At 40.4% G+C, this 61768-nt stretch overlaps 3 protein-coding genes across 6 annotated transcripts; 1 reads left to right on the forward strand and 2 right to left on the reverse strand.

The window, feature by feature from the left end:
• Nucleotides 1-5236: 5236 nt before the first annotated feature.
• Nucleotides 5237-34893, reverse strand: LOC111244457 (uncharacterized). Its single transcript, XM_022791633.2, has 3 exons — nucleotides 33772-34893; nucleotides 28985-29125; nucleotides 5237-7046 (listed from the first exon to the last, which is right to left on the reverse strand). The coding sequence occupies exons 1-3, from the start codon at nucleotides 34051-34053 to the stop codon at nucleotides 6852-6854; spliced, it is 618 nt and encodes a 205-aa protein (XP_022647368.1). The 5' UTR covers nucleotides 34054-34893; the 3' UTR covers nucleotides 5237-6851.
• Nucleotides 29022-47351, forward strand: LOC147757382 (uncharacterized). The gene is made up of 2 exons (XM_086979531.1): nucleotides 29022-29148; nucleotides 44054-47351. Exon 2 carries the CDS (start codon nucleotides 44653-44655, stop codon nucleotides 46426-46428), a length of 1776 nt encoding a protein of 591 aa, XP_086835657.1. The 5' UTR covers nucleotides 29022-29148; nucleotides 44054-44652; the 3' UTR covers nucleotides 46429-47351.
• A 2079-nt stretch (nucleotides 47352-49430) lies between these two features.
• On the reverse strand, nucleotides 49431-57348 carry LOC111245196 (uncharacterized). 4 transcript variants are annotated; one of them, XM_022793198.2, is made up of 7 exons: nucleotides 56949-57348; nucleotides 55965-56385; nucleotides 55346-55450; nucleotides 54503-54578; nucleotides 53916-54284; nucleotides 53580-53662; nucleotides 49431-53119 (listed from the first exon to the last, which is right to left on the reverse strand). In XM_022793198.2, the coding sequence occupies exons 2-7, from the start codon at nucleotides 55997-55999 to the stop codon at nucleotides 49675-49677; spliced, it is 4113 nt and encodes a 1370-aa protein (XP_022648933.1). In that variant the 5' UTR covers nucleotides 56000-56385; nucleotides 56949-57348; the 3' UTR covers nucleotides 49431-49674. The 4 variants fall into 4 exon arrangements, with proteins under 4 accessions (XP_022648933.1, XP_022648932.1, XP_086835656.1 ...); XM_022793197.2 differs by having other exon boundaries at nucleotides 54503-54581; XM_086979530.1 differs by lacking the exon at nucleotides 55965-56385 and having other exon boundaries at nucleotides 56949-57347.
• Between the last annotated feature and the right edge of the window lie 4420 nt (nucleotides 57349-61768).

Genomic DNA, 61768 nt, shown 5'->3' on the forward strand with positions numbered 1-61768 from the left:
ATATATATGGAGTTCCCTAGTTATTCTTTGCTATGGGCAACAAAAAGCAAATAACACAACCACGATTCACAAGCAAGTACTAATGATATATATAGTATCTAACCGGCTGCAACATATTCTTTAGATAAAATATTAAGGCCAACGGAGCGACAATCCTGTTTTAATGGTCACGCAAATTGTGCCTCTTCTTCTATCTCCCTCCAGAGCCCCCGACTCCGCAGAATCACGTTTTATTGAGCTAATTAACCCATTATTATTTCGCGTGCTGATGCTTCGTATTAATCGAACAGGATTTACTTGGCGGGCCTACGGTCGAAATGGTCAATCGTTGACTAACCCGATTCGTGCAGCAGGACGCTATTTTGTGTATTCGTCGTGTATGTGTGTGTAGCGTTTAATGCTCGGCATTTTAAAGTATCGCAAACAAAAATCATACTGAGCGCGTTGTAGTGCCCGTCGATATAAGGTTCGTTTGTTGTTACGCGCTGCGAAGGAGGCAACCTTCGTCGTTGAACGACATGTTGGCAAAATGAGGCAGTCGTTGGCCTAGAGTCAGATTGGGAGATCTTCCCTCGTATCACTGGTGCGCAATGACGAATCTGCAGTGTCTATATGCTGAAAAATATACAAGTTAATACTGAAAAATACTACAGTAAGTGATAACGACACAAGAACTATTACGCAATATGTGTATGTTTTTCCATTAACGATACGCAGGCCGATAAGCGCAAATGAAGTTTATAACTATTGACGCATATTTTCGTTTTTACACAACAAAGATGCTTTCCCATTCCGCCCGTTCAAGCAGACGATACCGGCTTTCGCTTTTAATGATATTACTAGAAGAGAACTGTCGCCCTTGCTGTAAGCTCGGCACCGATATCACAGTTATAGAAAGTGTTTAAATTTCGCGCGTATCTCTTATAGTTTGCAATGTTTCTTCCCGAGAAAGAAACACCCGTATGACATACAAAAGATTTCTGCATCACTTTTGTTCTTTACTCTCTGTTAGTTGTCCACCGGGCACCCTGCTTACAATTAGACTAATAGCTCCACCTCCAAATAGGTTTTTTCCAGCCGTAGCTGCTGAGCTTTCGACCGTTGGTTTTGACCGCTGCCTAAATGTTGCAGCTTTCATCGTTGGCGATCAACTGTCGATGCTTAATGGTAGCCATGTACCCAAGCTAAGTCTCTTAATTCTTAACCATTTTTTCAGTAGTTGTTTTGGCTTACTGTCGTTTATCTAGTCAACGCGTCATTGTGGTAGATCATTTCCTTTTCTTAGCTGCTCCCTTTAAAAAGAAAGGCAGTTACTTGAGCATCTGCGCAGCTATCGATGGCGCTGCCGCCACTACTCGAGCGGATGTTGTGGCTGCCAATGGCGCATCTGGCACTCGCTTTCTAAGTTTGTACCTTTCGACTATTGCTAATTAAACTTTCAGCCCCTTAAAATTACCTATTACTGAAGCTCACACAAAATATCACGATAAATCACGAAGGAACAGATGAAGACGAAGCCGGCAATGATGTATCGATAGCCTCTCGTCTTCGGATACATCTCGAGAATTTGTTCGCTTCCGAGAGTCTGGCGTTCTTTATTCACGTGTTGGACGTTTGTTGTTCGTCTGTAAGGTTAGCCAGTCCACATAAGAGCCCTCATTTATGTAAAAGCGGGGTTAGAGGGGGCTCAGAAACGAAAACGCGAATAAGCACCCTCACAGAAACAGTTATCAACTTTATTGATAAAACTGGCAGTTTGAGTGTTCTTTTTTATTGTCGAACCTTCAGATACACTATAGCTACACATGCACAACCAGACGAAACAACATCACTAATGATGTGGTTTTAATCGAGGACAGCAGATTGTTCTAAGTGTAAAAATTAGATTAGAAAAAAGTGACCCTAATAGTCAGCTATTAGAAATAGATAACGGGCAGTCCAAGTAAATTTACGCTTATTTCAAATGGATAACTCTGATAAAGGCGTTGTTTTGGGTGGTACAGAATGAATACGGACATCTCGAATCGTAAATTCCCTACCTCAAAATACATGAGTTTTAACATGCCTTCAACTACGCAGTTTTTGTTTATCAATAAAGCGATGGTGCTGATGATGAATGCTATTAATATGAACCTCAAACAGTTTCCGTGTGTTTTTCTTAAACTACATATTTTCAGACCTCTTTTTGCATGTTGTTATGGTACTTCCGTTTCTGTTCTGTCGTTTTCGTTTTCGGCAGCCGTCATGGCTAAACTAGATCGTATGTAGTGTTCCTTTAGAACGAACGAAAAACTCTTTTTTTAGATGTTAAAATAAGTAATGGTTAGTAACAAGCCCCCACATGTATTACGCAGCGGCGTTCACAGCGGCAAACTTAAACGCGATTCCGTGTCCCGTTCCTGAATTCAATGCTGTCTTCTCATAAAATCAAAATTTTCATATCCATCATCACTGTCAGTCTACGTATACTTAAACTGCCGCATTGACTTACAAGCGGCTGACAGTTACGACTGAACATTTACGACAGGTAGTCACATATAGAAATGCGAGAAAATACAAGAAAAGCTAACTACCTCATTCGGGCCAGATATCAATTGGCAGTCTGGACTAGCGAGCGTATTCATGACCCTTTTCCATTGCGTAGTTTGCTTAGGCATGTTTGCTGAAACCGCATTTCCCTTGGTCCGACACCCGTGACCACACGGTCCCGTATTGTAGAACCGAACAGCTCCGATCCGCTTCATGTAAAAACAACGGCTGGCTCTCTCCTAACCGCGGAAGCTATCTATACATTGTCATTTTTATTCTGGATAGTCTGCCGTCCGACAAGCCAACAGCTCGCATTGTACTCGCTGGTAACTAAATTGTACTGATAAATGGTTTTTCATCTTAATCAACAAAACACATACCTTTCTTCTTGTTTCCTTGAAAATCCCTTTTTGTTGGTAGAATTATATTTATTTATGCGTGTCAGCGTGCATCCATGGGGCTGCCGGGGGGCGCATCCCTTTCTCCGAATCTCTAACTCTGAAACTGTAGTACTTTTCGAGAGTCTGCCCGCACACTATTGGCTCTTGTGTTGAAATCGCCCCCCTAACGCTAAAAGCCGCAGTCTCTAAGTGCACAAAACGTGTTCCGTTACAGGGACTTTCGGGGAAAAGAGTGTGGATTCGATCGGTGAGGTGTAGTCAGGGTAAAGCACAGTACTAACGGCGCGACTTACATTAGATTCTTCACTTTGAATTCACTGGAGCACGGGCACGCCGAATACTCACAAAGATTTTTATATTGAGTTGAGAGAAATTGAGACAGAGAAATGCGTTTAGCAGTTAGTCCGTTAGGAAGAAAGAATGGGTAGCGTACGATTATAAGCCTAAAGATGCCTAATCACGTGTTTCTGTTAGCTGCTTATCGGTGTAAAATACATACACTGAGTAAAAGCGATAGACAAACCTGTAATCATTTAACATTTTCTTAATATATATTAAGTTACAACTAAAGCCTCTATTATCTAATTAAAAATTTTGAAAGGCTTAGAGCGTATTGAAGAATAAAGACCTGACTTAATATTTGATAGTCTCCATAGTGGCTCTAATATTTGTGCTTGTAATTAATTTGTAATATAATAAGTGTTTAGCCAATTCTAAACGAAGCAGTGTACGTTAGTCCTTAACTTTACAGAGCCAAATGATAATAGATTGGTTACGCGGATGAATCAGAAGTTTTTTTGAAGGCATCCATAGAAGGTCCATTTAACCGCCCAACTGGATCCCAGTAAAGCGACTCAAACACTAGACACGCGGCCTACCTTAAAAAACCTGTTCCAGCGACCAGTTCAGTTGTGTGCTCTTATCGGCACACGACAGTACTGTACTGTGCTTCAACAAACTATTGAAAATTGCCGATGCAACGAAACTATAACAAGACCCTGGCGAATAAACTCAAAGAAGACCCCCCCCCCCCCCTTTTCAACTGGAAGGAAAAAAATATTAATCTATTGGAGTAACTTTTCGTGCTATGAAATGCTATTTCAGAACGATCCATGTGAAACCGCAATGTTTTTTTTTCTACTATGCTGTACAGTCGGGCATTGAAGGGCGTTCAGCCTCACATCCGGTGCCATCGTTAGGACGTTCGCCAGACGGTTCCGTTTTCAGGCAAAAAATGCCAACGCGTATAAACCAGTCTATCTTTACAATAGAGTGCGTACGTTGTTCCATTTTGTGGTAGAATCATGGAATTCTCTGCCCTCCATAAGACTAAATGATGGCAAATGTGGGTAATAAGTTTTGTAGCTGGTCATGCGTGGCGTTCGTTAATTATGAGACCTTTGCAAACAATGTTGCCACTAGTTTTTGTCGTCATAGGGCCGGTCGCTTTTCTATTGGCTTTTTTTTTCTCTATTTTGTTAAATATGTGCGGCGTACCGAGAATAATGGAATTTGTCGTGCTTTTTCTCTTTTTTGAGATTTTCCATTTTTAGTGCGAAGACGGCTATCGAAAAATCATATTAAACTATGGTAGCTTTGATATAAGATATGCATATTGTCAGAATGCTCCTTGGGGTCTGTGCCTCCTACTGGCGAAAATCAATTGGCAAAGCGGGTAGGGATAACTCATTTTTATCGTAAATATCGATTTTGACTGTGATATTACTATATATTGAGATGCTGGTATTTGCGACATGAAGTAAATAGACGATCCATCGCATCTACGCACTGGTTTTATCTAGAAGAAGCTTTGGAGGAGCTTAATGCGTTGTGTTGGTAATTCTCAAGATGGAAGCAATAGGGTATCAGGGAAACTTACACGATCTACGGACTCTGTCTGAGGAATGGCATGAGGTAGTTAGGAAAGAAGGGCAAGATGCAAGCGAAATTATGCAATAATGAAGTTTTTTTTCGGCATTCGTCCTTCATGAAAAAGCACCCACCGTAACTGCATCTGAAGCGTTGGAGTTGCAGTGAAGGCTAATTCTTTGACCCAAAGATGCCACAAATGTTGTTCCTTTTTTATCGCTGAATGAACAGTTTCAGGGACTGAACATTTTTTGATGCCCAAGTTACAGAACTTCAAACTAATAGATCATCACTTTATGTAACTATAATGCAAAAACCTTCCACCACAAGTGGTAGCGCCATAAGTCTTCATCAGTTTACCGCGAGACATTACCGGTTTTTGCGGACTCAGTGACATGACATGCACGAAACTTCGAAGTAAATTGCAATAATTGCCAAATTAATAACACAAATTATTTATGTTTATTTTTAATATGTTTATGTTGTTCTCATAGTCAATAAAATAATCAATAAAGTTTTAATTACTATTAACAGAACTATAGTTTTAACGCGATTTCAATAGCGGTGTCGCTTGCTCCAAGGACGCTCTCATGGCTCCCTATAAATTGCGCAACTTGGCGCCTAAATGTACAGTATATATACACACACTAGATTGCAGTTACTGTCCTCATTAACCATACAAAAAAACAATAGAGATTTGATTTTTGTCAAACGTTTACAACAAACCGCGACCAAAAGCATAAGGCACGCTTCCTTTTCGATGCTTCCTGTAATGTTTTGCATTTTCGTCATCAACTCCTTTTCCATTCTTTAATTCCTGACTAATAATTATTAAGATTCACGATCAGCTAGTTGTGGTCCAGTTGAGGAAACAATTGTCAGCAAATCAAAATGCTATATTGTACTATATACTTGTCAAGTAAATACAAATAATATTATTATTATTAATAACAATACATGGCTTGTGTGCAGGAAACAGGCAACTATCAGACACCATGCATTCAACCATCCTCATCGTAACAATGGTATCGACAAAGATAGAAAGAACAATTAGCAGAAAGCTGTCCTTCATTTCACACTAACAACAACTAAATCCGGCCGTCAATTAGACAGGGCCTATAGCGGCCACTGATAACTTACCACCGTGTCGTAGATACAACTTAACGGTTAGAGTCGAAACACATCTTGCGCCAGCGGTTCCACTCCAACACGATTACGTATCGTACGGCAAGGCTTTTGTGACGGGTTAGATTGGATGGATGTCCTCCGCTGCTAGACACTCGTGTACTTTCACGCATTAGAGACTTTTTTCAGGACATTAGAATAACCCGTAGCAAAAATCACTTATGATGCTTGTAACGATAGTTTGTTATGCCCTCTCGTGCGTGTTTACGCAGCCTCACTTTAACTTGATCCCGAATAACAGAGAGCCTTAGAAACGGCCTAAATAGCATCACTTGTTTTGTGCACTGGAATTACGCTTAATTTAATGATGCAGGTGATAAGATAATTTAGTATTATAATCAACCATAATAGAATCCGTCAGTAATAAGTTGTTTTTTGTACCGTTGAAGGAAATAGATCACTGGTCAGGAACAGAACGTCAAATTTTCCAAGGCACATTATATATATATAGCAAAATGTCGGTACAACAACGACGATGTGCACTTCCTATGATTGTAAGGCTATTACAGAAGTTCTATTGTTTTTCATTTGCTGATAATCAAGTGTACATAGCACTCTAGAAGCTTATTGTTATTATCGTGTGTGTTTATGCGTGTCCCTATTCTGGGCCTCTGTAACACAAACAGATGTTTAACGCTGCTTGCTAAACATCAATTTCAGCATGTATATTTATAAAACCTCCCCGTCATTCAATCATGTAGAATTAACAATCCGCTTTCATCTTTATTAATTACAAAATATCAAAGGAGGTCGCCCGTTTAGCCGTGTTATCGCTGTTGTTTATTCAATAGTTGAGCGATAATGTACCAGCGAGGTCTGTGTATTCGTGTGTTACCAATACTTAGCTACCCGGGTTACAGTCCGGTTTTACCATTGGTGATTGTCACCATAGCCACTATATCCATGACTTTGATATTTGTGCTTCTTAATATAGACGGGGACTGAAACCTCGACAGGCTTTTTAACAACAATCTCTTTGAAGACAGGGACCTTCACGGGAACTGCAACAGGCTGAGGAACATGAATGACCTTGTGGATCGGGACCAGCACATATTTAGGCACCTGGAACATGGAAGCGAAACAACGGGTTAACAAGAAAAGATCATTATAAGAAGCACTATTCAGTAGATATTATTACTCTAATATCATTGTTAATTATTGATTTGTCCATTGTTATTCTTACGTCTGCTCAAGTCACAATAATATAGGGATCTGCACACCCATCTCTGAGAAGTATGACACAACTAAGCTACTTTTGCTCATACTCAGTTGGGTCACTGCGGGAGAAAACAATCATACATGTATGCGTTTGTAGGTGGGCATAACACCACTGTATTCTATAAATACTACTAACAAATGAGTCGGTATGACTGAAATATATATAGAAAATATTGTGGCTCAGGTGGCGGCAGTACTATAGGAGAAGCCAGCTCCCATGTTAAACCCTGGCCGACAACAAACGAATTGCTAAATGTACAGGTAGATAGTGACGGAGCAAATCTGATTGAGGTCTGTCTTCCTTTTGGTAAATGGGTTAACTTATTCGTCTGTGTGTACGTCGTTGGGTGGGCGTCGTTTTTTGTGTGCGCGTCGTAGCACAGGTGACAGCGTAACATATATTAATCTATCGCGGGTAGAGAATTAGGCTAGCCAGAGACACGCGTCATGTGGTAACAATGCCGCTGCTGCTTCTAATTGTGAGAGCTTAAAATGCTAACACCAGCAGTAACAGAAAAGCGTCGGAGATGAAGTCAACTGGCAACCCCACTGCCCTTACGCGGCTATCATCGGTACACTGTCTGCCATGACGTCTTCAACTTGTTCAAGCGTTGTTGTACTCTAAAGAATCGAAGCGGACTCTTGTATGGAATACAACCGTGATAAGGTTTATAAACTAAGCGACACGGATCATTTCGAATTGTCCATATTCTTCGATATGTTGTTTTTCTATATATAACTGTAAACAGTTCGGCATGTTGGCGAGTATGGAGTTCGTCCATCTTTGATACTTCCGCCGTTATATGTATCGTTTGCAGAGACAGCACAATGCACGTATGAAAGCTATCGCATATTACAAACGCATTGAAGATGTCCAGGTAGGTCGATTACTTAACGAGGACCTCTCTGGTAAACGTTATGATCATATCTAATCATACAATACCTCAAATACTCACTATAGATAAAAGGTAGTTCACACACATACGAATAAACACGGTAATAATAACAATTAAGCCGATTTTGAAAACCTAGATATTGGCGTCATTCCGAACGTTTTAGCACTTTAGGCGTTTGCCTTTACCATGGTCACTAGCTTTTACAGCTGTTGCCAGACAAAATTTGCCACTGCTCTTGAATTTCATAATCTTAAATAAATGTTTTTGCCGGTTCTATTTTTCTCGCAATTATAGCCTGTGAAGAAATGCACGATCTTAATCTATTATTTTCTCTTTTATTATTTACACCAGGTGATATATATTTCTCAGAGCAGCTGTGTGTCAGCTCTGTTTGAGCGCAAACACGAGTTTGAAAAGCCACTTAAAGATTCAGATTTTCGACTACGAAATGTTAGATGGAAGGTCTGTAAAAGAAAAATCTCTGATCAGGGTCTATTAACGCACACTTAAGATGACTCAGTTCTGCGCAATGTTGAACAGGGCCACTCATGACCATGACTCTTATGTTCACTACTGCAAGTATTTTTTATTCGCAGTGAAATCCCTAGTAGGTCATTGAAGCGCATTTAAAAAGTTCAGTTTTGTACAGTGATTCGCCGAGCCCAGATAAAACAATATATTATTCTTAAGAAAAAAAAAAAAGAAAAACTTCACTTACGGCTAATTGATAGGATTAGGTAGTTAAGCAATCGGGTACGCATTATTGTTCCCCAATGTGATACTCTATCGCGATATAGGTTAAGTCAGGTTCCAGCTTTATTGTGTTGAGGGTACAGGGGTAAAAGGGAACGTCGATATTGTAAGCACAAAAACAACTGTTGAGCACACGCGTAACTCGGCATGGGACCGATCTGTGGGACCTTTCTGATAAGGTGGGGCCAGTTATACCTAATATTTTTTCATAATTCCGCCTGACATACCTCCAGATGGGTGCCAGCCATAAACCTATATAGAAAACATATGCTTTCAAGCCGCAGAACTCGTCTCCAGTTGACGAAATAGTCTATAGTTTGAGGACAGTTTCGGCACAAGTAGCGAACGTCGTTCACAATAAATACTGCGTATGCTTTTCAATTATATTGTGACTCTATAAGTGTCCATAAGTCGATGGGAGAAACACTTCCGCTGGTAAAATATTCAAAATATTGATCTGAACTATGGTCTAAGATGACAAGAACCAATAGTTTCTTTCCCAATACTATCGATTACAATCACTTCTCTAATTTTTTGTGCAGTTGTGTAAACCTAAACAGGTCTATTAGTAACTAGGCTAAGCTGTTTTTTGCCGCTCGTTAATTTAACGAAACCTTTACCGGTTGCAATTATTCTATATTCCCGTTTTGCCAATCCCCGTTGTTTCATTAAATCTATTTTGATACAGCTGTTCTTGCTCCACCTGTATATATTAAGCTAGGCCCTCAGACTTGTGTGTGGCGCCAGTCTGTTGCTGAGCATTTGCCAAACTTCAACTCTAGCCAATGTGTGGACCCAGTGGGTTGAGACTGCTCTGCTACTTAGTAACGCCTTAAAGTGTCCGTACAGCCTCGTTACCCTGGTGTAATCGGCTTGCTCTCTTACGTAATAACCCATAAGCCTTTGAATCGAAATACATAACCAATTCGCTACTGCTTCCGGGAACGACATCTGGATACCACTCGATATGAAAAATTGAAATATGATCAAGTTAAAACCTAATCCTGTATCTATCCTGTAGAGATTACAGAAAAAAAAAGACTGTTTCGTAATATAGAAGTCACTCTCTTAACAATGGGCAAGCAAATAGTCAAAAAATAGAGCTACCGTACTTAAAGTTAGCTGGGGATTATCAAAATATTCTGTCAGAAAAACCTCCTAAGTTAGTAGACTAGCAGACAGACACAGACTCTTTCTAGGTAGAATCTAATAGCAACCATTATTACTAATAGCGTGTGCGTAAGATCTGTGCAGTACGCCTTTGGGGCGCTACGATAGAAAGCTAACCGCTATAAGTGACGTTGTGTCTAATGTCTTCCATAACTTTAGACAATATTGCTGCTGGAAGATAGTTCTACCTTCTAAAGTATAGATCATTTCTATTAGTTGAACGAGGTTTGGGATTAATACATTTGCTCACGGCTGGATTACCCTGAGCTCTGAATGTAAACACAAAATATCATCTTGAATTTCTCCATATTTCACCATAGCTGCGATTTTGTTTCGTGGTAGGTGGTATAAGGGGACAGATCGAGCTTCTAGGCTCGACTCAGCTGTTGGTTATTTTAGAATCGTTTTCGGTGCGGTTCATATCGTCTATTAAGCAGCTAGCCAATTAAATTTTGGATTTATTGAAAAAAAAAATAGATTCAGTTGTTATGGGGTTCCTTTCAAAGGGGTTCGATGTCAATTGCTAGAGAAGTCCAAACGATTTCTTGTCATCGAAATTCATATTAGAGTGTCATCACTGTTATCTCACGCTGGAAAGCGCCTCACCGAGCGGAACTGTAACTAACGTCAGCTCTTCTTATACACTGTGCTGTTTATTATAGCTAAGACTAGAGCTTCCGGGTTTACTTTCTTAACGACCATTAGGGCGTCATGTGCTAATGTAGATCTCCATTAAACCGAAATGTTCTTTTGTTAGTGGCAGGTTGTAGTTTCCATACTGATAATTCATTGTGACAGTCTGTTATAAACAACAATTGTTTGGTTACGTTGGCTTTTTAAATTAGGTCATCCCATGTTGTCTTCAACTGCCGTGCGTTATGATGGGGTTAACTTGTAATGTGCTGGTGGACTTATAGTTTTTTTTCCCTTTAATCTACTTTTTCAATCCGAGAAACAATTTCATAGAGCTTCAATCATGCGGTGTCTGGTAAGTTAAGCCGGATGTTGAACTTTCGTGTTTGGTTTTCCATAGTTTGTTCGACGATGCTGCAAGCTAGATTTCGAGCTCCTTCGTAGAGATTTCGCAGCTTTCGTAAGACCTAAGTTTCTTCAAATTTTCTTTACGCACGCCTTCGGTGAGGGTTCAGTCGACTGAAACGTTTGCTCTCTTCTAAGTATTGTTTCTCTTATACTTGTGAGTTACACGATCCTGTGATGGATCTACACATGCGAAATCGTCCATCTTGGCGTTAGCCTATGAAATCGTCTGCCTACTTCATGAAATTGTCTGGATGTGAGTAATTTACCCTGAAGGGCTTTCAATTTAATATTCGAGGTCGCTTTTATAAATATACGAAGCAAAAATCACTCCGCCAGAGTTGCAATTGACCATTTAGCGCTGCGCTGAGGCTAAAATTACCTGAACCATATATCGACGCCCACCTAACTTATAATATGATTTTATATATATAAATCGTTAGCCATCATTGTGGATCTCAAACATATGCTACAGTTCTGTCTACTAATTTCTTTTAGCTAGCTGTCCTTTTGAGATTTATACTTATTTTTGTTAGTTTGATGTATTTTTCGCATCCATGGGAGTCCTCAATGCAACTCTATCATTAATGGCGTCCAAAACAAAAGTAACAGTTGGTGCCGATGTGTCAGTCCAGCACTTGACACCTCCGCGTATGAATCCTAATCACACTAGCGTCCGCTAGAAGCATTAAACCTATCTACGCAAATATACGGACCAACTGTCCTGTCGAAAACAACCCCTCTAGCTCCCCTCTGCCCAGCTTATTTCGGTGGCGATCCCGGTCTTCGACTTTGTCCTGCTTTTGTCGGCGAAAGCGAACGAGTTGCACCGCGACTAGAATCTCTTCCACTGCTGCGAACGGAGTCGAAACAGCCTTGAATTGCTGGCGCCTGTTTAAGCAGTTGCCACAGCTGTTGTAGCTAGCCAACTATGGACTTCATATCGAGTTTCTACTAAATTATCACGGCTAATGGAGCCAGCAGTATCACCCATACGTATTGTATAGCTAGTGACCCTGTCCGATTTATTTGATCAACCCAGTTTACCCGCAATAGCCCGCAACGGCGCAGGAATGCCACCAAGGAAAATTCGCTTTCTGATCTCTCAGATATCCTCAGTTGTCAGCCATAAACGTTATCCTGCTCGGCTTTGGCACAGCAACAGAGACTCGATAGAACTGTGGTTCCTTTACCTCGTTTTCCTCCGCAGCTCTGCACGACTTTTCCACGCGAGATATGGCAGCAGGGGACAGATATGGCTGCCGGTAGTATTTCGGCGTTGTCGTTGTTACTGGGTCCGAACGCAGAAAAGCAATGAAGTAACGACTATCGTGGTTACGATAGCAATCGCTATTGTTGAAGTGAGGGCTTCAGTGCATGTAAGATCAACGACAAGAATAATGTCGACAACAAAGTAATTTCGGACCGCCCGCCAAATGTCGACCCGTAGTCCCCAAGACAGTGATGCAATTTGGGTTCGCGGCAACATTGTCCGATTCATGGTCCGCTGATTCCTTTTGACGTTGCCGAACCGTTGGGGTGTAACAGCTCACCTCGATTCCACGCATCCGTCGCAATGTCAATAGATAATTGTTTATGTGTGTGTGTGTGTATAGGACGCTAGGTTGATTGCGTGCAGTTTGCCCCACCTTCATCGAACAGAGTTATTTTCCAGAAGCAAGTGCGAAAGGACTGTTAGTACCTATCTTTTTAGCAGCTTCAGCAGAACCGCCGACACAACGCTTGGCAGGTACAGCTTTTTCCATCGCTTTAATCATACACTTCGAGTTACTTTTGTAAGGATTTGTTTGCTTGCGAGGAAATGCCGCAAGAGAGGAATGCCACACAGCTTATTCTGATTATTTATTGGCACAACTGCTTCCTATTTGTTGTCACCTTGATCTCTGCGTTACTTCGCACGGGCTGTCTTCAGTACCATTTTGTTAGCACGGACAAACATCCTCGACTTGATACCTACTTTGACCTTTTAGTCCAACCGCTGTTCCTCCACCTGTTAACGAACAGCCTTTGGTGACAAGGGCGCCTACGGCAGTATAAGCGTCGACACTAATAGACCGAGCTGACATAGATCTTTCTGTTGTTTTTTCGAGAGATGTAACTTCTGCTCCTTCATTGTTGTTTTTATTGTTGCGGCAGTAGCTTGCAAAAGCGAATACGTTGAATTCGTAACTTTTCTCCGCAAGCAGCTATCTGCCTAATATAAAGGGCACAGGAGATTTAGATACTATGTCTTTTGGCTACTAATTGCATGCTTTCGCTACTTGTAGCTCTGATTGACAACAGCCATAACAATATAATCTAAGAAATAATTTCATTTAAAAAGTAAAAAACGAAAAGTTGGGCTTAGGTGTGGTGATAGCAGGTTTATTAGATGAGATGGACAAAAAAGGTAATGTTTAGAGTACGATCTGTATCACTATTCGTATTCATTAACATAAACGGCCTACGCGTTTTGTCTAAGGAAAAGGGTGTTTCGGACAATTACTTTCAGTGGCTTAAACATTTCAGAGCTGATTGCTTCTTAACTATATTGCACAAATGACCACATATGTTAAGAATGAATAAATGTTATTTTTTAAACATTCCGGCTGCTCTGGCAAGGCGTGAAAAGTAACTTGAAATAGCCTGAAAACTGTATGCAAGTAGTCAAAAGAGTTTTCAAAGGGGGTAATTATTAAATGTTTGCCCGAAAACTTTAAAGGACAGAACGAAACATTCAGTAAATTTCGTGCTTGAGATGAAACTTTGACCTTTTGCCGTATGTAACTTATTGAAAACGAAACAACAACCTCATATAATCATAGTGGAATTGAACATTCGACCAGTACAAATCAGTCACCATCACATCTAATATATTATCGATGTAAAGGAAATAAGCTATTTTGTTTTATATTCGTTATAGACTGTTATCTAAAGTATATGTATGAACGCATTTTGCTTCATAATTTCACTCTAGAATGGGTAGACAAATGTCATAAATATATACCTGTCTATCTCCCACTTGTCCAGCTCATACTCAATAGTCGATCGAGTATCTCACACGATCCTAGCTCAAGCACAACTTTTAATTAACGTATAATATATATATATATATATATATATTATACGTTATATAGTAGAAGTTTTTGCGACGTTGAAGGGCAATTTGTCACGTTTTCTTGTACGGCTACATAATTTGCTGGGCTGTTCGCCTCAGATAAATGATAAGCGTTGCAAACGATCGGACCATGCCCTGCACCGCCATTGAGGAAGCTGATTAAATAAGTAATATGTGGTATAATTGTTTATTGAGAAATTGGCATAGAGTTGTATATGGCTTTTCCGACGGCGGATATATCAGGGCAGTATTCGTTCGCTGCTACCAAAGGGGTATGGAAATTGCGCCAAAGTGCACATCTCGGGTAAGCGAAATTGATGAAAGCTTCTGTTATGGCTACCTGTCCCATCGGACACAACTGATGGAGGATTGTTTGAGCTAGCAAGGTCAGTTGTATTGACGCAGACTAGACGGATGGCCAGCTGAGTTTATTTGCAACCTAATATAAGCAGACCTATGCGATTTAGCAACAATAACATTTACGGGAAAGTTCTCTACTTTTCTTAGTACTGACTTAAATTTTCTACATGCTAGAAACAATCGAACCCGTTACAGCTAGTTTTGAAAACTTCAGCATTTCCTAGTTTGAGATCGTGGGTTATATACAATCTACTTCTTCGACGTCAATAACTTTCCTTCGTCGTGTTTTAATTTGCATATTTTCTTAGGTCCCGAAGATCAACTAAACATTTTCGTTTACGCACGTTGTTGGCAGTTAGCCCCGCTTACTTGGGCGTCTAACTACGAACTTAACTAGAGAACGGCAGTGTACGAGCTTAACTTATGACAATTATTATCTGACACGCGTGGCAAAAACGACATAAGTTCCTATCCTATATAATCACACTGCCTGCAGCACAGTGTAATTAGCTGTCGAAAGTCAGTAACGTTGAATAAAGGAAGTTATAACATGCAAGCGAAGTAGCCGTAATGCGTGAGTTCGTCTTCTATGCTTCTCTCCATCTCCGTATCTAAGCTACTAAGTTTTTTTTTTCAGATCGTAACAATTACTATATCATTTCGAATAAATGATATAGAAGCAAAGGCTGTAATCTGTTACTGTATAACCTAGACGCAAGTTTGAGGCTAAGGCCGTTATTGGCAGTATCAATGGCACGGTCAGCAACGCGGTTCAGATTGCCCCTTCGGCATGCCTCAATGGCCTGTTCGTTTATCGATCTACTGCTTGGCATCTTTGCGGGTCGGCGATGCCAATAATAGGTGACGGAATCAGTTCTACCAATCAGCTTTCTTTGATTGAGCGTGCGCCGGAAGCGTAAAAGGAAAAGATCATCCCGTGCAAGCCTACCATTCGGAGTACCGTGGCTGCTTAGCTCGCCCTGTCGTTTATTATCAGAATACGACGCTTGGAACCCCCTAAATGTAGCGATGCGAATGCGCTCCATAAGCCGCCTCACGTTTCGCAGCTCTTTCGGATAAAAATCTTTTCAGGCAACCAAGAATAGAACATATGGATATCTATTACTATCCGATTAGCGTTACGTACCAAGTGGACGACAGCAGCCATAATGTCGACGCCTATTGCGACAACGAGCACAAAAAGGCAAGTATAAACGGTATTTTGTCCTTTTCGGTTGTGTTTATTCACTAAATTTTTAAATATTGTTTTTGATTTAGACTAGAACTCAGCAGGTAACAGATCTTTGTTTTACTTAACTTGTTAATAGTGGTGCCAACAAATCAGTTTGTGTTAACACGTGCGTTTTTAATGGTTACGTTGTTGGTCATCGACGTTAATCATTTGTGAGTAACTCTTCAACATGAATATATTTAGGGTAGGTCTCGATGTCTGAATGAATATCGGCAGAAATATCTGAAGTGCTAAGTATGACAAGCAACAACAACAGGTGAACTTCTGCGGAGTAGCGTCGAGTCCACAGGGAACTGTGGCATTCCCTTTTTACTCCTGCAAATAGCTTATGAATTGCGTAGAATATTGGAACGCTCTACAACTTTTAACGTGTATTTAGGTAGGAATTGTCTTTTGCTGCCACTGGGGTACGGTCAAAACGGAACTCAGAATTGTAGCGGGTAATCAATGTTACTTTCCTCTGTTGTTGATCAGCGTGCTGAGTTTGCGACGGAAGCTGTCCGTGTGCTTCCACAGCTTTTTTCGAGCCTAGCGTTTTAAGGACGCATGTAATCATTGGATAGTATGTAGGGCTGTGCACACTAGAAATGGTCGTAATGCTCAGATATAACAGAAAGTATTTATGCAATAGAGCCAAAGGAAGCACCGAGCTAAGCGGTTTGGAAACGTTAAAGATGAGAAGTCTGTTGTGAACTAATCAAACAAGTATTATTTCTCGTACTTGTGCATTGTAACGTAGCAAACGTACAGAGGAAAATTAAGAAACTTGCCTAAGTTATACCATGACAGACAAAGAGAAAAATAGAGATAATTCACGCCAGACCCCCGCTGAACGTGTGTATTTCTCGTTTGCGAAATTGTATTATAATACAAATGTATATGTGTATACTTCTTCCGAAAACGATGCTGTTGTAGTGGTCGTGAAACTGCTGTTTCTCCGATCGTGTAACTACGCGAACCTGTCGACTGTTCACTAATCGAAGCTGTAGCGAATGTTGAATTAATTTTTTTTTAGCAGGTCTCTCAGCCCAGAACACAATTACATTCAAGACGAGAAAAACTGAAATTAGTGACTATTCCTTAGATGCTCTTAGATGCCCTTGCCCATCCGCGAGTAAGGGCAAATCAAGCTCTAAGAAATTGTTCGAAAAGAAAGGCTATCATCGTACGCTACAAAGATGAAGTTCTGTAAGCTCTTCATCGAATAATGATCATAAGCTTAGAGATTTTAATTAGAACGCTCACTTTTAGGGCAGAATATGTAAGCAAGTAGACGCCGTCAAATCAAACACGCTTTCGAGAGCTTCCACGTTTCGGATGCGCAGCTCGAACAGCTCTTCATAATCACTGGGCTGTATGTGTATGGAGGTAAGCAGTCAAACACGTAACAGGCCACAGAAGGGGTTCTTATGGGATTTTGTAAAAGTGATGTTCAGACTACTACTGCAGCAGAATCTGCAGGGATTCTATTCTGGGTTATTTTATTTCTATGTTGAAATTGCACGCCGTTGTCAAATAGTTGCTTGATACTGGCATTTTTTTGCCTATTTAAGCCTATTTTGCCATTTAATCGACCGAAAAAACAACAGCAAGCGGTAAACGCTTCGTTAATCCATTCCCCTAGAACCCATGGAAGCATAGAATTCAGCACAGTAATCGAGGATTTTCCCTTTGTTACCGAACGGTAAAAATAGACTTGCCGTTCAAGTCTGCACACGTCAATTTTATGCCAGATTTCGTCGTTCACTTAATTATTGCATGGAGCGACCCACCAATCTGGCAATATATCGATAATGTCTCCACACGCTCCCAGACATGCGTACGCTATATACGCGAAGCCGTACACGGAAGGTCCACTTGAAGTATCCACCAACAAAGTGGATACTTCATTAGCGTTCCCCTATGTCGAGCGTAGTTTGATTTTAAATTTTTTGATTTAAATGAAAAAAAGATCGCAGAATGCAGATCTGCTATCGACGGTTGGCGGATGTGGTCCACGTGCGAATTGTGAAATACAAAAAAGTATTTTTGTAATAAATAGCCAGTCGAAACGGTTGTTCGAGCCGATCTGACAATCGGCTTATTGATCGATAAGGACTGAACGGGGCTTCTTCTCAATAAAGGCAAATTACCATTTTCTTAGGACGGTAGAAGTAGAGGAACGACCTTCAAAGAATTATTCGTAGATCGAGTTAAAATTAATGCCCCATTCAATTTCACTCGTTAGGAGCGCAACAACAAATTGGCCTAGAAAATAAATTCTGCTACTACAACAGCTAATAAGTGTTTCAAAATATAGATTTAGTGCTGACGAAGTATACCTGCGCCTGCTTTCAAGTCGAGACCAATCTTTTTCTTCGATTAATAGGCAAATACGTTACTGCTGCACCCTTTAATGTTTTCCCAAATATCATAGCAAGACGTCGCAGATTCCTATTCCAGCTTTTTTGAACACGCACCTTGAAATTTATGGCAGCGCTAATAACGATAGACGAGCCAGTGACATTATAACAGACCATCAGTGTTGGCGCAGAACTGATGACCAGGCCAAGCGATCGTCGCAGACCCACTAACCAACACTATTCACCTATTCATTGATTCGTCACTGTTCGATTGACTTCAAATTGCCGGTGTGGCGACCCACACAGAATATTCAAGCGCATCATTATCATCATCGTCACTCAGTACAATGAACCCTTGATAAATTTGTGTTTTTTTGGGAGGTTTTTAACAAGATATTGGCCCCCCTGCAACGCGGCTCTTGCCACCCAGCCAAATCGCAACAACCTTCAACTATCATGGCTCTGTTGTCGACGCTAGAGGTCGCTGCCGTTATCGTGCATGTAATGAATGACGACAAATCTCCCCCTGGGCACGTGACGACAATAAAGGAACAGCGTAAATTATTCGCTTTCAATATATATGGCACATATTTCGATAGGAAATTACAGCCGATAGTTGTTGCTTAATTGTTGTTGTAAGGTATCGAAAGCATTGCTTCTACTAAAAACTATCAAGCGAGATTCTTAATAGAGACGTCGTGTGGTTGGACATATTTGGTCTTCCCAACAACTGACTCAAAGGGGGGCCTTTTATTAACGCACAGTTGACATATCGGACAATTTCGACACGAATAATTGTTGTCGTGCTGCAGTAACTCTGTGACCAGTGCAAACTGTAAAACATTTGAATAACACAGTCTATATATATATATATATAATCATACAATTCCGGAGTTAGCCGCAGGCTGATCCAAGTTCCTGACCTTAAGTCGGGATCACCGCTACAGTTATCCCTTACCCAGTGCAGTCCGGTTCGTATTTCAATGCCCTCTGGCTATTTAGATGAAGTGCTCCTCATCCGACCTTTCTATGATTTGATAAGGACTCTTTTTTGCGGCAACAATTCCTTTATAATTCAGTACTCTATTAATCTCGGTAAAAAATGGTAGCAGCCATCCTTTAGCTGGCAAAGTTGAACAATTAATTGTTTTTAAGGTTTAAGTTAATGATGGATCGATAATGTGTCTGCAACTATGGCTATGAATGTATTTTACTGGAGTTTTACTATTAACCATCCTTAATCACCGGCGGGTAATGCAAAATTCTACGGACACAGGCCACACTATGTAGGAAGCGGGTAAAGCGCTAGTTTTAACTGCGTTCACAAAAAAAAACGTAATTAAAACACGTAGTTGACTCGAATAGGAAGACTGCCTTTGGTGCTTAGCATTCCGACCTAGAGTCTAATGAATGCCGCTATGATAACGACCTCCTCGGTCGCTCTGCTAACATTGTACTGTTTCTGGCGGAATTATGAAACAAGTCCGAAATTCTGTAAATATCCGTAACTTTCGTAGTTACACAGCCCCCTAATTAACATTGGTTGCAGTCAGAACAGCAACGGCTACCCGGCGTTCCAACTTGGCTGTACTTCGGTTTTGCGCGGCGGGAGCTTCGACGGATAGTCAAAAAGACCTTTTCATTCCCCCACCTCTGCAAATATATGTATATATATATATATATCACAATAATGGATCTCCCATCTGCTTATTTCCTGGGTGCTGTTCTAGAGACAGCGAAATTCGTTTTCAGCATTCTGCCGTCGCGCACACAGGCACACATATATCCACACAGGACAATAAATGAGCCGAAATGAAGGCGCGCCTGAAGGAGTCGGACGCAAAACACATTCGAAAAGGACAACGATAATGGCAGGGCAACAGCGCGATTCATCCAAGGTATAGACACAGAAATATTTTTAGAACAGCACAGTAGACTGATGCCACTGTGGCCGCCCCGGCCCTTTTGGATGTCGCCTTCTTAACGGGACGATAGGGGGAAAGGAAAACGATTCCATTCGAACGTTTCCACGAATCCATATGGGCACACAGCAACTATCTTACTCCACATAGCACGCTATAATAAATATCTACATAGAAGTAATATCGTGTTCATTCATTAAAGGAAGGCTAGGATATTGCTTACAGTGTTATCGCTTAATGCCAGGTAGACGATGTAGGGTGACGTATCATTAAAGAACAAGGGGATATTCCTTATGCTAATTTTCACTAAAAACAGCCTAATTATAGAGGGCAGTCGTTCTGGAGAACAGATCGACGTTCATTTTCTTGGTTGATATAAAACAGCACTCTGATTAAAACAGCGCTACCTTAACCTAATACTACAAACGGATGCGGTGTTACGCTTAAAACTACGGTAATAAAACAAATTATTTTTATTATTATTGCGAGACAGCTGCTCAAATTTATCATCTAATAGCAATGATGACCTAATTAGGCTTAATGCGTCTCCATCGATTAAACCAGGTTAGGTTAGCGGCAAAACTCGAGCAATTCATTCGCATACGGCTTTTGCTGGGACAGAAATAATTATATGAATTATACTAATTCAGTTGTATAGTGCACTGTTTCCTGCTATTAGATACAGAAAGAAAAGATAAAAATTGGTCACTGAGCACTGATATCTAACAAAAACGGTCATTTATAGGATTGATCCCCTGCAAATCTCACGCCATGGCTGTCATTTGGCACTGGGGTACGTGCAGTACGAGAGTGTCCAACCCTCGTCGCCAACACTGATCAGACTCGTGTATCTAGCGTCCATTTCAACCGGATATAAGCACACCCCATCGACCATTAGATATTTATTTGCACGATCGGCTACGGTAAAAAGTAGATCTGGCGAGCTCAATAAAAGGTCTCACATTCTCGCTTTGCTCTCAGTTTGCTAATGACGCATCTCTCGCTTGGCCAGATAATAAGCTTTAGCTTTTAATGATATGCGATTTTTCGTACTTTATTTCTAGTATAAGAATAATGTGTGTCGTATGCCGGTACCGTTCGAGCAACGACTCATCGGCGACATTCGCTGATTTTCCTTCTATGTCACAATCGAAGATCCATAATGTTTACAGTCAGTTCCACGCGATCATAATTTTGTATTGTTACAAAAGACAATTAACGTAAATCTAAAAGTCTCTCAAATCGTATGGTGGATTCAAGTATCTCAATATTATCCAAAGAAAAATGCTGTCGTCAAACTTTCTCTTTGAGAGATGTGTAGTACCTAGATCTCACATAGGACGACGCGCCTTCTGCACCAGATTGGCGGGTACCGAATGGATTGCCGAGCAAGCTGTCTGCTTGTTTTCAAAATACATCATTTGTTATTGTAAATTTCTGCAATGATTGGAATTTACTAATGCTTTACTAAAATGAACGTTACATGTCACGCACAACAGTATTTAGAATGGATATACCGTCAGGCATATACCGTCAAATCAGGCATTGTTTTCATATATTCGTCTTGGCTGAAAACAGTCGAGGATCATTTGTTTTCCTTTATCAGGCTATCCTGCAGTCCAAGCTCAGATTCTCTTGTATCTCCGGTCAATATTGTAGAAGCTTGAGTTTTTTTTTAGCATCGTTCATTCATGTTCTTCTAACATACACGATACAAGGGCTTATTCCCATACAAGAAAAAAGCCAAAATATTTTTTGATTGGCTCGTCAAGTACTGAAAATAAGAAACATAGAAGGAAACCTCAAGTGTCTTCCTTCGTTTGAAGCACAAGTCTATCGTGTTATTATGTGTATGCACATTGGGCATTTGCATGTGCTTGGGCTAAAAGTCGACCGAGCTTCATATACAATAACATGCTACCGGAAGAGCAATAATGAACGATCGTTGTGAATGCTGCGGTGTGTAAAAGGAAAATTCAGCACGAAAAATCTCTGCATGCGGTGCAGCCGTATCGCCGTTCTAGCTGCCTGATCACGATGTGAGTGTTTAAGAAAAGCCATTGTCTGCTCGTGCTCCATTATGGTATATTCTAAGCTTCACTTGCACGACATGAGCGAACACGCATAAATGGACGAAATTCAAATAAAGCTAAACCGTATTTTATAAACGAGACGCTTGTAGCTGGTGGCTGCCGCTACACTGTAGCTGCTGTTTAAAAGTCGAAGCTATCCATCAGCGTCAATATTCACGAAAAGCATCTGATTCATGAAAAGCCAACTTTTCGTAGCGAAACGCTAAGGAACATGGCGTTGCAGGCGTCCTAGGCGGTAGTGGCCACAATGACACGATGATCAAACCCCGCAATATGAATTGATTTCTAACAAGACCAATTGATGTCTGTCAAGTATGCACGGTTCAGCTGTTGCATAGTAAATGACGAATGGATAGACAGCAATGTATGGAGGATGTTTCAGGGGGAACTAAAGCAGAACGAGGAAAGAACAAGTGTGCCGCTCAGGAAATAAGCACAACTATATAACAAGAACAAAACTGCGGAGACGTTTGTGCTGCTTTTAGTTTAAGCGGAGATAAAGGGCTTGTTGTTTTTCTGCGATTAACTATATTTGAAAGCGAACCGGCCCATATCGCAAAAGGGAAGTTGCTTCGGGGGCTGCAGACATGCTCGTAGTTAGCTTGGTAATAATTCTCGTTTTGATATTTTAGAGTTATGGGCCTAAAAGGGGGTGACCATTTAAAAAGGCCTTATACAAACAACATCCAAATATAGCGGAGTCCTTGGTCGCAAACGCTCCGCTAAAAACTCCTAACACCGTCTCTTTTGAAATGCTGCGCGCCTTCTCTAGCCAAACAGCTAATGTGTTTTGCTTCTAAACCATTTCTGAAAGACCAGTCTTCTGTGTGCGCCTATGCCACATAGATATGATACGTGTGATATCTTACAGGCCACATTAGAAAGACAGATATATAAAACTTTACAATTTTTTTCACAATATCGTCGCGAACAATTCGAAACCACACACAAACCGTTGTCTAAAAAGGCCGGACGCGCCTTGTCTAGTTGCTCGAAAGGCATATACCTATGAGAGAATGAGAAGTCGGCATGTTTTTAAATGAGCCTGAATATCCTCCATCTATTCGATATTTTCATAGCGTTTTCGCTTGTATGTCTATTTTCCATTGTTTAATTATAGACAGACTACTGGGACAGCTAGAAACTTGACAAAGCACTTCTATTAGTACTACTCCACAAACAGGTACGGTTCATTAACGATCTTCTTTTCCGCCTTTTCGTGTCCGGTGTTGTCTTTACCATAATTTTCCTTGTGACCGACTTGTGATATTTTGCCTAAAGTATCTCGATCGTTAGCCAACGCGCATCGAGTAGCTTGCTGCCCCATATTACCTATGACAACTCTAACTAAACTTCGTTCATACTGCCGCTGATCGAACAAGGGCCCCCAATTAAATTTGAATACTAAGACGAGGTTGAGGGTTGGGAAATCGAGACCAATGCGGAGAGTAAATTTTTTTCCCATTTTTGCTGTCAGGCCAGAATGATCGAAGCAATCACAGCGAGAACAGCTTACTACTGTGTATGCCGGGGAAGGCATGTCATATATGAGCCTCATAGAGTTATTGGACATAAAGGACCATTTGGAATAAAGCTTCTCTGCTTTGAGCTATAGCAGCGGTCGATGACGACTTTTGTCTGCCTTGTTTGAAGCATTATACATATGTGTGCTATGGGAATCCGTTGTGGCGGTTAAAAGAGCTGCGAAGACATGTCGTCCTAGTTTGCCTAATGTGGTGGGCGCAGAAAATTATCAAGGAAAGGATTTTACAATTATTCCCTGTTAACTGCTAATCGCTTAATCACGCAATTGGCTTATCAATGTAATGTTTGCGCTTGTCCATGGGCAAGTTATGTTTTTGTTTCGTCTAGATTTTGTACAAGGGAAAACATCCGTTGTTTTTTGCGCTGCAATATTGACATTTCCTCTACATGAAACAAATTACTAGAAGTCTGCAGAAGAAAAAGTCCAACCACACAATTACAAGTGTAAACAAAGTTAAAACAAAGTTACAAGTGTACAAAAGTAAAAACTTACGAAGTAGCACCAGATATTTCCCACCTTTATTTTTGCAAAAAATAGTCCACGAAGAAAAGTTGATTCTCTTCGCACGTGCGTGAACGACCAGTTACGTACGTCCAGATATGCAGCGATAAGATTTGTTACACACGATTGAACGTAGCCATTACAATGCATTTTGTGGAAGAGAGTTTCAATAAACGACAATAAATAGCACGATTGTGATTCCACCCATAAGGACCGTATAACAATCGCCCAGAACGAACAAAGATATAGATAATCTATAAAATATAAGTAAAAATTGCAGGATAAAGAAACCATACTGTGGAAGCGATGTCATACCCTATGCTTAACCCACGTAATGGATTGGAACGAAAGGCGGCCAATTTGTGATCAGTGGTGCAGTAACACATTACGCTTCCCACCATAGGCATCACCAAATACCAAAGACATCGTATTCCTTCTCTTGGTCGTCTTTGATCAGCGTCGCACTTCGCTATAATTTAGTTCTGTTTATTCTGTTGGTGAGACATTCAGGCTTTCCGTAATAATAACTTCTTGTTTCGTCTTATTTACAGCACTTCAAATCAGTGGTAATTCTGATATGATCGTCCGTTCTTGATATGCCTACGCTATGATTAGAGCCGCAACTTTTTGTTAGGCCTGACGCATACACGGTAATTGGCTGGGCACAATGTTAAAAGTCGTAAATAGTTAGAAAAAAATTTTAATGTATCCATAAATAGCTTATGAATAGGAGTAACTTGTCTCTTGCAAAGTCTTTAAAAAAATAATTGTTGTAAAAATTGCACATTAAATATCATCATTTGTTAGCGAGGGTAATGCATTAGAAAAAAATCATCGACAATAGCATAGAATACAGTGAGTTACTTAGGGACCTTACTGAGGTTCACATCAAAGGATTGAAGCCCAGCTTCGGCCAATTCATCTATGATCATAATAGTGATAAGGTAAAGTTCGCACGAAATCATTTGTCCCAGGCTAAGGTGCATAGACTAGTATTATAAATTCATACGCATTAATGGTAGAAGTCGATCGAATCGCTCCAAATATCTGCTGTGTCACAGCTCTCCTTATGAATTCAGCTACCTTGAGCATCATTTTTCTTACAGTCTATAGTTTCTATAGAATTGGCTCTAGTAGCCCAGGCGGGGTCTGTAAACCTTGAAGATTTTATGCATTGCATGAAATGTACCGAATACCTATGGTACCAGTAATCTTAATTAGCTGATACGTCTGACATCGATAGGAGATGCCAATTCGCAGAAGGTGTCGGTTAATGGTTTTGACTACACTTACTGCAGGCCTGTGACCGGTGAAATATAGGGGAATAAAGACTCTCAGCTGTCTCACCAGATCCTCAAGAAGTAGCCGAGGGCAACCTATGACGGTGGCAATAACACTTTCTTTCGTCTAACATAAGATTTCTCATTAACATGATCATTCTTCTTTATTTCGCTTGTTGGTGGCTGCGTGGCGGACAAGCAGGGAGGGGAACTGAATTTGGAGCCTTGATTTTTTTGTCTTTAATGGCAAAAATTCTTGCCTTCATACTTTATCCATGGATGCTCTCAAATCTCGAACCTCTTCTTTCACCTCTAACCTTCTCTGATCCTCCTTTCCTACATTTGCCTCTCACTTTTCCGGCTTCTACCTATTTCTTCCCCTTTTCAGCGCAAAGAAGCGCCCAGCGGCCGATGTGATGCTCCGTAAACCGCCAAGCGCCTCCGCGGCCAAACATGCAACGGAATGTGTTTGCTCGGTGATGGCAAGTTTAACGTACCCACTACTAATTAATGCAATTCTTAAGTGAATCGTGTTGTTTAGATTATCCCTCCGTCGACACTAATTTGTCTACGAAGGCAGCCCATGTCGTTCCTAGGAAATAGGTAGTAGCCTCTACACATATATCACTTGCTAACTATCTGTCTCAGTAAGATAGAGCGCTACCTGCGTTAAAATAACATTTGATTTTAAGCGGCAAGCAGGATAGAGCTGGTGGAAAAAAACGCAGCCAAAAATATCGGTCGCCATAGGGTTCTGTAAAGCTAACATTAGTAAACATGGCTACACTGCTACCACGCACACCAAAACTATCGACTAAAAGAACTGAAACGAAGAGAAAAAGCTAAAAACAGGTTGGTTGCTAATAAGAAGGAAGGAACCTGACCAAAAAAAGGGTTGGAAAGATATTCAAGGTTGTGTCCCAGATGGCCGTTGTCATAGGGATGAATTCAGTTGATTTTATCGATTTTAGTTTCTCTAATCTCCTGTTATCGCTTAGTTTTAGAATCTTATCAGATAATGGCGAGCGGACGACACATATCGCCGGCAATTGCCGTTAGAATGGAAAGCTGCTGGAACAAGAGTGGCGGTTTGCGTTTCGCTGTTTAACTCTGACTAAAGCGAATGTTATATAGATACATATAAGACTTTTAGCAAAAATCATCAGCTGAACTGACGATTCAGTCAACTACTTCACTTGTTTACATCTAAGCTCAGCGCAAGTGTTTTTAGTACATTCTGAATTCTGTCAAAAAATCTATTTTTAACCTGTTCCTTAAATAAGCAGTATGTGCAAAATACATATGTAAGTATGCATCCATAGGTAAGCGTGCATTATTAAAATAAAAAAATTGTTGCTCCACTCACTAAGTCATATCAGCGAAAAGGTCGTTGTACCTTTAGAGAGTCACATTTCAAGCTGAAGAAGGTAGATGTTTTTGAGAACCTGACTGTGTATACAAAGCGTTTGTCAGCAAAGATAATATTTGTCCTAACGAGGATATAGACATATATACATGATGTTCCGTTACACCGAATGGGCAAAAGCATCACTAAAATCATCGTTGTTCAACAACTGCTACCGCTGCGGAAACGACGCGCGCTTTTTTACGGTGATGGCATTTGCCAGATATTAGCAGTACGAACGTTGTCCAATGCGTGCAGGTCTTCCTGGAGACCCTTCACTCGATTCGACCGAACTGGATTGAATAGGCAATTGCAGGTCGTGGCAATACTTCATCCCAGCTCACGGATCTAGACAATTTTTAGAGTAGGCCTAGTCGATGAAATGAGATCTAAGACAAACAGAAAATTCATTGACGACCAATATCTCAATTGGCAATTTACGCAATTAGGAAATGCATACTAGACTGATATTGTTCAAAACTACTTTTTAGTCTAAGAACTTTATCATATATACGTATATTCTTGGTCCTTGTCCTTGGATGGTCCTTGTCCCTTTGGGCACTGAAGGCCAAAGTCGAACTGAGTTCTGTGATACCTTGCATTGGCGATAAATTGTTTTAATTGCATCAAAAGTTTTACTTGCATATTTCAACTTTTGTGAAATTGAAACGTTTACGAATAAGTGGAATATCAACTTAGCTATTTACACATATATTAGAATATGTTACTTACTCATCGATAAATTTGTTTTGACAACTATTTGTCAGGATACCTTGACTAGCCAAGAATCTGAACTAGTTCTTATACAAACTAGAGATGTCATCAAAAAATCAAACATCAGGTCTTGAAAAACGGTGGGAATAGCTATACCAATAGCACATATTACGTATACTTAACGATCTCGTTTGAGCTGACTCTTCTTAAGTTTAATCTTACTAGAAATTAAAATTCACTTAAAAATTAGAATCAAATAGAAATTAAAAATACTTAAAATTCACAGAAAGGATGACAACGTACAGTTTGGCAATATGGCTCCCAAATAAACAACTTCAGCACAGCTTATTAACAGCTTCAGGTTGTTCTATATCTCTGCGGGTGCGTGCTGATTATTATTATTTGAAATTATATGATAGAATCGTTTGCAAAGATAGTTCACGAAATGTCCGGAAGCTTTCATAAAATATCTACATCCTTCTAGTGCAACGGCTAGAAAAATATTATATTTTCTAGTCGTTTGTATGTTACATTCTAAATAACAGACAGCTTCCCCCTCCCCTTTTTTATCAAGCGCCCTTGCAAAAGCAGTATTATTAATCACGTTAAGGGTTAAGATTAAAGTAGGCAATTTTAGGTTTAGTTCGAGCTATCGCGAAGAGGCACTCCACGCCTGAGAGCGTTACAGATGGTCATGTCACGGGCCATTCAGCGTGTTCCATATATATCACATATTATACATAAGGAAGTCAGACAGTCTAGAGTAAATTGACGTTACCAGTGCTTTAATTGATATGAAAAGAGGTTTGTTGTCTCGTTCATGCTGTAAAAGCGAAGTTCGGATAGAACTTTATTTCTTTTTTTGATGCAGCTGTTGTTTTTTGAGGTTATACGTAATGCGATGGTTGTGTCCAATGGGTCTACCCATTCGTAGACTTTATTGTACGGATTATAGGCGCATATATGGTACGTAACATTCAGTCGTTGACACGCCATTCAGTAGCATTAGTTCAAGGATGTTACATGGTGACTGGGACTCGATTATCGAGAAGCTGACAATGTGTGTTGACGTAATTTTAATTGTGCAGTTTTTGGCTAGGGACTAGAGAAGTCAGCTGTAGTAGGCGGGAGATCCTAGTTTACACACAAGCGCCACCTGTTTAACACGCTTCTTACAGCAGTCGAGCTAAACTCTTTCCCTAATCGACTGCTGAACGAGAACTAACTAGTCTAAAACCAGATAGAACTGAGTGGACATGCTTCGTTCATTTCAGGCGATGTTCTTTGACCAATTGTTTAGGCTGTGTAGAAGCCAACTGGACAACGATAGCAAAAGGTCTTCGATACCATGATAGACTAAAATTCAACTTCGAATCAACCTTAGCAATGTACCTTGACGGGAACGGGAACGTGCTTGGTAACTGGCACAGGAACATGTTTGTAAATTGGCACAGGTACGTCTTTGTATACTGGAACATGAACCGGAAGCAGGACGTGATGCGGGACCGGGAAGGGTTTCGGGATGTAGACAACCTGAAATTGAGTTGATTGAGCAGGTGAGTGAGAAACTGAAGTTGGCATAAGGCACTGATGTAAGAAAAACTAAAAAACTAAGTTAATGATATACGTGAAAACGTAGTACAAATTGCTACAAAACTTTCCAGGGCATCTATGATAAGTAAGCACAAAAATTTATCATCAGTTACTTACGATTCGTCTACTGTTTATACAAGCATGAATCGAACGAATAATGCTTTTTAAACGCTAAACCCACAGATCGGATGTGAGCGTATTTGGGTTGCTGCTTATAAACAAAAAGGATATCATTTTCAGTGGTTAGGTATATGTTTATTTGTATTATTTAAAATGTTAAAAAAAACGCGCACATTTAGTGTCATACAATTGAACGAATTGAATTCTTGTACAATTTTTGATATTTGCGTTACACATGAAATTTTAAGGTTAAGAATACACCGTATGAGCTCAACTATCCCATAATCTACGACGACAATCGATTGCGCTGGGGCGTTTAAGTTCGCATATTTTCGCCTGTTTCCTGGCATACTGTAGTCTTTTTTCCCATCATTATTATAGATTTAGCAATAAAATGATATTGTATAATAGATGATACGATGTAGCTTAGTTCCGTTGAAAGGATCTCTTTATTTTTATAGTCGTCACTAAAATTAGCAGTGATCTGGGTGTATGCCCTTGGCGCATTACATTAATACGTCAACAACAATAAATATAAGCGGGTTAAAGATGAACAAATTTGAATGAATGCATCCACAGATCGAACTCCATTTTTTTCACAAGGTTCTCGCTTTTATGCTAGCCATATATTTGTGTAGAATACATGATCACTAGCACCACCATGAACTATTTCGAATAACTTGACCCAGACGCCCCCTACCGGTAAACATGATTTTGAGAATTTCAAATTTTTCCATTTTAGCATTAATATAGAAGGGACACGATATCTGAGGTGTGAAGTACAAACCAAGTAAGATGAAAACTATCAAATGGAAACATAAATTTCAATTCCGAAACTTATTCTACCAAGCGGAAAGTTGGAACGACTTCAACGCTTCTATCTGTACTTATGCTCTGGGAATTGAAAAAACTCAATAAAGCTTTCAGCCCAAGGGACGAAATAGCGATGTAATACTTACACATTTAGACAGTGAAAATAAAAGCACATTCGTCTGTTCATCCGTTACTTGTTAAGGTCTAGTTTCATATATGAAATGTTTTTTGTAACTTAAGTTTTGTAATTTAGAATCCACTTCTCTGTTCTTCTGACGCGCATGAGGTTAGCTTGGGATCTGCTCATATAATTAAGTGATTCAGTTACGTATATTGTAGATCCACTTCTACGATGATACTTCTAGATATAGGTGCTAAGCTATGAAAGTGTGAAAAGCCCTGCCTAGTAAGCTTACATTCGAATCTTAAGGCCACTGAATATTTAACGAATTTATGAAAGCTATGTTTAGAGCAAATCGACGTAAGACTCAATATATTTATTTTAGATTTTGATTTCTGGACTCCACAACTGCTGCGTTTCTAGCTCTTTAGGCTTCTGTGGACCTACTAAATAGGCGCGTTGTTCCAACATTGTCGGCATCTTGAGGGCGTTTCCCATAAATAACGCTATTAACATATCAACATGGGAAAATTATGTCCTAGATTTTCGTTAGAGCATTAAGATGCTCAGCTAAAATGGACCTAACATTTACTCTAGGTTAATTGTCAAAAGGCATATAATAGTTTCGAAAATGACTTATAAAAATAAGTACATATCCGATATGATTGTTAAGGAAACCGCGGTACCACAGCGTGCATTCTTTAGTAAAATTCGATACTTTTTGAATTGACAATATCTTTCGTCAGTTCAAATAATGCTGCCGTTATTTGAAAACCTTAGACATAAAGAGTGTCTTGCTAAGGGCCAAATTCAGGCCATTCCGAAAGGCAAAACAACAGGTGTTTTCAGCTCTGACCTGTATAGCTCTATTACATTATCTATACTACACTTCTACTAAATTAGAGACAATTGTCGACAATTATATAGAATCACTTTAAACGAGCAAGTCCAAATATACTTGGGGTGAAAGTAAGAAGTACTCCGAAGGCGATTTTTGCCCCTACAGCAGTTTTTCTAGTTGCATCGAACACTTATAAAAAGATAAGTTTTTTTATACGGCTATTATTACTCCGGTTCGAAGAAGTGCTCAATCGAATTCGTAAACATTGTAATTCTGCGATGTTCATTACAGTTCACAGGGTGCAAGTGAGAAATCTGCGTTATTCGAATATATCCAGCAAAAAAAACGGTATATATATATATATATATATATATATATTCTAAAATACTGAGTGCAAACGCTCCAAAATGTTTACGTACTATGTCTGATTTTATCATTTCTCGGAAACGCGGTGTTGAGCATTGGTACGTATCAGTCGACGCCAGTATCTTTCACCCTACCTTTGCAACAGGCTTTCAAACACTACTTAAATAAAGTTGGCTGTATAGCAATTTTTTGATAAAATTGTTTTTTGCCCTTCCCAGCGACATTAACTCACGTATAACATATAATTGACTACTGTTTCTGTTACTCTATCCAAGCGCGTCTGCCTACTAATAATCCTACGTAAGGTTATGCAGGCGGCCAATGGGCACATTTGTAAGTGTATTCTATACCAGGAATATGGGGCGCGTTGATAAATATGCGCATGTAAATCGATAGCTCCGTCCCCTGTTTGAGTTTCTATTATGAGATCAATCGTATCGCATGAAGTTTATCCTATATAATATATACTAAATTTCGACAAAATATGTACACCAATGAAGATACAACCAGCTCATTCATCGACATGGCTGAACTACTCGGATGTATCCATTACGTACGAATGAGCGCATCCGAGTAGTTACGGTGTGAAGTGCTCCAATATACACCTTTACAGTCGAACGCTATTTAAAATTTACATAATCGTTTAATGGCATATTTCTAATTGGCCTATAGCCTTCGCTAAGGGTAATTTGACTGTACCTAATACTTGGCGGCACACCCCTGTGAGGTACGGAACGTGCGCTGATTTCATCCCGTATGCCTTACCCCTATATGATTCGATAGAAGATCGATACTCTGTTTCGACCCCATTATACCATTACTCAATTCCCTCTACACCTGTGAAGATGCGACAGAAGGATTTTCATCGTCGTTCATGACGAAAAAAAGACTAACAGCCAGGAGCGATCAGTGGCAACGATGTTTCAAACAAGCGACTCATTCAACTTGCATAAAATCATCCAACGAATGAATGCAAGCAAGCAAGCAAGCAAGCAAGCAGAGGAGCGTCGGCAAGACAACAAAATAAGAATTTCGAACGCGATTACGGTATTGTCGTCGAACATGGCCAGGGTGATATTAGTGGGAACTCATTGGTACTGCATACGTCAAAGATCAATAAAAGACATAGCAGAACTCCTCTATAGAAATTGAAGCCATAACCTATGCGAGGCTTTCTTCACAGGAGGACCAGTCGCTTTTTTGGTAGAACCCGTTCTCAGTATACTATAGATGCTAGAGATATCCTCGTTTTGTCACAGTGGTAATGGACTTGCCTACTAAATTTAATGACACCAGGTGATCTGGGTTTGAGACCTTCTAGTTATGTACGCGCTGCTTGTCTCTAGTGGAGAGGAGCCAGCCGTCTGAAGCGATGATTAGGAGCGGTACTAGACGTAAAAACTCGACGAACGCTAGAGCTTTGTTTTACTTTTAAAGGCCTTATCGGCAGAATCTGCTCCACCAAGTGAATTGCACTTATTGAATGATTGATTACGTGATAGAATCGTAGTAAAGTTAGCGCATTACGTGCGCTTACGACGTCCGTATTCTCCCCATGAGGATTTGAACGCATTTGTTTAACGGTACTGTAACTCAGGACAGTGTTATGGCTCTTACATTGGAGATCGGCTATCTAAGACGCAATAGGGCAAGTAAATATGCCTGGAGGAACGCTATGTCTCGACTTTATGACTCATATTGGCAGCTTTCACAGGTGGGTCTTCGATTGCTCAATCGTTAAACGCTGTGCTCGATGTATAAGTTCGTTAGTGAAAGCGTCTTCACAAGTATTGTCGTCTCCCTCGACTCGGAAGGACATCATAAATCCATACGCCATAACTGACGGCGGGACTTCAACGTCTTATCACATGACTGTCGAATACAGTGGTGAATGTCACAGGAGTGAGGCCAACTATTGTGTTTAATGCCGCTAATTAAAACTCTGTGACTAGAAATATATTAGTTTCAATCTATAAACATGGGTGTTGGAACTCTGAACCTTGACCGTCTGTATAGTGGTGTTTTGCTGTCTACGCAACTAAACGGTTTATATATTAAACGTTGGGTTTTGGATTGCTAAAGCTTCAGTAATGGTATTTCTATCTTACGGTACTCTAGCCAATGATGCTTTTGCACAATTTAAACCTTGGCTATACACGTCGTGCTGCATAATACCCTTCGATTCGTAAACGCGCTTGTTTATCGTCGAAGCCTGCTCTAGATTACTACACACTTCACCTGAACTTCATCGATGCCATTATTATTATACTTATTTATTTCGAGATAGATTTTATTTCGAGGGCTTAGGACAAAGATTTACGATACCTTGGGCATATGTACTATTTTCGGTATTTTTTTGACGACGGGCATTTTGTACGGTACCGCGACTGGGTGAGGCACTCTGATGATATGGGGAACTGGCACAACCTTGTGTACCGGATAAGGTTTCGGTACGGGAATTGGATGAAATACCGGTACAACTTTGTGAACCACTTTTACCACTTCTGGCTCATAATGGCCTGCGAGCACAGGGTGCTGCGTTAGGTACGTTTTAGCAAGGACCTCCACTAAGAGCTGCAAGAGCGGTGCTATGAAACGACACAGCATGTTTCCCGACAGAGCACTCAATGGCCGTTAATGTGTTTCTACTACACAGCAGCTTCTGCTACACAAAGCACTGACTCGATGGTACTCCAAAGAAGGGCTTCACTACGAAACAGTTTCCTTTTCGACTATGATACTGTCACGTACATGCGAACGTCACTGGCATACACACGAGTTGCTGTCGGTTTTCGAATATTGTTGCCCTTAATTTTCGCGTGCACTCGTCTACTTGGTAATTTCTCTATGTAATGGCCCCTATCATTAACAATAGCTCAAAGCAGATAGACACGCCTGAGTTTGAGGTCGCATGCACCTGTGATCAATCCATTCAATCTGCTATTTGACTTGGTTGTTTTTATCGGTTAAACGTGGTTCGGAGCGGTTTTGCCGTGTGCAGAACTATAACGGTGCGCGTCACTGCCCGTGGTTTTAACCTGCCAACGTAAAGAGCAAGTGAAAGCCGGCGCGAGTTGAACTGCCCCTTTCCGCCAATATGGCTCCGTTCGAACGCCCCTCTATCTTTCTATATCGCCGCACTGTCATGGGATGTGCGCGGATCAGCGTGTCCATATAACTGTCTGTAAATGCAGCTCACAACAGCTCATGTCCAAGGGACGAACCGCGGTCCGGCAACATAAGCAGCAGGCAATAGCTGCTATAACGGCGGCGTGATCTTCAGACCGCAACAGATAAGTACTATTAGACGCAAGCGAGCCGACGGCGCTTCTCTTACGACGTTTCGAGTCAATAAATGCAATAGCCTACGATGGATTCGTTGGTGGGCTGATGCTGACGCGGCTGCTGTCGGTAGACTTACTGAGCTAGGAGGCTGCAGGCTTCAGGTAACAGATGGTAACTAGTCATCGTGTCCTGGTTTAGAATCGAAAACAAGAGAAAGAAAGGAAACACGTCGATGACGCGCGAGGTGACTATTACATGTTACTGTCATGGAAAGAAAAATCTAATCGTAGACATAGCTGAATAATCAACTGATAATGCAGATAGCCTTGATGATAGCTGATGATAAAAAAGTATGGCTGTGTAACCCTTGAATGAATGGGAGAGATAGCGAGATCAATTGAATGTGTAGCAGTTTTGTTTTTTTTTTTTCGATTTCATATTTATTAAGCTATATCTGCAAGAATCAAATGTTATAGCAGTGGTAAACTTGAAGATGTTTAAGGGAACGGGTCGTGTGCCTATCTATCTATGACTTAAGAATCAGATAAGCTCTATTCAAGAACTGAGAAATATAATTCAAAAGCTCCTTTATTAAAAAGTGGGTAATTGACCAAGCGGCATTTTGGGTCTGTAACGAGTAAGACAGGCTGTCCTGCATGTTTTTTTCTAATCTAGCCCAATGTGCTAATGGTTTGCTGTGGAAACCAACATTATTTTACTGACGTAAAACTTTCACAAACTCAACTCGCATGCAGGAATTTTCTGCACGTTCTGTTTACCCGTGGCAGATGTATTTTGGGCCTTAGTTAGAATTGCTTTCGCAATCCGAACTTCCTGCCCGAAAAAGTAGTGTCCTTTCCTCGAACTCCTGGCACTTGAGCGATCTGATTCAAAACAAAGACAAGGTTGAGCATGTACAGCAAAAGCGAGTATCTCAAGTTATTATAACCGAGACACGTAATACGAATAAAAAGCGTACAAGAGGGTCGTTTAAGCGGTAAGCTTTAGGATTGCAACCCGCTAGCATCAGTCGCCAAACGCATGACACATCTCTTTGTATTGCTCATTTTGTACACGCGCTGTTTGTAAGTATTTAGATCCCCTGCTGTAGTAAAATACTTGTAAAAATTACCAATCCGTTAGCGACACGGATTCGCTGTCCGAGAACGTACTCCCTTATCGGATGCAACCCAACATCTAGCGCGGTACAGAACGCCTCGGCACGATCCTCTTTACTGTCAACTACAAAGTGGCGAAAACACGGCCCAGCGAAATAAGATGACGATCACACATATACTATCAAAGAAAATTTCGATCAGCATCGATATTACGGTAACATAACGTGGCCTTCAGAAGAGGGAAGAGCGGGCGCTCCGTTGTGTCGTGCAAAAGTGGCTTACGATTCTATGAACGAAAATCATTGTTTTCCTTTTAATGAAATTGCACCAACATATACCGTAACCCGTCCGTTTAGTAGTAAGGACGCTTCGATGCTCTACATGAACATGGCATCGTCTGTACAGTTAGGCCAAATAAGCCGCTACTGGTGACGTAATGTACGTTTGCATTACGTAAAAGACATATGCAAACATACATATACTAGGATGGGCGATTATAACACCAATTTATCGCGTCGCAGTGTGTTTATGCATTGATAACTATGAGGAGATATCTCGCCGTTTCTCGAATAGATCCTTTTTACGTACATCATATTGGAAATCAACGTATCATATTTGGGTGCGTAGGTTTACAAAAGGCTTTCAGAGCTAACGTTTTATTCTTTAGGTACATGTAGACTGTTATCAGGGAATACAATATCAATGCTAACGGTACGTTCCCCTATATGTGGCCCAACAAGCAAATGAAACGCAATGAGTCATATATTGGCCATTAACTGAATAGCGAAAATTGGTTATCTTTGTTCCAATGTTTTCTCGTTGATTTTCTCTAAATTAGCCCTAGATCTATTCTGTGACAACCATACAAATAGTAATCATAATCGTCATCATCATACAGGTAGATGACTATAAAAAAGAATTCGGTGTTAATTAAACTTCAAAGAAAATAACACAAACTATTTCACTGAAGTTAGTAATTGTCCCCTTGATGCGCGGCGTTTTTTTGACGCTTCATCAATCTATGTTCTGCACAATCTAAGCAGGCACACTATCCTGTCGTTGAGATAATTGCGAGGAGATATCTAGCTGGTTCTTTCTGAATGCATCTTTGTGCATAGATATTATTATCTTCAGATGTTTTCCGAAATCTCTCATTCGTAGTGTCGCAGTAGATCGAAGATTATTTATGACACAACAGGCACAATTGGCTATATTGGCGGAAATCAAGTGTTCCATGATTCATTATCTCGTACAATGCGCGAGCGTAGGAGGAATCATTGAGGCAACATCCATAAAAAAAAAGGTGTTGCCTCGCGACTACTATAGAGGGGTTCTGCATCTGTTTGTTGCGGTCAATATAACGTGGCTAAAACAAAATGTCGACATTTATTTGGAAAATTCGCTTATCGCCGTTGGAAATAGCCATGGTAGGATGTATGTTTGAAATTGCTTGTAGTGTTTTTGGCTGAATAGTTAATGTTAGTATGTAAGATTGCGAATAATTTCATAACTGAGCAAATGACAAATAATAAATGACGGAATCCTATCTGCCTGTAAATGTCTACAGGTTAAAAACACCATTTATGGATGACGGTGCATGGCAGTACTCTCGGCAAAGACACAACATCAAAAACAAGTGAGGTTGTATTTTACCTGCAACCTTTGAGGACAACTGCGATTACTACTCCGATAGGACCGGTAGTACAAAATCGCGCGTAATTTTTAGAAAGCGGCAACGGGACCGTTGCTTACGCGTAGTGGGCCACAGCAAACAATGGGGTAACAAAAAAAAAAAGGAGCGTCTCATAGTGTTTTAGTGGGACACGACAAGAGGGACAAAACTTGTACAATCACGGCAATCTTTCTCTATGATCACTGCTCACACTTGTCTTCATCTATCTGCCGTCGCAACCACAATAATTCCCGGTGCAAGAAGGAACCGACTTTCTTTTAAACTAAAACAAAGCAAAAAAATTAACGACAAACAAAAACAACGTCAAATAAAAGCGAAATATCTGATATTATTTGTTAAATATTACATGCTTCAGTAACTCAAAAATGCCAAGCGCCTCGCGGAAAACGGAAGGTGCGTTTCGCATGGGCTTCTGCATCGTTTACTACTGGCCGCCGCAATGAAACAGACCAATCTATATCCCAATTTACAGCCTTACTTCGAATGATTCCGCTTTAAGTTACAGTTTTTTTTCCTCGCACCGATGCTCCGATTTAGAAGCTATCTCATACAACATAGTATATATTGCGCTTTTTAAATAGATCACTGGTTATTTCTAATTACCTTATTGATCCCATACCATCGGCATCAAGAAGTCGCGTTACGCTGAGCGACGATCACGGGGGAAGACGATCTTGAAGTGATTCCCTTTGAGCTGCTGTTGTTGTCGTCGTCGATGTTATGGCCGCTGATGGACCCTGTACCGACGTACCCGTTCGACTTCAATAACTCTCTGATCTGGTGTACTCCAGAGGTGTGCTAAACAGTTTATTGGTGTAACGTGAAGACTAACTGTTGTTCGCAGTCGCATAAAACGAACGCAGTGTTCTAGCGATCATCGATACGAGCTGGCCAGGCGCTGCTGCACGTAGATTCCCAACGGGTCACTATTACTGCTACGGCTATTGCGTCAGAGTCTAATACTTCAACTGAATCTTCAGAGTTGAAGCAGACTTGCGTTAGACAGGCAGTCGCTCGCACGAATTTAACATTGATTTTCCTCGGCGCGAAGACATTGAAGCTCACACAGTCGGCGCACAGGCAAAGCTCATTTCTCGCTCAGATATCCACAATGAATACCCAGTTTGACTCACATACAGAGTAAAATTCTTGTTGTTACCATTGTCTGCTGGCGAAAACCGCGAAACCGCTTGCCCTGACGGTGCGTGGAATCAGCTGGAACGTGTTGTCATGCCGAGTTTTTCACTCAGTCGGTTTCGAACCCACGCTGCTTCAAACAGCTAATGACCGCCCAACTGATCAAGCAACTAGATCGCGTTCGGTGTCTCTGCTTTCAACCGGCTCGGGTCACTCGATTCCACGACACTGCGAACTTTTTCAGTTCAGTTCCGTGGACAAAGGAAAAAACATAGCAATAGCAGTAACAGAGGCTGAAACGGAGAGTGCAAATAGTTGCAAACAGATATAGGAATAGGCAGTCTGCAGTATCGCACGGCGAGGCGTGAGCTGAAGTCGCCAAAGTGGCTTAGCAGAATCGCAGACGCATCAAACAATCTGCAGGAAAAACATCACTGACCTTGTCAAAGCACTGTGATATATTAAAGACGGCTGCAAATATAGGGTAGACTAATCCTGTCCTGATTATCCAGGGAATGATGGGCGATGGTACTGTGAATAAGGTTTTTCCTTGCATTCATGAAAACTGTAGCTGCGCCAATGATAGCGAACATGTTCTTTTATGGCTGTCCGGATAAGCTCGTATTGCTGCCTGAAGCACCACAATTAACGCTTGCACCAACCCTAAATTTCGAAATATCTATCCAGGCTATCATGTAATGGCCAGAATAGTCATGTATTCAATCCGATCTGTGAAAGGCATTAAGATGTGACTACCTATGGGATGGGTCGTGAGTGGCGTATATGGGCGCTCTGAATTAAACTGAAAACAAATAAACAAGAATCGCTCATTTCGTATATCGTATAAATACATCATATATACATTGATTTTGATCGATTAATTAGTGAAGTTTATACACGGCGTAGAGGGTTATAGTACAAGGTTCAAGTGCTGAGCTTGAGGTTGCCTTCGTATCGACTCTCAGCTATAGCCCCGACGCCATCCCTTATAGCATAATAAATAGTTATTCTTATGTATTCGAATATTTCTTTCAAAAAAATTCTATTTTTGTTACTTGGTGCCTGACAGCGAGATGTTGGTTTATTTAGCATTAAATTCGTATATGAAAATTATTTATAGGAACGTTTCGCCATAGTGTGGCCTGATTGATAGTGTCCAGTTATGTGTTGATTTAGGCGTCATGCTGGTTTCGCGTCTGACGTACATGCCTTTTTCTTTAAGCGTTTAGAATTATGCTAACAAGTACTTGGAATGGTGGCGCTTCGGTCGATTCGAAGATGTGCACTTCACTGAAATAGGACTTCGAAATATTTCACCTATTCAAATATTTCGCCAAAATAGCTTAGACCATCGCGTAAACCGGTCGTTGTATCTGCTGCTGTTCTAACTAAAACGGGTTTGGTTATGGGCTATGACCCTATGAATTCTGCACTACCTGTTATCTAGAATCAATTTTCTTTTACAACTTCTGTTGGTCACTTCCGTAACGCTCACCTCTGTTGATCTTGTTCAATTATTGCTGTGTATTTTCAAGTGGCTCGAGACAGTCCAGATTACCTTTGGTGGGAGCTAGAAAATCGGCCGGGCTTCGTTACGATACTATATAGATTTATCTATAAGCAAAAATCCCAGTGAATTATACTTAATCATATCTATAAGGAAAACTATAGGACTCAATAATTACTTACAGGCCTTCGAGTATATGAAAGTATTTTGCGTGCCCTATGAAGATATTATTCAAGAGAATGGTTGTTTTTATTTATAATTCTATTCAAACTAGATCGCCGAACCGAAGGACCCCTTGCCGACAATTATATCTACATACTTTTATCGGATATCAAGACGACAACAGCGGAACATCAGTTGCTAAATTCGCTCGTTACGTTGCCGCTGATACAGAAAACATTATTAGTGAAAATTCCCGCTATGTGTTAGGCGTCCAAAGATAGACACGCAGTCACCAATCAATTGTTAGCGCTGAGTACGTTAATGTACGTCCTATTCCCTGTAGGTGACTTTTGGTACAGCACGCCAAGTGAAGCCTGTACGACTAAAACGTGTTGCATAGGACATTTTTCATGGCTTCAACATGCATGCTTGTCACCGATTCGTTTCTTTATCAACCTCATATTAGTTTACTATCTACCTGTAGAGATCCACCGTTACTTCGTCGATTGTCCCATGCGCTGCCGTTGACAGTTTCGGAAAAGGTAGCTTCAATACCGTCACTATCAATGGTATTCGCGATCTGCTCAAGCCAAATAGTAGTCATGTCTGGATCCGCTACAAGTCCTTTAGTGTAGTTCTAGTGTAGTAGATTGAACAAATTTAAAGCTGCTTTGTTGTGGGCTTTTGATAGTCGAGAGAGAGAAAAAACGCTCGGAAATTTGAGTATTTTTGTCAGCCCCGTTCAGTTTCTAAACACCTCGGCCTTTCCAGGTTTGATTAACTATAGCAGACACAAGGTTCAACGCATATTGAGGTGTTCAAAACACAGATAACCTCTTTAACCTTTTATAAAAAGCTGACTGCACGACAACTTTTCAAGCACCCTGTATACAGACTGTTTCAAAAGTTTTAAGTTCATACTTGAGAAGATGGTGGTGTTCAGTAAATGAAGCGTTTTTTACAATTGGATTGCGGAGTACCACTGTTTGATGGGATAGCAACATCTGCTAATAAGACGTAATGCTTCTTTCGTCAACGTTAAGTGTGTATGGTCGCCGATGCTGGTTACTTCGAGTACTCGTCGTGAGTGTCAATAACTGACCTAGCCAACAAGTCGCTTATCTCAAAAGTTTAAAAGGATGCTCGATTGAGCTCTACGAAAAGTATGTTACGTTACTACGCTCGAAAAATGAAGCTCGTTTCGATGAGTCTATATAGAAGAGTCTTGATTTTTTACAAATACAACTAGGCTGGTAAAAGGTATGATGGGTTAAAATTAAACTGAAGTCGGAATTTATTAATTAGGTCGTGGTTTTTCAAACAAGCACATAAATCCTAAAGTGATATCTGTCAAATCATTCTTTCACTCATTTTAATTTTTCGTAATAAACGAAAGCGGTGCGTCGTTGTTTTACGAGGGATATCATCACTTCATTGAACTTTATCGCCTCCTAGAGAATTGACTCCGATTCAAGATCGTCCTATATAAACCATTGCCTTCGCCCTATGAACGCATCAGCTATAACCGGAAATCCTAGATGTTTGTTCAAAGGTAATGATAAACGTACCATAGAATGCGGTTCGATTCGTCTTCAACTTTCCACTTGTCTTCGTCAACTGTACAAGTATTGTCCAATAAATGTTTGATAGAGAGTTATGTATAGATGTGTATGTACGTCACAAAGGGTCTGGGCCCAAATGAAAACAGATGCTGATCGGTAGGGTACGCACGAAAGCAAGTTGTTTCATAGGCACAGAAAGCAGATGGCAAGCCACTTACCAGACTGAATCAGCATGGTAATTGGTGAAGTTTCCAGACTATTTTTGAGTAACGCCGGGCGATTGAAGGCACCGCTTCACTCGAACTGAGGGTCCTATAAAAGACCACGAACGTTGTCGTATTATAGGGTATGACGCTCGTAGTAATTTCTAAAAATAAAACGTAGAAATAGATTGTAAACACTAAGTTTCGTAAAAACTCGGGAACGGTGCGGAAACTTTGAAGTCAAATGAAGGATACTGTGGAGCTGTCTGGATACGACGATAGGTTTTATGCGGAAGAGTCCCAAAACGCATACCCAATTAGCCAAACACACATCAAACGTCTATAATTAAATTCATGTCTACAAAAGCCCTACGAAATCTAAAACCATTTAGTAATGCTATTGAACTAATACCTTACATACACAACTTGGATATATCTTTTTGAGGGTTAGCACCCGTGAACGGTATATGCCATGCAAACGCTCTCCACAACATCCTAGCGTCTTACTTATCATCAACGTCCTGCGTCTCGTCGAAGACGGCCTTATGTCTCTATCAATCGATTACGCCAGGTCGGTAACCTAGCATTATATTTCGACTCTGTTTGCAATGTGATAGATTATAAGAGTGATGTTAAGGGGCCCTTATGCACCGTGTGATTTCAGGAGCATTGTATGCGCGATTCGGATAGGTGTATTTTTCCTATAGATCTATCTAGAGATAGAAAGTGTTAGCTTTACTCTATGAATGGACTGCGGCATACTTAGGCTACTATGATTATTTTGAAGTGCGTACGAGCTTTTTCAAGAACCTGTTCGAGGCCTGGAGTTCAGGAGGTCAAATTTACCCTTGTGCAGCCACCTAGTTTAGCGTTTTGAAATTTCCACATATTTTTTTTAGTTCTATTTAAACCAATAATTAGTTAGTGGCCCCTTTCTTCTCCCCGAAAAATAAAGTTGCATATGGTATTTTCTTGTTCGTGCGAACCGATCCGTGAAGGATGTAAAACGGGGTATATTATTTGGAAATTATAAATATCTGTCCCTCGCAAAATATTCCTAGTTTATGCGTATCGAACTTAATTGAGCAAATATCGTTTTTTTTTTTTCTATGTTTTAAAACGTTTCGTTCTGTTAAGATATTCAAGTGTTTATGCCGTTGAACTCAACGTTATATTCATTCTGTGATATCAGTCACACTCAAAATGCCAACAACTGTAACATATCTCGCTTGACTCGAATGACTGATAGCCCAAGCTGGTGGAACAGCTGCGCTTGTCGCAATTGCAGCTAATACGTTAGGCTGACCGGCCGACTTTTGTAGCGCGGCCACCAACATGATGTTATACGGCCATTTTCATTCATGCTGAACAATAAACAAAATATGACATCAACCAATCATAATAAGGAAAGATAACCGACGAAGTAGGTCAAATCACGTGCTCATACGCGACAGTACTAACAAGAAGGCGTCATAGATATCTGTTAGCAGTGATGACGTGTTGCTCACTGAAGTACAGTGATGTATTACTGCGGTATATCGACCACGAGCCACCTGTTGATCATCACCTGCTGATATTCGAACGAAACTCGTATGTGCGCATGTGTGTCCTACTTCACCTGGTATGGCCCAGATCTTCCTCAGTGGGAATAGTCAGTTGGGTATGTTTCACACGTACAGTGCCACATTATTACGCGTCCATTAATGACCTGTTTAGCCAAGTTACTGGACTTCGTGTCTACGTTTAAAGGCACTTCCGCTGTTTCAGTAGTTGGTGTCGATAAGTTAAAGTTGACAAGTTTTGTAGTTCTTCTTCTCGTCATTGCATATGACCGTTCATGGCTAGGCAGTATTATAGATCAAGGCGCGCAGTATCACGCGTCGGTATAGAGCATATCCTCTTCAATACGTGTTTTCGTGTGATCTTTCTTTTCTTTACAGTTGATAGATAATCGAAAACGATATTCGCGTTTCTCTTGTTGCCGTCAAACAACCAGCGACAACCACCGATCGTTACTATGATGGGGATTTCCCTTCTATCTTGAGGCCCACTCAGGTCTTCTCGCCACCTCTTTAGGCTAACGGCCCGGCGATGGTTCCTATTTTGACGGCGATCCGCTGTACCTTCTGTTCACGGCATGTTGATGGTGGTCCACAGGCCCTTCTTTTCGAGGTCCACGAATGACATAGCAGCAAGAGAATCACGTCTGCATCGCGGCCTATACCAAAAATAATCGCATAACGGCACCAGTATCATAACGTAAACGTGCTAAAAAACATAAAAAGTGCTAACGGCCAGCCGTTGACCGACAAAACGTTATAGGCCAACCTAATGGCTTATAGACCCGAAGCCATTTCGAAATATATCAGGCACTAGCTAATTTGCTTCATCTCCTCACCCTACGCCTTTGCGCATGCGACCAGCCTTCAGGCCCTAACCGAATCAAGCAATTTTAGGAAAATAGAATTGCGGAGAGCGGCCTATTCGTGTCATCTAGCGCCGATCCCTGCTGCTGTGTGGAGGTGCGCCGCAATGCGGGATGTTGCCATTGCTTAAACTGTTGTCGTCTCTCTATTCGAGAGTTAGGGTCGGAGAAAATCCAGCAGTAAAAGGCTCAGGTCACACTGCAAGCAAGCCAACCCGTTCGTGCAAAGCATCCCAACGGACTTCTAGGCAAGGGATGATCACAATTCGGACAAGGTGTGCCATTGTGCTCGTAATTCTCAATACGATGCTATTTACGTTTGCGGTCGTGTGCTTCTCGATGCACGTCATGGATCGCGCCTCGCCAGCGTGGAAAGGCGGGTCTGGTTTGCCGAAGATGCATCAGCAGTTTTTGCCGCAACGAGCGCATCGGGCACGAAATCGCCTCCTAATGAAAGAGGACGTGCCGTGTACGTATAACAATACGATGACGTTGTTTATCCTTTCCGACGGAGTCAATCGTGAGAGACGGAGCTCGCTGCGTCGGATATATCGTGGCCGAAGAAGCGTACGCAACTTTTGCATGAAATACTTTTTTGTCATATACGGTGAATTGCAGAAGAGTGAGAAGGTCTTATCTGATTATTTGATGATTTCATCATATATTCAAGATTACGTGGAACCTCAAAAGATCCATTTTGCGTACAAGAGCAAACCTAAAGTGGATCTTAAGCTGAAGTCGGCCTTAAGCGCGTTACAAGATCCGACGAGTTCTGAGAGCTCGAGCGAGGAGACCACTGAGGATGAGTCTGAAGAGACCGTTGAGGAGACCATCGAAGAAGATGATACCCAGAAAAAAAATCGAACTAATCGTGTTAATGCCACTCTAGATGCTTTATTAAAGGGTAGAGATGTCGGTAAAAGACACCTAAGGTATCGGATACAGGTAACAACATTGCCTCCTCGGAATAGCCCGCATAATATTGATGCACTTTTACAAGCTCTCTCGACACCAAACGACGTTAGAGCTGCGAAAATCCCCGTAGTTAGGCCTTCGATAATGGGCCCCAATATAACTAGGAATGTTAGTGTCAACTACACTGGTATCGATGGACAACTTCCGCGTAGACTTAAAGAGGTATTTTCATCGAAGTACAGACTTCGTTCTCAGCGTGACGAGCTCGACGCTCATACAGAAATGGCGAGCGACGAGGACCACTCAACAACCACCACTGCACCCAGCTTTTTCGAGGGTCTCGCAAGTGGGGTGAAGAGTCTATTTGAAGTGACTTCGAAGACTCGCACAACCACACCAACGCCTGTCGACGACGAGGAAGAAGTGCTGGAACTATCTGACTACGAGAAGGAAGAGAAACCACGGGTGACGCCATTCGCGACCCGCTGCGATGGTCGCACCTGTGTCCCGATTGAACCACCGGAACCGTGCAACTGCAGCGAAAGGATGACAGAACGACTCGCACCAGACTCGCCAAGTCGGATGAACTCGTTTATAAGCATCTCGAAAATACAAGACAATCGTCGACTTGAAGAGGCATCGTCGAACTCCCGCTGGAAGGTGTTCGTTCAAGATCAGCAGCCTATCGAACTGAACAGTCTTGTAGCGTACCTTAACCACGAGGCAAAGGTACTAGCTAAACTGGAGCCATGTTGTAGTTCCCTGGATGGCTGTCCTGGCTGCAATCACATGTTTCAGCAAAAACTGCTTGTCTCGACGAAACTCGTGCCCACGATATCTACAAAAGACACGTTTGCGTTAGAAGATGATGTTCGAAAGATTCTCTGGAATGACCCGAACGATGTAATTCTTGAATTTCACGTCGAGCCCCGCGGTCGAAAGGTGACGCGGTACTGGAAAGTGTTCAATATGTAAGCAGGACGGCCGGAGGGATATACACACAGTTTGTGCGTTTCCGGCGTAAAAAAATTATCGTCCATTTGTCAACACATGGCAGGCACCAGAGACGATTACAAGCAATACTGGACACAAGCCTGTGCTTGAGACGAGGAAGGTTGTCTCTATATAACACCAATACACTTAACACCATTTGTAGAACATTATGTAGGATCTAAAGCTTGTGAATATTGATAGCATTGTTGCATTGTGTCTATTGTACTTTAATTTTCGTCTCGTAGTTGTATATGATGGTTGCTGAAAAATAGAACCATATACGAATGGGTAGGACCGAAAAGAAGGACAGTATTGTGCTTAGCGATAGAACGACCTCGTCGTTATACCAGAATGGTGTCGTACTGTTTCACCGCGTACCCTATTAACTGTTTGCTAAGTGCTTGGTAGTACATTGGAAATATTAAAATTGATCGTTACGAGAGAAGCGGCGGAATGCATTGCGTGAGTGTGTGTTGGAGCCGATCTATCGCAATAGCAATCAGTCTTGACCCTATTTAGCGTTTGGCAAAGTGGCGGTGGGGAAGATGGCTTCCTCAAGGATTCGCTGGATGACCACTAGACGACACTACTGCATATTACAGACGAACGATACGGTCAAAAAGATTTGGAAATCGAGGTCCACTATTTGCCATTTTCACTGTATTATACCTATCCCATGAGTAATGAACGATGATAATGGCTATAGCAATGATGATTCAAAAATGGTTCACGGAAAGCTGTTGAAATATATGTATATAGGGTATACAACTGTGACCACCATAGCGAATAGCGTTGTTGATATTATAATCTCTGTTCCATTGGAGCAACTGTATTTTTGTTTTTGTAGAATATGCCCGTTTAAGCGAAAGTCTGACAAATAAAGTTGCTACAGACGCCACTGTCAATATATGGTATTTTTTAGCATACGTGTGAGAAGATGAGATTATATGAGTCAAAATTTGCTCAGGGAAGGCCATTAACGGCATCGAAAACAACTAACTGATATCAGAATACGCGAAAGATATTCTTCTATTGTGTGGCTCCATTGGGCTTACTATAATTTTGTTTATTTTCGAAAAAAAAACATCAGGAGAAGACATTTATGCCGTTGGTTTATAAAGGTCTACAAGGTGGGGTTATACGACCCAAATGTGAAGGCAACATTGGCTACCAATGATTCCCAGTCATTCAACAAAGTTAAGGGAAAACGTTTTTCTTCCTAGGAAGAGCTGTGGTATAGCTAGAAAATACGATGTTTAATAATAATTTACGCGTATGGTAAAAAATCAAAAGTGTTCATTTGGCCTGTTTATCTTCCAGCTGAACTTCGATAGAATGATAATAATACAATTTGAAATATTTAACGTTTAAAATTTGGTCAAATAGACAATCTAGGAAATCGAACTGCATATAGTTGGAAATTCGTGTGCATCTAAAGATGGCGAAAGGTTTAACGGTATTAAAATTGTAAACCAACGTTCGTTTACGGGAGAGAAACGTAATGGCCCCAGGTCCCGTATATATCCCCGCTCTCATTAAGTTCTGTGTTTATACGAATGAATCAAGCGGGTACATGTATATATAACTGAACTCTGTAGATGATTAAAACTTGAACTTCTGGCGTTGAACAATGTACATAAGTAATATTGCCCACCACTTTTCAGATATTCGGACTATACAAGGAAATACCACCTTGGCATTCGCTGAGGTAATCTTTTCTTGTATAACAATGCTTATTATCATTGTTTCATCAACAATAAGACTTGACCACTGTGTTACAGCTTACAATTAAATTTTTAAAATTTTTCTCATCCTTAAATGTGGAAGCCGGTACGCCCGAATCGTAAACAGTCACATCATGATCTAGGAGAAGGCCACATAATCCTAACACACTTAATTATATTGAATAAATTGGTAGTAACGTATGAGTGAATTAGCAGTTCTCACATGTCATTTTTTACCGTACAGAGGAGGCTTTTGTCTTTGAATAAAACACGTCAACTTCTTTATTTCTTCTCAAGAACTAAATAAGTAAATTGAAAGAACTTAAAAACCGTAGTAACCTATAAGTGAATATGGATTGTTCGCGTATTTATTACAGCAGAGGGTAGACATTTTTACAGAAAGCATCTTCTCTCTATTGTTTTGAGATCATAAAATATAACAACCATCAATGAAATGGGCTATATTTACAATAATAATCACTGCAAACATACGATACGGTATTCCACACAAATCTCCAATTATATATCATATTATTTTTATACTACAATGTCACTAGGTATCCTTATCCACGTTTTTCGTGAAATCGAGATATTTTAAAGCATGTAGAATGCTTCCAGAACAGCAAAAGTGCGAACTACTCTTTAGAGCTCTTAGACTGTACTGTGACTATTTTTAAATGTAGGTAATTATACTCTTACATTAATTTCAATTCCCCAATATCATTAATCATAACTAGAACATAATGTTCGCAGGACGCATCTACGACTGCGCCATATTGACGATTTGAAATAGTGCAAAACTGACAACAAAACCTTGTTGGCAACCATCGTTCACCGCATACGAGCCATAATAGAGAAGTTCGTATATAAATATACACATGTACGTATATATTTATACACTAAGCAATGTTGCTTATTCTTCATTTTATAACATAACTGGTTTGCGAAGTGGATTAAACACATGAGCTTGGATCTTCGGAAAGCACTTACTGTATCACTACCGTCCACGGAGCTTAACGGGTATTTGAACTTTCATTGAAGACACCACACATAGTACCACGCATAGCTGCGGTTCACCTCCGACCAAGATATGTGCAGTCAATTTTAATTCGCTCATGACGATGTCACACTCGACACGCTCACCCACCCACCCACAAACTCGAAGCTATACGTATATATATATATATTAAGAAACATTAATTCTGAGTCTCAAGAGTCAAATTTTTTGTTATATAGCGGCTGAAAGATTTATACAACGAATGTTTTGCTTCATGGCTATTTATTCACGTATCTCCGTTTTACAACCGATAGTAAATGGCATTGTGAAAATGGTGCCAAATTGAGTTTGCAAAGACGAATAATTTCTTGCGTCCTCATACACTTAATTAGTTCAGCTCTAGCTAAAATAATCTCATGCCCTTATCACGGTTAATACAAAATTTTCATTATGTGTAAATTATTCTATACATATGTGTGTACGTATATATCTACAGGGGAAAAACTGTCATTTCTTTGACCTTGTCACGTTATGGGATTCTCTCTTGGAGGTGTTTTTGCGGGCCCCGTTACCCTCCGCTGTTGGAAGCAATGCTGCTGCTTTTGCGTGGCGTGCACTTCTCCGAGGTGTCATTGGCCCGTCCGCCGTCTCCACTGTATTTACAGCTAACGCGGCACCCGAACGGGCCGGTATTCTCGATGCGCGAGCTGCTCGAGTGGGTTCTTTAATTTTGTTTGATGGTTCCCTTACGACCGCGTTATCATCATTTACTTTGCTATTTCGAGTAGAGGACGGTGTTGCCTTCGCTTTCGAAGTGAGCTTCGTAGTGGATGGTGTCATTTGTTCGAGAGAACCTGGCGGCTCGGCGTCTGTTTGAGACACCTGATAAGATCGTTCAGAAGCAGTCGAAGTGCTTGGGGTCTTCGCTAGCGCTGGAGTTCTGGCTTTACTTCGTGTAGATCTCGTCACTCTTGACGGCTGCCGAGGAGTGAGATAAGTAGTCTCCACTTCTGTGTCGACGTTAGCGGGTGTCTCGTCCGCTACGACTCCAGTAACGGCTGTTTCTTCGTCTTTTAATGGATTAACATTCTTTTTCTCTGGAGAGGTTTCATCATTTTCTAAAACTTGCGCTCTCATCTTGCGCAAACTGCCTTTCTCATCCACTAGTCGAGGAGCACTATCCACTGCAACAGAATCTTCACGAAGGGCTTTTTTTATGACAGACTGCTTCGGCGGATCTGCATTTACGTATGCCCTTGCAGAATGTTCTTCAATCAACTCGTTTCGCACAGTTTCCTGATGGGGCAAAGCTTTCGTAGCGGTTTCACTTCGAAGCTCCTCTGCAATTTTATGCAACTTTTCAGAACCAGATCCTGGCTCAACCTCGTTTGTTACAGCCGACGAATCTTGCGGAGAATCGCATATAGGCTTCTCTGTATCTACCTTGCCTTTGATGCTTGTACCGACAATCTCGGACTCGACCGTTGATTCTGCAGTACCCTCGTTCAAACCGAATGCTCCGATGGACGTATCATCCTTGCGAGGATTTTCACTACGGTTTAAACTATCAAGCGGTGATATCAACACATCCTGCTCAGTGTTTTCATCTTGAGTACTAAGTTCAGTGACCATTGAACCTGCCTTCTCTGTCCTTGTCTTACTGTGTTTTTCAGTGACATTTAAGACTTTAGACAGCTGATCGGAAGAAGAGTCACTTTCAGAATCCTCATCGTCTTCATTATCAAGGGTTGCCTTGGATTTTGTTAAAGCTACCTGAACCTCGTTTTTGTTCAAAGGCCCAGAATCAGACGTGGCTTCGGAACTTACAATGCTGTCAGGGGAATTCAAAATAGACTCCAGGTCAATGTTTTTGGCAGGCTGAACTTCTTCTATTGGCTCTTCAGACTCACAAGACTTCGAAGCTGAAGATTCTGTAGGAAAGGTCTCTTCTATATCTTCATTTGGTTTTGTACCATACGACGCTTTCGTACTTAACTTTTTAGTACTTTTGTTCTCTGTACTAGAATAGTCGCATGCAATCACGAAACTCGACGCGTCTTTTTTTGACTTTTCTTGATTCTCTGAAGCCTCGATCACATGTATCAAGGCTTTTACGGTAAGTGGATTAGATATTTGCGATGCGCTCGAAATATCAGCCTGGCTACTTGCACCTGGAACTTTCAAAATGCCCGTGTTAGTCCTACTCAAAGGACTATCTTGCTCTACACGCATATTATTGCCAGAGACAACCGGAGTGAGAAGGACCGATGTTTCCATAGGCTCTTCCTCATCGAGTATGATTTGTGACCTCCGCTGCTTGAAGACGTCAACCATTTTAGAAGAATGTGAGAATTCCGAAGTCATACAAGCTGCTTCGGAGCTGACAGATGGTTTAGAATCTGCAACCTGCATGATCTCGCTCAAGGTAGTATGCCTCGCTTGATGTATCACTTTTGGTTCCATGCTTACAGAATGACTATGTTCGTATTCGTCTAATTTTACTACTTGGTCGACAATGCTATGCGTAGTTTTTCGCACCTCGTCATCACTTAGATCCATCCTGACTCTCGAGAATACATCAGAATTATTCGTTAATATGTTGGCAATATGATCTGGAGTTGATTCCACGATATCACTTTCTGGTCGTGCAGCCAAAAAGTTTGCCGGCGAACCCGGACTCATTAAATCCTCGTCGTTTCTAGTGCCTTCCGCCATTGCTCCCGCGTTTTTACCAGGTGAACGCTCGACAGCTAGACCTACTTGCTGCCCGACTGGCTGTAAAGTTGCATGATCTTCTTCAGTCGGTTCTTCGAGTTTGAGATCTATCTCAGACGTCGGGTCGCTCGGGTTATCTGAAAGACGCGGTTGCTTCTCGTCTTCATCTGGCGGCAAGTTAGCGAGGCTTTCATTTAATGTCCTTTCCCCATGATCGTCATATACATCGCCATCTGTTGATATATCGTTAAGTGTTCGAGAACGGTCCTCAAGTTCAACTTCTTCTGTAGCGTCGCAGTAGCTCTCTGCTTTTATGGTTCCGGCAGCCATTATATCCAAGTGATCAATGCTACCAACTTCTGGTCCATTGGCGCCGCTTCTGAGCTGCTGATCGGCTGGAGGAACAATAAAGCTTGGTCGCCGTTCGTGCTTTTTAGGTATCTTCACAGCGGAGTGAGATCCCAATGGAGAATCACTATGTTTGTTATTTTCGATTTCACTGGATGGAGAGTTCTCGGGAAAGTTTTGTTTTGGCTGACGTCCTTGATAGCAATTATTCAGCTTGTAATTCTTGGAGACACGCTCTGGACATTCTTGCATCACTTTTGTGTCACTGGAAATATCGATATGAGGCTCTATTGCTGTAAGCGCAGCCCACTTTGAATCGGCTTCACTCGACCATCGGGTCACGGGAGAGGTATCCGCTTTGTCTGCTTCCATCATTGAAGTTGGTGCATAATCGCCATTACCGACGAGATCATACTTCGCCGGAGCACATATCGCCTCTGCAAAAGGAGTAGCCGAATTAGTCGATACCATTTCCAAAGCGATCCTTTGTTCGTCTTGCTGGAAGTTAGGTCGCACAATACGGGTATTAGCCGATAAATCCTGTTTGGTCCACAATGTGGGCTTGATTTTCGAAAAGGCATTGGGCATTTCTATTTCATCTGCTGCAACTGGTAAGCTGTATCGCTTCTCTGAATCAATTTTCCGAAAGCTGCTGCCACTGGAAGGACTGAGTGTACGACGCAGTGATGTAGCCGAACGGGATAACCCAGATGGGCACAATGTTTCGCTGCTTGTTGCACAAGCCTCCAAAGGATCTTCATAGAACTTTTTCTCTAACGACATCTTACCCACTACAACTTCGGGATTCTCCATTGCATTCTCTACAGCAAAACCATTAAGTTGGTCATCTTCATCGTCTAAAGGATCAATGCATAGTAGATTGCCGCAACTGCAGTACAGAATCCACCAAGTAAATTTAAATGTTAGTACTGGATTAGCGGACGAATCAAACGCGGTACTATAGTCAGTTCAGCAATTTTGAATAGCTCGTATGCGCCCAACATTGCACAACATAGCTCACTCGACAATTGAAAATTAACCTAAATTCCGTCTGATTCTGTAAAGGCCCTAGAATGCATCTAGTCCAGAGTATTTGGATGTCGTAAATAGGAAAACGACATCTTTCTTTTTTGAATGCTTCATAAATAGAAAAGGAAATTCTACTTATATAGAAATATAATATATATATATATATATATATATATAGAAATAGAAAAAGGGACGAATATAGTCAAATTTGTTCTCTTCTCTGTCTTTATACCCTGCTCGAATTGAGGTTCCTAGCCTAGAAGGTCATTTAGGCGATGCAAAAACAGCAGTGCTAAGGTCTGTCGCAAAAAAAAACTTACGGAGTGCCCTTCGCGTATACCCTACGCCGATAATTGGAAACATTGGCGCTATCGCTGTGAGAGTCCGACTTTTCGAGAGAGTTCTGTAATCAAGTAAGGTGAAGAGCGTATGTTTGATCATGTACGAATTCAAATTAGGCTGATTAACGAAATTTACAGGCCCCACGACGGGAGTGTCTCACGGTAATTCAAAATGGTTTGCTCGACAATATGGCATTTTTTATACTTTTGGATATTATAGGATTGGTTATCCTATCCGAAACTCGCAAATAGATTGATCTTGATTTTTTTTTCTATTTAATCTTTCAGAACTAACGAGGCTAATTAGAAACTCACTTGTAGCTTAGGAGTCTCAAAAATTCTTCTAGGGGTTGAATCAACAGAAATCCGCCTGATTGCAGTTGTCGACTTTCGTACGTCAGCGTCCTCAATATGTACACTGGTGGCCTTTTTTCGTTTTTTAGGGAGGTGAGCATCGGCTTCATTGATAGGAGATTCGATTGAGGGTGAACCGCGAGCAGAAAACGTTCGAGCCGCAAGTCGTGATATTGTACTTTGGGAAGCTGCCGCTGTAACCTTTCCCACAGCCTTCACAGTGTCAGCTTTATTTTCGCGAATATTCGGAGACTCAGCAAATGTCACGTGTTTAGTAGATGTGCAAGGTTCTCGGGACAACTGGGCATCGCCTCCCGCTGTTTCTAGTGTCTATTGAAAAATGGTGCGCACACAATCGACAATTTACTGACACTATATCAACATCTACTAATATAATGAAGAGTTCTTAGACATTTATGAATCGACATTCACGAGTTTGCATCAAAGCAGGACCTTAACTGATGGAGTAAGGGCACACAGAGTGTAGAATTGCTCAAGAAGGGTAGTTCGGCAAGTAATTGGCTCCGTTTCACAAACAATAAACACACCTTCTTAGCACGTGGACTTATTCTTGTAACAGTGAATCCACTCACATGACCAATGACGTTCGTCGCTGATGTTTTGCTGCTAAGAACAAAACAACCACACGCATAGCTAAGAATTAGTAACACAGAACGATGCGAGGCTGCCAGACGCTTATCGCTACAATGGAGGTCCACAGCAACAATGAGGGTTCTCTGCGTTTTTCTCGTTTAGTCTATTCGTTCGTACAGGTCACCTCTACTACCTGCGTATCGGAAAGTAACTCGGTATTTTCAGCTGTCAGTTTAAATGAGAGGTAATTAATTATGTCTAGCCAAATACGCGAACGAAACCGCTTGCCCCTAATGTCTGGTAAACAATAAATAAAAAGTGATTGCAAATCGAAATTAATTTGTCCTAACGTCAGAAATTCAAGCAAGCGTCATATCGAACGAATAGCCGCAAAAATCCGACAGAAATTCAGCAAATGTCATCGACAACCGCACACCAAGTTGGTATGGTTTCATAACAAACCAAAAATGACAGCTTTGGCCACGTTACATGCTAATATACATGAATGTAGAATCTCCAAAGGCAGACGTCATTTATAGCTTGAAAAAAAAATATATTTAAATATCGTTTTATTTATAAACCGTTTTTGCATACCACTAACGTTGCCTAGGTAATGGTATTTGTTATTCACTGCGTTTTGTGGTGGCCTTACGCATTTGCTAGACGTGTCCGTAACGAGTCTCAATGCCCTCAGGCCAAGGCTGCCCCGCTGAAAATGAATAGAATCCTTGTACGCGGAGAAAAAATGCAACAATAATAATTAGTAAACCTTTTTCAAAAAGTGCTATAATACGTACGCATTTTGCTTGCCTTTGTTAAGTTGCGTCTTCTTTACTTTTCTTACAGTATTCTTGTAAATTTTTCCAATCTTGTTCGTCGAAGGCACGTCGACCTGAGCGGTCCTGAAACCATTGAATTTATACGTGCATTAATTTAGAAGATTTGTTTACATTGTTTCCAGCAGATTATATATATATATATATATATATATATATATATATATATATATACATATATATATATTTGACTATTGTATGAAGCCAAAAAAATTATATATAATTTTTTTGGCTTCATACAGTAGTCAAGTATAAATAGCAACATACCGCATATAACTGAAAACAAACTAACTTTACTGATATTACGTAGTACTGAAGAACTACCCTAAGTACTTTGCTATTCATGCTAAACTTAACATTGCAGCCACAGATCTGATGATATTCTTCCGCACTGCTTCACACAAGAAGTATTATGTTAACTTTAACTAGATTTTTTGCAAAAATTTTGTTTTACGCTCAAGAGCCTCAGGGAGCGACTTAATATTAGTCTAGTTCATAGTCTACTTAGTCTACTATTTCCTAAGTATGTAAAAACAATCTTACTCAATTCTTGTGTCATTTTGAATTTTCGTTTGCTTACGCCCTAGTGTCACACATTTCCACAAAGCCCTTCATCTGCTCAGACGACTGTGCAAGTCATGGAAACGAGTCCCGGCTCCGAAAAATCAATACGCGAATCAAAAACGCAGTGAATAAACGATGCCAACTGAGTAGTACCGTTGAACAGTTTTGGAAAAAAAACCCACAAACTGCATTCAGACTGTAGCTAAGTTACATAGACTCATCTAACAATAAGCCTTTATAAAAGATGCTCAGAACAATTTTCGTGTAGTGCGTTCTTCAGCCATTTTCAATGCTCTCAACGATGAAGTCCTTGTTACACACGCCGCCGCTCCTATTCGGAGTTGTCTCAGCGACGTCTTATCTCCGGTGTGATTCAGTAAAAAAGCCGAAAATGTTGTTCCTTTGTCAGTCGACACACCCAATTTTCCAAGTCCGAACTAAAAGTAAAGATTTTACTTTTATATTTGAAACAAAACAACGATAACAGTACAGTATGTTTTTCTTCGACATGTAACGCTTGAATATCAGTAAACAAAACATCACAAATTACAAGCAAAAATAGCCATGAAGTTCTTAACAATCGAATGCCTATGATAGCCTGTACTCTAACAATGGTAAACTGTTAACGTATCAGGGTGAAAACAACTACATTTATTACACTACGTTGACCTAGTGGTCTACGGGATCAGGTAATATACACAGCACGGTCTGCCTAAACAGCCGACGACGGTCACGAAGATTCAGGTCGGTAAAAATGACACAAACGAAGCTTAGCATAAAAGGTTGTTTATATCAGTAAGTTTATACTAAATTTAGCGTGTTAAATTTACCATTAGCGTTTCATTAAGGAATGAAGATGTTAATAATGATAATAAATCGTTTGCCTACTTATACATTTGATGGCATATTAGTAAGCACCCTAGTCGTAATCAAAAAGCATTACTATTGTCAAAAGTTGTTTTTAACGAAATATTATTATTAAGTGAAACATTAGACCTACTTGGCCTTAGGCTTTGCTGGTTTCCCCATTTCCTCAAAGATTATTTGGAAAAACCACTTCTTTACTATCGACCGAGTCTTCGACTAGAGAACGCACCCGACAATGCGGGCGATTCGAGAATAACGACAAGATTGGCAATCTCGTATGAAATGCCGCTGTCGCTGACGATCGCTGAACGTGACGTGATGTTTGGACAATGGACGCACGTTCAAAGCAAGACACTTGGTTAATATGACAAAGCTGGTGCTACCAATGCTTTTATCTCTATGGAACGATCTATCGGTATATTCCACGCAGATGGCGGATATCAATTAGAGGCAAAACTTCCTCTGGGGGCTGTCGCTGTATAAAATGTTCTTCGGTCACGTTTACCACTCTTAACTTATGGAGCCAAGCTATATCTTCGTTGTTTACAAAACTGACAATAAAACAGTCACACAGACATACAGATTTATATATCAGGCTGACATAAGAATAACAACAATGCATTTATAACACTTTTCCTCAACCTATCTCCCTATACTGATGACATATTATGGCTTACAACGTATGAAATGAAGGTATTCTAATCCATATGGCGACCAGTATTAAACAGTAGTATAAACTGTATTCGTTCGATGTTTTTGCAACTTCAGTCTCAATTTATTGTCAAATGTTAATAATAATAATAATAATAATAATCGATTTTAACGCTGTTTGAATGGGAAGGCAGATACCATGTGGAAAGAGCGGGAATCGTGTTACTGGTTCTTACTATTAATTTGCAGAACTTCTGCAGATAATACCGAGGAAAACCGTGTAAAATGATTTTCTCGGATTAGAGAGAACTGAATGACCACAATTTTGTTTTTCCTCACTACGAATTAATTACTTTTTAAAAGAAACGCTTAAGACTAAAAACTCGTACAGATTAACACTAGATAACAAAAGTTTTAATTGTATTGTTTTTTTTGTACAATTAAATTGTACCGTGTATATATATATATATATATATATATATATATAGATATATACTTATTTATAATACAAGCTACGGCACCTAAAAAAGGACTTTTTTTGTTTTACTTAGAAATAGACGTTGAAAAACAAATTTGCACGCGCTAGATGTGCCGTTCCTAGCAATTATATTTGTTCAATAAAATCACAATTCATCGTGTTGAGCAATATTGGTAAATGTAAACTCATCAAATGTCGCTTAGATAATCTGTGCATAAAAAAACCTCAACGGAATTAAATTTTATATTAATAGGCTTCAAAAATTCCCAAAAATGCAGAAACTTAAAAGTACCGAAAAGCTTGAAAACGTACTAAATTGTTGGAACTTATTTGGACGACTCATATGACAATTCGCCAGAATGATCGTTAATCTCCAGTAATCCAAATAACCCATTTTAATAAACTTAAAATTAGGATCTACTGAGGGTTTTCCGGTTTAACTCATAAAACCTTTCTCGAAGTTTTAAAAAACCTCATAAGAACTGGCAAACAATTATATCAATTTCAATCTGAAAAATGATTTCGGAGATTCGTCCAGTGCGACAATATTTCATTAACACTCCAATCTTAAAAATGATGTATAGCTTTTTACCTTCAGAAGAAGAGCGGGCTTTTTTCTGCTACAACAAACTGCCGGCCTAAGTTTATCTTAATTTACGTGCCGTACCCTGTATACATGTTTTTACTAAATGTCTTACTTAATTACGCTTCTTACTAAGTTTCGAGGGTGAAGCGCATGACACATCATAATAAAAATAAACCACATGACGCTATTATTGACAGCTGGGCTTTTCATGTTTTTATGATTCACGGGTGCGCCATATTAGCTATTACCATACGATTAGTGTAAGCATCGTTCACAGGTATTAAATCTGGTTGAATCTAGACGAGTAATCTAATTAGAAATACACATTGTCATTGTCAAATTTGGAACAGAACCTTGGTGCCACCATCCACGAACACACATAAATATTTCACTAAGGACATAACACTTTAATTTCAATGAGAGTTGCAAAAATAGAATGATCTCGTTGTTTGTTCAAAAAAATTCAACCTACTTTGCAGGTTCATTCTTATTTGTCTAAAATGAACAGAAGATAAGAAGCTCACTTTCGATCACATCAAAAACCATTAAAACTTAATTTTTAATTTTTTTTAATAAATAGTAATAAAAACTTCATTAAGACAAGAACTTATTGTTCTCAATACAATGTCATCAATCACCCTGTTTTGTGTTATCTACTGTAATTCAGTTGGCCGTTACGAATAGTTGTTGTTGTATCAGAAGCTTTCAAACGTACTTCCCTTTATTAAAATTTTGTTCGCGGGGGCTCAGCTTTGGATACTTGACTATTTCGGCTGGAAACCTTGACTGGTGAACTAGGGTTGACAGTAAATATACTTTTTCTTTTTTATGAGCATAAAATCTTGATTTTGCCAACGAAATGTCATAGATATTATATATGTACAAAAGCACGATTACATTGTATAAACGTAAGAAATTGATAATTATTAATTGGGAATAGGAATAGGGAATTGATGTACCTGCCCAGAGAGATTGCTACCACACTGCACCATCTTGCAGAGACGCACGTAACGTATAACAAATGAAAACCTAGTATACAGTGAAACCCATCTGTTGCAAAACGTCGAACTATGTGTCGGTTAATCTTGTTTGCCCCCTCCACGTTTCACGGACTATCGTCCTCGTGTTATAAGATTCGGTATCGATTTCCGCCATCTTGCTCTCCCAGCACTGATAACGTTTAAATAAGAAAGGCTAGTGAAATTTAAATTTGTGTTTCAGGTCATCTATAAATCACAGTTTGTCGCCTAAAAAAACGCGTACCTGTTCGATGAAGAGCAATGGCGCGCTATGGCGCCTTTAAGAAACGCTTTTATCCGGTCGAGTTCTTGAGTTAAGTTGACGAAAGATGTTTCAACAATACCTGGATCCGGTAGGAGGTTATTGAGGTCACACTAATTCCAAAAAGAGAGGACCGTCTGTAAGGAGAGCTTGAAGATAGGTCATCTTACTCTGTCCGCGATGTGCTCGTGAAAATCTTGACTGTTTGTAGGTAAAATCACATTTTGGTATTTGAGACTGGTGACGTACTTCAAAGCCCTTCTGTCTACGTAGAATGTGCCAGTAGCAACAAGGCCTCCTCTGCGGCGAGACTTCATATTCTACTTCTTGTCCACCCTGATCGCCAGTCCCGCCTCATTCATGTATGACAAGAACTTTACGAGCGCTTGCTGGACATAAAATCAATTTCGTTCAAGGATAACCAAAACGTAAGCGTAAAGCACCATTTTTGCGTATCCCGTTAGATCCTGAACACGAAAGGACGAATCATTTAGCAGCAAAGAGAAAAGCGGTGGACTCAAGTTTTCACTCTGTGTGTGTTACCCCAGTTGATTAGACGAACGGTTCAAACTAGGCCACTTTATGGTTTACGATAATCGTGTTTCCTTGTAGAATTGTTCTAATCCAAAGAAGTACATTCTGAGGAACCCTCTATTGCGCAAGTTTTACTGAAATATTAAATGCAGTTTTAATTGTACGAACACGGCGCAGGGCCGGACGACGGACACGGTGCACCTCATGATATATGTTGTATGCCGTGAAAGTGCAGAAAGTTGAGCGAAATCCATGCTGTTTAACTGGAACAGGTGAATAAGCTTCCAAAAACGTTGTCCCATGTAGCAGCAGTTTTCTACCGACGATTATTCTTTCCCGAAGATGAGTCAGACGGATTTACCCTTGTGAATATGCTAGCCGCGCCTTTCAAATGGTCACTGTGAAGCTGCTCCTAAGAAAAATTTTTAGGCTAAAATTAAATTGCATTTTTATTTTGGGTTTCTTTACTCGCGGAAATTTAATAACATTTTTTTTTTATTTGATGATCTCCCCCTAGCAAAAATTATAATCTATGCTTGACCTAAGAAACAAAATAGTTTTAGGAGTTGTTGAATTACGCTCGTCGTAATGAATACCCGCATACGACAATTTTTTGACAACCCTGTAGAACGGCTTCTTCGGTAGACACGAACGTGGAAACTTCTTTCGTCCGGAACTTCATAGCTGTATCTTTGCAAAAGCCACCCACAATACCTACTTCCTTAATACAGATTTGCTGTGTGTATGTGTATATGCTTTTAATTCGTCCCAGATTACTTTCTTCTAAACACGACTCATTGCAAATTAATTCACTAGTCAAACTTAAATCAAGTAGAACCCATAAAGCTCCCATAAAAATTGTAAATTCTAACATCATTATATGAACATTATATAGGCTAAATGATAGGCCTCATTTATAACAACTATGTGAAATAATGAACACTATGATTAATCTACCGTAAAAAAGCGATAAATAGATAAAAGCACGAAAATAAGGACACTCCATATTGCTGACGTGCCGATGTTAATGTAATTATTGTTAGGGTTTCTATTTAGTAGTTTTCGTGTTTATTGAACAATATATACAAACTCCTTAATTCACAATTACTATCTCTACGAATTTGCCCCCTTACGCGCTTTCGTGCCCATATCGTTTTTCATCGCTTAAAATTCTTAATCAGCCTTTTTATTTTCATTCTTAAATTGGCGTTTGCATTCGTCTCCTTCCCTTTGTTTCAGTTATCAATTAATTTCACTGTCACTTCTCCTTTTGCACACGTGTAAATTGTGTTTGTATCTGTATGCAATTTATATATATTTACATAAAAGCTACGTGTAATTTAACTTCCTATCTTTTGTATGCGCGTTGTGAAGCATATTTAAATTGAACTCTGTATCGACATCTCATTATTGTCATATATAT

This window comes from Varroa destructor, unplaced genomic scaffold (assembly GCF_002443255.2).
Source record: "Varroa destructor unplaced genomic scaffold, Vdes_3.0 BEIS01000002.1, whole genome shotgun sequence".
Classification (NCBI taxonomy): domain Eukaryota; kingdom Metazoa; phylum Arthropoda; class Arachnida; order Mesostigmata; family Varroidae; genus Varroa; species Varroa destructor.

Bases quoted from the DNA above. Each gene is read 5' to 3' on its own strand.
- LOC111244457 (XM_022791633.2), bottom strand. From the start codon at position 34,053: ATGCTGTGTCGTTTCATAGCACCGCTCTTGCAGCTCTTAGTGGAGGTC. The intron at 29,126-33,771 runs GTATCGTAAATC...ACTCAATTTCAG, and splicing joins AAATAGTACATATGCCCAAG to GTTGTCTACATCCCGAAACC. The intron at 7,047-28,984 runs GTACATTGCTAA...TCCATGTTCCAG, and splicing joins ACGTTCCCGTTCCCGTCAAG to GTGCCTAAATATGTGCTGGT.
- LOC111245196 (XM_022793197.2), bottom strand. From the start codon at position 55,999: ATGAAGGGCTTTGTGGAAATGTGTGACACTAGGGC. The intron at 55,451-55,964 runs GTAAGCAAACGA...CAATGGTTTCAG, and splicing joins GAAATGTGTGACACTAGGGC to GACCGCTCAGGTCGACGTGC. The intron at 53,120-53,579 runs GTAAGTTTTTTT...TCTGTACTGCAG, and splicing joins GTATACGCGAAGGGCACTCC to TTGCGGCAATCTACTATGCA.
- LOC147757382 (XM_086979531.1), top strand. From the start codon at position 44,653: ATGTTGCCATTGCTTAAACTGTTGTCGTCTCTCTATTCGAGAGTTAGG.